This window comes from Indicator indicator, chromosome 15 (genome assembly GCF_027791375.1).
Source record: "Indicator indicator isolate 239-I01 chromosome 15, UM_Iind_1.1, whole genome shotgun sequence".
In the NCBI taxonomy this organism is placed as follows: Eukaryota; Metazoa; Chordata; class Aves; order Piciformes; family Indicatoridae; genus Indicator; species Indicator indicator.
In genome coordinates, this window is record NC_072024.1 from 22293959 (window position 1) to 22358519 (window position 64561).

At 46.1% G+C, this 64561-nt stretch overlaps 2 protein-coding genes across 2 annotated transcripts; both read left to right on the forward strand.

The window, feature by feature from the left end:
- The first annotated feature begins 30853 nt into the window (after window positions 1-30853).
- CNBP (CCHC-type zinc finger nucleic acid binding protein) lies at window positions 30854-39964 on the forward strand. The gene is made up of 5 exons (XM_054387616.1): window positions 30854-30964; window positions 37229-37348; window positions 37560-37652; window positions 37840-38038; window positions 38919-39964. The coding sequence occupies exons 2-5, from the start codon at window positions 37246-37248 to the stop codon at window positions 39034-39036; spliced, it is 513 nt and encodes a 170-aa protein (XP_054243591.1). The 5' UTR covers window positions 30854-30964; window positions 37229-37245; the 3' UTR covers window positions 39037-39964.
- Window positions 39965-44120: 4156 nt separating this feature from the next.
- ISY1 (ISY1 splicing factor homolog) lies at window positions 44121-58810 on the forward strand. The gene is made up of 11 exons (XM_054387615.1): window positions 44121-44186; window positions 44425-44447; window positions 45983-46034; window positions 48937-49002; window positions 50418-50460; window positions 50646-50758; window positions 51422-51539; window positions 52388-52510; window positions 54912-55021; window positions 57058-57144; window positions 58093-58810. The coding sequence occupies exons 1-11, from the start codon at window positions 44184-44186 to the stop codon at window positions 58198-58200; spliced, it is 846 nt and encodes a 281-aa protein (XP_054243590.1). The 5' UTR covers window positions 44121-44183; the 3' UTR covers window positions 58201-58810.
- The last annotated feature ends 5751 nt before the right edge of the window (window positions 58811-64561 follow it).

Consider the following 64561-nt stretch of genomic DNA (forward strand, 5'->3'; position numbering starts at 1 on the left):
AGCTAGAGACAAATATCTACTGAGGTATAGGAGCATGGAGGCATCTGAAAACCTCTTGAGCAGCTAGCCACAAGCAGTAACAAGTACCTCTTCTGATGGCTATACGTAAATTAATAGTGGTTGTGGCAGTGTTGGATGCAGGAAAGGAGTTAAGGGGTTGGATACCTGAAGCTACTCTTTCAGATTTCTTTATTCAAATCATAGAATCATAGAGCGGTCCAGGCTGGAAGGGACCTTCAAAGCTCATCCAGTCCAACCTGCAGTCAGCAGGGACATCCTCAACCAGATCAGGTTGCCCAGGGCCTCGTCAAGCCTCACCTTGAATATCTGCAGGGACGGAGCCTCAACCACCTCCCTGGGCAACCTGTGCCAGTGTTCCACCACCCTCATAGTAAAGAACTTGTTCTTCACATCCAATCTCAATCTGCTCTGCTCTAGTTTGAAGCCATTGCCCCTGGTCCTGTCCCTGCAGGCCTTTGCAAACAGTCTCTCTGCAGCCTTCCTGTAGCCCCCTTCAGGTACTGGAAGGCTGCTATTAGGTCTCCCTGGAGCCTCCTCTTCAGGCTGAACAACCTCAGCTCCCTTAGCCTATCTTTGTAGCAGGATATCTTGGATCACAAAGGTTCATTGACACTTAAGTCTTTCTCAGAACATTCAAAAGAAAGCAGATTGATGCTAGACTCTGAGTGCTGCATTCAGTATGGGAGTGCTGAAGCTGGCACGTCATGGCCCTAGACTAAAAAAATTCAGCTACAAGGATATAAAGAACATGTGGAAGCTCCTGCAGCCAAGTGCTTGCGGACCATAAACCACAGAGTCTGTCTGGTCTTGTGCAGATGGGAAGCACTGCAACTCATCAGCAAGCACAGCTGCACATGCAGGGAGAGAAACTCTCTTTTTGAAGATATTTTTGGAGCCTGTGTGACTGTATCTTGCATGGGATACTGTCATGGTACAGCTGGCTGAGCTGGTGTGAGGGACAGAGATGCTGTTCAAATGCACTGTCCTGTCATAGCTATGCTTATTGAGCTGTAGATTCCATGATCCAAAGTATATATATTTGTTGATAAACTGAGACAAAAATCTGGGAAACAAGCACAAAGGTTTTTACCTTCACACCTGAGCCAGTGTAAAGCAGCAAATTTGAGCTGCACTTCCCCATGAGGGTGGTGAGACACTGGAACAGTTTGCCCAAAAAGGTGGTGAGAGTCTCATCCCTGGAGGTGTTTAAGGCCAGGCTGGATGTGGCTCTGGGCAACCTGATGTAGTGTGAGGTGTCCCTGCCCATGGCAGGGGGGTTGCAACTGGGTGATTCTTGAGGTCCCTTCCAACCCTGACAATTCTATGATTCTATGATTCACATTTCACTTCTCAGCTGCAGGGGGAGAAGCCTGACAGAGCAGCCAGCTGCCAAACAACTGGAGCAAAGAAATACCTGGTCAGAACAAAAGTACTTCCAGTAAGCAGCTAACACCTAATTCTAAACTAGGCCTTCACTTCTTGGAAGTCATCTGTGAACTGTCCCCTCACAGAAGGGTAAAGTGTGCCTGGATATGATGTAATTGCTCTGCAACCAGAGACTTGCTGGGAACTAACTCTGCTGGGATTGTTTCATTCACAGAGACCAAGCTACTGAGTTCATCTCTAGTGTTGTCCAAATCAGGGCATAGAACTAGAAAGAAATTCCCTGGGCTTCAGAGCCAGTCCTCCTCCTGTCACAAAAACATTGCTGATTATCAGTTGAGTGATGACCTGCCAGCTCAGTTCATTCTCTTTTGGAATCCTGCCTGACTTGAGGGGGAAGCCTGAAGAAAAGCCTAGGACTAGCTGCACAAAAAAGACTGTCACCATTTTCAGTGTGTCAGCTGAGGAAAGATTTGTTTGTGCAGGAGCATCATGGAGTTGAAAATATAAAGTCTGACTCATTCATCTGAGTGATGATGAGGCCCAAAGAAGTTGTGGATACTCCAAGCCTGGAACTGCCCAGCCAGGCTGGATGGGGCCTTGAGCAACTGGATTTTAGTGGAAGGTTGCTCCAACCCCCATGGCAGGGAGCTGGAGCTAGATGATCCTTAAGGTCCCTTCCAACCCAAACCATTCTATGATTCTAGGATTTTTTTTTTTGCTTTCTTTTTAATATGAAAATATGTTCATTCATCTGGTGATGTGTAAAACAGAAGACAGAGTTTGACCAGTGAAAATACAGAGTCTGACCAGGTTGCACTTTACTGTGAATTGCACAAGTATTTGAAAACAAAATGTTCGTGTTTCTGTAATGGGAGCCTCCACCAAGCTGTGTGGTGTGGTTGATGTGCTGGAGGGAAGGGATACCATCCAGAGGGACTTGGACAGACTTGAAAGGTGGGCCCATGCCAACCTCATGAAATTCAACATGGCCAAGTGCAAGGTCCTGCACCTGGGTCAGGGTGTTGCTTGACAAAAAACTCTCCAGGAGCCAGCAGTGGTCACTGGCAGCCCAGCAGGCAGCAGTGTGCTGAGCTGCGTCCAAAGCAGGGAGAGCAGCAGCACAGGGAGGGGATTCTGCCCCTCTGCTCTGCTCTGCTGAGACCCCACCTGCAGCACTGCCTCCAGTTCTGGTGCCCCCAACACAAGAAAGGCAAACAACTGTTAGAGTGGGTCCAGAGGAGGCCATGAAGATAATCAGAGGGCTGGAGAACCTCCCCTATGGGGACAGGCTGAGAGAGCTGGGGCTTTTCAGCCTAGAGAAGAGAAGTCTCTGGGGAGACCTTACAGCAGCCTTCCAGTACCTGCGGGACCTTCAAGAAAGCTGGGGAGGGAATTTTTACAAAAGCTTGTAGTGATGGGACAAGGAGCAATGGCTTTGGGTTGGAAGAGGGGAGATTTAGACTGGAGATGAGGAAGAAATTCTTGCAAGTGTAGGTGGTGAGACACTGGAACAGGTTGCCCAGGAAAGCTGTGGATGCTCCCTACCTGAAGGTGTTCAGGACCAGTCTGGATGGGGCCTTGAGCAACCTGAGCTAGTGGAAGGTATCCCTGCACATGGTAGGGGGTTTGGAACTGGCTCATCTTTAATGTCCCTTCCAACCCAAAGCATGCCCTGATTCTATATGCTGGAAGGAATCATTCTAATACCTACATCTCTATGCTTTGTCAGTTTTCTGGCATCTGGTCTGCTCCAGTGAGTCATGGAGTATAATCATATCTGGAATTGTAATGGCCTGGAACCAGCAGCAATCAGGAGCATGTGGGATCTATAGAATGGAGAAGTTATAATGACTACTTCCAATCTAACCATTTAAGCTTCCTGAAACCTTTCCCTCAGAAAATGTTGATTTAGTGGAAACTCCTTGGGCTGTTTCTGGGCCATCCTTAATCTTAGCATTTCTTTTTATACTGATGTGGAAACGTATCCTGTTTAACTGACGCTGGAGGAGTCCTTCTTGCTCATTTTCTCCTTCAGCTCAGACCCATTAAAACTATAGGTCCACTTTCAGTGCTCGACTGCTGTGCTGGTAAACATCTAGGTACCACCTATGTGTTTCAAGTACTGAAGTTATTTCCTACTCAAAAGATACTTACAGATAGGAACATGTGGTTGTCCCTACTACATCCCTTCTCAGTCTGGGTTATTTTCACAGAATCACAAGACTGCTTTAGGTGGGAAGGGACCTTTAAAGGTCCTCTAGTCTAATCCCCCTGCATTCATCAGGGACATCTACTGCTAGAGCAGGTTGCTCAGCACCCCAAACAACCTGAATTGGAATAGTTCCAGGGTTGGGGCATCTACCACCTCTCTGGGCAACCTGGACCAGTGTCTCACCACCCTCAGTATCAAACATTTCTCCCTTCTCTCCAGTCTGAATCTCCCTCTTTTAGTTTAAACCATCACCCCTTGTCCTGTCACAGCAGCCTTTGCTCAAAAGTGTGTCCCAGGTGCTCTGATCATCCTCTTTCAGTAGTGAAAGTACAAGAAGATCTTCTGGAAGCCTTCTCTTCTCTAGACTGAACAACCCCAACTCCCTCAGCCTGGCCTCACAGCAGAGGGCTTCCAGCTCTCCCAGCATTGCTGTGGCTTCCTCTGGCCCCACTCCAACAGGTCCCTGTCTGTGCTCTGCTGAAGACTCCAGAGCTGATCCCAGAACTGCAGCTGGAGTCTCAGCAAAGCGGAGGAGAGGGGCAGAATCCAATTCCTTGACCTGCTGGCCATGCTGTTTCAATGCAGCCAAAGATGTGGCTCACCTTCTGGGTTTTGAGCACACAGCCTCCATCTACTGTCAGCTGACATGACCCATGGTGCATATTTGCAGTTATCACCACTGGGATCACTAGAGTCCTCCCCTGTCAAGCAGCTCCTGTGCTCTCAGAAGAGCATCACTGCCCATCCTTTTGCTTCCAGGACATCCTCTCTCTGTGGTTTGAATGACTCAGGGCAACTTCTAAACATTGGCACTGGTGAGGCTGCACATCCAATACTGGGTTCAGATTTGGGGTCCTCACTACATGAAGAATATTGAGGTGTTGGAGCAGGTCCAGAGAAGGGCAATGAAGCTGGTGAAGGGTCTGGAGAACAGGTCTGGAGAGGAGCAGCTGAGGGAACTGGGGGTGTTTAGTCTGGAGTAGAAGAGGCTGAGGGGAGAACTTTTCACTCTCCCAAAACTAAGTGAAAAGAGGTTTTAGTGAGATGGGGGTTGGTCTATTCATAGAATCATAGAATTGTCAGGGTTGGAAGGTACATCAAAGATCATCCGTTTCCAACCCCCTGCCATGGGCAGGGACACCTCACACTACAGCAGGTTGCTCACAGCCACATCCAGCCTGGCTGCAAAAACCTCCAGGGATGAGGCTTCCACCACCTCCCTGGGCAACCTATTTCAGAGTCTCACCACCCTCATGGTGTAAAACTTCTTCCTAACATCCAATCTGAATCTCCCCACTTCTAGTTTTGTTCCATTCCCCCCAGTCCTATCACTACTTGACACCCTAAAAAGTCCCTTCCCAGCTTTCTTGTAGGCCCCCTTCAGATACTACAAGGCCACAATAAGGTCTCCTCAGAGTTTTCTCTTCTCCAGACTGAATAGCCCCAACTCTTTCAGCCTGTTCTCATAAGAGAGGGCCTCCATCCCTCTGATCATCCTTGTGGCCCTTCTCTTCTCCCTAGTATCAGGTGATGGCCTGAAATTGTGCCAGGGGAGGTTTAGGTTGAAAATTAGAAGTTTCTTTGCTGCAAGAGTGGTCAGGGATTGGAACAGGCTGCCCAGGGAGGTGGCAGAGTCACCATCCCTGGAGGTGTTCAAGAAACCTGTGGACACGGTGCTTTGGGACGTGGTTTAATGGCCATGGTGTTCTTAGGTCGATGGTTGAACTCAGAGATCTTAGAGGTCTTTTCCAACTGAAACAATTCTGTGACTCTGATGAGTGCTGCCACCCAGCTTCTTATGGACCTGATGAAGGTCACATCACTCTTGCCTCCAGACTTTGCCAGCTTCTTTGTCTGGCTAACACTGTAGCCCAAACTTCCCTTCTTCCTTTGAAAATTACTCATCTTTAATCTTGCTTCGGACTGTCTGAAGCTTTTCTTTGCCCTGCCTCTTACTCCTGCTGCAGTGCTGGCTGCTTTTGTCTCTCTTTATAATCACACCGTGCTGGATACAATAGCTGCCTCCTGTGCAGCTTTCCTGGGCCTCATTAACTCATGCTGAAGTTTCATATTTCAGATGCCAGTTTAAGGCTTTGGTCATAATCTTCAAAGTAGTTAATGGATCAAGCCATAGCTACATTAAAGGCAGCATTTTGATCTGTGAACCATCATGACAGCTGCATTTCCTTGGGGCAATGTAGATTACAAAGCCTAGGAGGAAGCCTATGAAAGGGAGGATGGAGGCAACCTTAACTGAGAGAAGCCAGTGATGGAAAAAATAGGCAGAAGATATTCTACAGATCCAGACCTTTCAAAACTGAATCATTCCAAATATTGGTTTCCCTCTATCCCAGCAAACAAACAAACCATCAGCACCTCAGCACTGTCATTGAAACAAATTATGAGCCTTTTCTTTCTAGAGAACTACCAGAAAGTTGGCTAAAAATTGTGCTTTAAATGCAAAGTTCTCAAATGGCCACATGCTATAACATCTTTAAATTGTTTAGATTGGATATTAGGAAGAATTTCTTTACTGGAAGAGTGGTGGAGCATTGGAACAGGCTGCCCAAAGAGGTGAAGTCACCATCCCCGGAGGTGTTCAAAAAATGAGCACTTCAGGACATGGAGGTATTGGACTTGATGATCTCAAAGGTCTTTTCCAACCTTCATGATTCTATGATCTTGGAGAAAAGGAGCCTCAGGGGTGGCTTCATTCATGTTTATAAAGATGTGCAGGATGAGTGCCAAGAGGATGGAGCCAGGTTCTGCTGGGTGATGCCCAATGCCAGCAGTGGTGGAAACTGAGGCATAGGAAGTTTCATGGCGACATGAGGAAAAATTTTTTCACTGTGAGGGTGACAGAACACTGGAACAGGCTGCCCAGGGGGGTTGTGGAGTCTCCTTCTCTGGAGATACTCAAAACCTGCCTGGATGCCTTCCTGTGTGATCTGCTCTAGATGATCCTGCTCTGGCAGGGGGGTTGGACTGGATGAGCTTTTGAGGTCCCTTCCAGCCCCTAACATTCTGTGATTCTGTGCTCTTTTCTCCTTTCTTTCCTTTTCCTTCTCTCCTTTTTTCCTTCTCCTTTTTCCTTCTCTCCTTTTCTCCTTCTCCCTTTTCCTTCTCTCCTTTTCTCCTTCAGTTGCATCGCTGCACTCACAGAGCTTCAGTATGAAGAGATTTCTTTGTATGGAGCAGACTCAACAACAAAAACGAATGCAAAATATTCAAACTGAAAGTAATCAAGCCCAGATGAAGAGTTTCCTCTTCAGGAGGGCCTTTCAGTGAAGCTGACAATGAGCACAATGCACAGTTTACTTCTGAAGATAAACCAGACTGCTTCATTCCTATTCTAAAGCTAAATTAGTGTATTTCAGGCTTAGTGTTTATCCAAACACAAAAGTCCCACTGGCTGATCTTCTGTGGAGGTTTCTACCAGCCCAGTTAAACTGGTATAAACACTTCTGTAAAGACTCTTCCTCCAGTACATGTCCATTTGCAATCTGTTTATGGCAACCCAAAATAAACTAGTCTTAGACTCAACTACAAATGTCAGCCAACTTCTTGCACCGATTTTGACTGAACTGATTTAAAATAGAATCTCAATGTCAACTAGAGTAACTGTGCTGTAAACTGGAAGCTGCTTGCCTGAACTCTATAGAAGCTTCAGCATACTGCGTGTCACGTCTCCCCTCTTGTGGCTGCCAGGAAGATTGACAGTGGTGAGGAAGGCACATCAAAGCCTGAAAATGGATAAAAGCTGTCCTTAGCCACAGCCTGGAAACTGAGAGTTCACTGACAGATGGTTTGGTATTCAAAGCTTTATGATAAAGGAATAAAATACCTGAAGTATCTTCACCATCCTTATCATGAGACCATCATGGAGGCCAAGTGACAAGTGGAGTCCCTCAGGGATCAGTCCTGGGACCAGGCTTGTTCAGCATCTTTGTTGGTGACATGGACAGAGGCATTGAGTGCACCCTCAGCAGGTTTGCTGATGACACCAAGCTGTGTGGTGCAGCAGACAGGCTGGAGGGAAGGGATCCATCCAGAGGGACCTGGACAGGCTGCAGAGTTGGGCACAAGCCAGCCTCATGAGGTTCAAAAAGACCAAGTGCAAGGTCCTGCAGCTGGGTCAGGGCAATCCCAAGCACAAATCCAGGCTGGGCAGGGATTGGCTGGAGAGCAGCCCTGAGGAGAGGGACTTGGGGGTGCTGGTGGACAAGAAGCTCAACAGGAGCCAGCAGTGAGCACTTGCAGCCCAGAGAGCCAAGCAGAGCTTGGGCTGCAGCAAGAGAAGTGTGGCCAGCAGGGCCAGGGAGGGGATTCTCCCCCTCTGCTCCACTCTGCTGAGACCACACCCAGAGCACTATGTCCAGTTCTGGAGCCTCTATTACAAGAAGGATATGGACATGCTGGAAGGTGTCCAGAGAAGGGCCACCAGGATGAGCAGAAGGCTGGAGCTGCTCTGCTATGAGGAGAGACTGAGAGAGTTGAGGCTGTTCAGTCTGGAGAAGAGAAGGCTCTGAGGTGACCTTCTTGTGGCCTTGCAGTATCTGAAGGGGGCTCCAAGAAAGCTGGGGAGGGACTTTTTAGGCTATCAGGTAGTGACAGGACTAGGGGGAATGGAACAAAGCTGGAAGTGGGGAGATTCAGGATGGACCCCATGAGAGTGGTGAGAGCCTGGAATGGGTTGTCCAGGGAGGTGGTTGAGGCCCCATCCCTGGAGGTGTTTAAGGCCAGACTGGATGAGGCTCTGGCCAGGCTGCTGTAGTGTGAGGTGTCCCTGCCCATGGCAGGGGGGTTGGAACTGGATGATCCTTGTGGTCCCTTCCAACCCTGACTGATCCTATGATCCAATGATCCCATGATGATCTTCATCTGGCTCACAGCACAGAGTGGACCCTCAGCCACTTTGCTGATGATACCGAACTGGGAGGAGTAGCAGACACCCAGCCAGGCTCTGCTGCCATCCAGGGAGACCTGGGCAGGCTGGAGAGCTGGGTGGAAGGGAGCCTCATGAATTTCAGCAAAAGCAAGCATTAAGGTCCTACACCTGGGGAGGAATAACCCCCTGCACCAGTTCAGGTTAGTGGTTGACCTGCTGGAAAGAAGGTCCACCAGGAAGTAGCTGGGAGTGCTGGTGGACAAGAAGTTCCCCATGAGCCAGCAATGTGACCCCACGCCAAAAAAGGCCAGTGGTCTCCTGGGGTGCATTACAAGACAGTGTGGCCAGCAGGTCGAGGGAGGTTCTCCTCCACCTCTTTACTCTGCCCTAGGAAGGACACATCCGCAGTAGTGGGTCTATTTCTGGGCTGCCCAATTCAAGAGAGACAGAGAACTACTAGAGAGAGTCCAATGGGGGCTGCAAAGATTCTGAGGTGCCTGCAGCACTTCTATGAAGAGGAAAGTCTGAGAGCCCTGGGACTGTTGAGCCTGGAGAAGAGCAGCCCCAGAGGGGATCTGACCAATGCTCAGCATCAGCTAAAGGTGCAAGAGGCTGGGGCCAGACTCTTTTCAGTAGTGCCCAGTGACAGGACAAGGGGCAACAGGCACCAACTGGAAACCAGGAGGTTCCATCTGAACAGAAGGAGAAACTTTTTTAGTGTGAGGCTGCCCAGAGAGGTTGTGGAGTCTCCTCTGGAGAGATTCCAAATCCCCCATACCATTGTGATCCTGGGCAAGCTGCTGTGGGTACCCTGCTTTAGCAGGAGGGTTGGACTGGATGAGCCCCAGAGGTCCCCCACCATGCTGGGATTTTGTCAATTTGAAAACCAGAATTTATAATTATTTTGGAATAAAATACCTACTACATTCTCAGTAAATATTCTTGTTAAAATGACTACAGTAGTAGTAATAGTATACTAGTAGTAGTAGTAGTATACTACTACTAATATACCATATTAGCACACTATACCAGCAGTGTGCTAATATAGTATATTAGTAGTAGTATACTACTAATGGTAGTATAGCCTGTGTTCTGGGACAGTAGTAGAAAAGGAATGTTGGCAAAGATGGATAATGAGGAACCAGGGCTGGCTTGTTGGATGCAGGGACAAGGAAAGAAGCTCCAGAGGACAGCCCAGGGGAATAAACCTTGCAGAGTTGAGAAACGGCCCAGAAAGTATTTCTAATCTGAGTGTCCCTTCACGTCCTCTGGTGGCAGCCAAAGCTGGATGCAGAGGAGATGCTGAACATGTGCACCTCTGCCCCACCACAGTGGTGTGACATTCATTCACAGTGGTGAGCTGTGCTGGCCTTCCTGACCCCCTCTGCCCATTCAGATACTTCAGATGGAAATACAAACCCTGGGACTGGTGGGTGAGACAAGTTGTGCTCCTCACAGAGAAGACCTGCCTAAGGCTTCCACAGGAACAGAGCTAAAAAGGCTTTCACAGGAGCAGAGCTAAATCATAGAAAACAGACTCCTGCCTTTCTTACCTGACACAACTGAGCACCCATGAGGTGATTTTTAACATGCCTAGGAGAGGCTTGAAGTTGCTGTAAGGATCCCAGTCCTGCATTCCCATATTAATGTAACTGTGATTCCTGACACTATTAGAAGGTCTTTTCATTTGAAACTTTGCCTAAAAAGGCTTGGTGCTAGATGAATCCTCTGCTCTCTTGCTCCACCCTGCCAGGGTAAAGCTGTCTCTCATATTCAGGCACAGCATTAGACTACTGCACACTGGATGCATTTTGAAGTGCAAGCTGAAAGCTGGCATCTCTCAGTTTCTTCTCATCAGAGATGCAACAATCCTATCTTGTAAGGATCCATCTCTTCTGTGAGAGCACCAGAGTCAGGATCCATCTCTTCTATAACAGCACCAGAGTTAGGATCCATCTCTTCTGTGAGAGCACCAGAGTCAGGATCCATCTCTTCTATAACAGCACCAGAGTCAGGATCCATCTCTTCTGTGAGAGCACCAGAGTCAGGATCCATCTCTTCTATAACAGCACCAGAGTCAGGATCCATCTCTTCTGTGAGAGCACCAGAGTCAGGATCCATCTCTTCTATAACAGCACCAGAGTCAGGATCCATCTCTTCTGTGAGAGCACCAGAGTCAGGATCCATCTCTTCTATAACAGCACCAGAGTCAGGATCCATCTCTTCTGTGAGAGCACCAGAGTCAGGATCCATCTCTTCTATAACAGCACCAGAGTTAGGATCCATCTCTTCTGTGAGAGCACCAGAGTCAGGATCCATCTCTTCTATAACAGCACCAGAGTCAGGATCCATCTCTTCTGTGAGAGCACCAGAGTCAGGATCCATCTCTTCTATAACAGCACCAGAGTTAGGATCCATCTCTTCGGTGAGAGCACCAGGACTAAAGAATGGAATAAACTTTATCTTGAAGCAGGGAGATTCAGGACATGGGAAGGAAAGGAGAAAAGTACCACATAAACCCTTGTGCAGTGGGGAAGAAGCCTTCCTGTGACCCCAAGTCTGGAGTTAGCACCTCAGGTCATCCTCATAGGGGGAAAAGCAAAGAAGGTGACACAGGAGGCAGTTTTCAAGGACAGGATGAGACTAACCTATATGGCAGCAGGACACAGCAACTCCTCTACCTTACCTGTCTTACAGCAGCAAAGCAGCTTGTGGCAGAGGCAGAAGCTATGTGACCAAAAGGGTATCTGGGGTAGCCAGGAGCTCCTGTGCCAAACAGGAGACATCCCGCACCTGTGAGCCACCATGGGACAACACCAGGCATTAATAGGAAGAGCTCCTTCATGAGCTATGTTAGGAAGTCAGCAGTGAGCTGCAGTTCATTTCCTACAATGATAAAATTGGAAGGAAATGAGAAATGAACACTCAGAGAAGAATAGCTCGGAGCAGTGAAGGGTGGCAGCTTCAGTCACTTGGTTCTCAAAATGCTGCCCACCACAGCTGGCCAGTGTCAAGAATTTTCAATGTCTCTTTAGAAGCATCACCAGCTCAGGTTCAGCAGTGTGCTGCAAGGGTCAGAGGGAAGCAGGGCAGAGCCATCCTCCAGCAGCCCCAGCAGTCAGCAGGATTCAGTGCCCTGGTCAAGCTAGGTGTTGCACAGGTTAATGCAATGCAGGATGAAGTGTGTCTGAGACAGAGTGCAGTGGGGCTGCTGGAATCATTAGAGTTCTGAAATCATTATTACTCAAGATTTCTTCCAAGACAATTTTCAGTTATGTTGCCACCAGATTTTGGATTTTCTGAACATTAGGAGATCTGTAAACAATTTTGGCCCATTGCTAGGAAGCAGCAAGAGCCACCAAGATGCCAGAAGCTGAGTGCAGTCGCACACCCAAAGTCCAGCCCCATAGTAACAACTAGGGTGAGCAGGCCAGACCCAAAGAGAACAACTAGTGTCAACCGTGAGTCCAGATCATCCTACAGATGGACAGCAGTGAGACAGGGCCAACAAGTCAGAACCAGGAGCAGGTCTCCTGAGAGCATAGTCCGGTGATTGCTGGGCAGGTCCACAGTTAAGACAGATCCAATGCCAAGCTGGGAGGTCAATCCAGAGGTCAGGATCAATGAGTCCCATGGCCAGGTAGAGCTGTGACCAAGCAGTACTCCTGCAGCATAGCTTGGGCCAGGACTGGAAGCCCAGGGCTGCACTTTAGTGGGGCCTCTGGGCCCATGTGCAAGGACTGTGGATGGAAGCACCAGGCAAGGCTGGTCAAGGCCAGCAAGGGCTGTTAGGGTCCTGAGATCCAGTGTGAAGAGTGCAGGTAACCTCTGGCAACGCCTTTAAAGAAAATGCACAGGGAAGAACAAGGAATTCACATGGGGCAGATACATGGCTAAGACCCTCCCAAGGACTGGCAGGGCTTTTTGTGCACATTTTGGAGAGACATGGTCAGGAGAGACAGAGTTTATGCTTGTTAAATGTGTAAGTATGGCTGCTATCTGCCCAAGGGTCTGAGAACGTTGGGCTTCCATTAGGCAGAACTGGTATTTGCCTGGTCACCCAGTGGTGACCCATTGTAGGTTTGACCCCTAAGAAGAGGAGAGAGGGACACTGGAGTCAAAGTGATCCTGAGTTCCCTTTCTCACAGTTATTCTCATTGCTTATTAAATTGAAATGTAGGGTGAGAAGGCACTTCAAAAGAACAGCTAGGCAAAGGATGAAGCATCTCTTCCACACTGAAGGCCAAATTGGGCTTTGATGACCCACAATAACAAATTCTGTCACTCAGTGAAAAGATGGAAAAAATACTGTGGCTTATTAGCTTTATGCTGGAGTCGTACATCTGGCTTCAGAGTTTGGGCTCCTCCTCTCTGATCTCGGTTACTCCTCTCTGACAGAGCACTGGAGCAGGCTGCCCAGAGAGGTGGTGGAGTCACCATCTTTGAAGACATTCAAAACCTGCCTGGATGTGTTCCTGTGTGAGTTTCTTTAGGTGAACCTGCCTTGGCAGGGAGGATGGACTCGATGACCTCCAGAGGTCACTTCCAACCCCTGCCATTCTGTGATTCTATGTGGTTCAGCAGCAGTGCTGTAAGGTGGGCACTGGCTGCACATAATGAAAACCAGAAGACCAAACTGTTGGAAAGTTATTCTTTTTCACATGTATTAATTCAGCCCCCTGACACAGACATTTTGGACGTCCTGCTCACATGGTTTGCATTAAAGCATTATGAAATCCCAAATTCTGGTGCCAGATGGTTTTGGATTACTTTGCTTGTATAAAAGATTTAATTTGGGTGCATGGAAACTGTAATATGTTCTGGTAACAGCTTTAGCAGGGCCACATAGTCTGCATTTGCTTTCTTCATCAACAGTGCTATCTGCCTTCTGCACATTCTATTCCAAGTCACAATGAAACTTCAAAACATGAACTCAAATTTCCTGATGTCCCAGCACAGACTACACTCTGTCAAATCTTTAAAGGGATTGACATGAAAAGAAATATTCCTAAAGACCCACTAGGCTGAGAAACCACAGGGTGAATAAAAATAGCCCTCTCTTTCCAAACACACACCTCCCAAGAATGCATCGAGCCTGGTCCTGAGTGTGAAGAGAGTGCAAAGGAGAATGGGAAAAGGTCAGGCATACAGCTGTTGTGCCTGCCAGGGAGCATTTTGCTTGCTTTACTTGATGAGCTGAATGAGCCTTTTAGCCACCATTAACAGGGAGCACATCTTTTTTTTTTTCAGCTGATCTTTTCTTGGTGCAGCAGATGAGCAGCAGGAGTATAAATATGGAGATAAGTTGAAATGAGATCTGCTGGAATTCACACATCCCCTTCTGCACTGTTTGAGCAGGGTGAAAAGGGCCTTGGACCGGCTGAATTTCACCCCGCATGGAGCACTGTCACGTCACGTACCGTGTGGCTTCTGCCTTGTCATTACTCAAATATAGAATCACTTCCCTGAGCCAGGCACACTCCCAAGTGCTAGTGCAAAACGCTGGCCTGCTTAAACCAGCAGGTTTTTAGGGCACAGCAATAAAAATAAGCTGGACTGCATTTGAGGAGATGGCTTTAAAATTACTTCTTTAACTGGATGTGACTTTAGTTTGCTTGTTTAAACTCACTCCAGACAGGATAGCCAGTGCCCAGCTAGAGACAGTCCTGCTCTCAGTATTCTCTCTCTCCTAGTACTTCAGAAATAAATGGCTTCTTTTCAGGGGCAGCACAGAAATAAATGGTGTGACATATCAACAGTGAGCTTGTTCTCAGAGACATGAAGGGAGGTAGGCTGGTTTGCACTGGGGGATTCCCCTGGCTCTGTTCAGCCACTTCTCACTGTTCTCACTCCCCCTTTTACCACAAGTTTGAGTTTCAGTGTAAAACCCAAAAAAGAGAAGTGTCACACAGAAAACCCAAATTGGAGTTTCAGATTTGAGTAAGTATTGCCAAGGAGTCTGTGTTTCCAGTTGTATTGGAATAAACAGACAGAAAATCATCTACTTGCATTACATCTGATCAGTCTCCAAGCACTCTAGAACATTTGGAGTCATTTCTTTGGAGGATCTCAAGTCATTACAAGCATAGAAGCATGCAATTACAGAATGGTTTGGGTTGGAAGGGACCTTAAAGATCATCTAGTTCCAACACCCCACCATGGATAGGGATACCTCCCACCAGCTCAGGTTGCTCAAGGCCCCACCCAACCCGGCCTTGAACACCTCCAGGGAGGGAGCATCCACAACCTCCCTGGGCAACCTGTTCTAGTGTCTTACCACCCTCACTGGAAAGAATTTCTTCCTAATGTCCAGTTTAATTCTCCCCTCTTCCAGCTCAAAGCCATTCCCTCTCCTCCTACCACTCCAAGCCCTTGCAAAAAGTCCCTCCCCCAGCTTTCTTGTAGGCCCCCTTCAGGTACTGGAAGGCTGTTAGGGACTAATTTGGGGGAGTAATTTTCTTGGGAGTAATTTTTCCGTCAAGTTATTCTCTACAAAGAAAGTGAAACAAAGGAAAGCTTAGGAGTCTTGTGAGCTGTCATCAAAGCCTGTGATCTCCACAGGAGATCCATGCAGAACAGTGGACAGTTAGATTACAGTGGAATCATGACTCTGTGAACACTGATCCCTGTGGCACAGCCTCAGGTGAGTTTCCTCAGCTGTACCGCCTCAGCCAGGCAACTGAAAGCAGCTGCTGATGTCAGCTAGGACTGTACTAAGACCTAGAATTTTTGAGAGAGGTGGAGATGGGGAGGAGTAAGAATATCAGCAAGTACCTCAGGCAGTAACAAGGTACTGTGATCTTGCTGAGGTCAGCAGCACACCCAAGGCTCAGAAAGGCTGACTGCAATGGGTGAAGTCAGCAGCTCAGGGCTGAGCATGTGCTGGGTGCTTTGCACAACTCCCCCCTAAGTCATGGGGCAGGGGACATGTCAGGAAGGACTCTTTAGCATTAAAGAGCCAGAAGAGTTAGGTATAACGGTAGGATGGGGAAGTATGTGAAGCAGACAGCAAGCTTAGCACTGCCTTTAGATGGAGGCAGTGCATCTAAGTATTCCCAGGATCTGCATCAGCAGGAAGTGTACTTGGACAACCTGTGTCTCAAAGGAAGGATTAGCATGGACACAGTTGTGGGAGCAGTCTGCTACCCTCTTTAAACCCTTGTTGGTTAGCCCAGGCTGTAGCAATGATGCACTTTTTACACAGGAAAGACTGAAAGGCCTTTGTTTTCCTCACTTTGACTACTCTCTCCCCATGGCTCCCCTGTCTGTCTAGAGATAATCCAAATAGGGACAGAGCACCAGGTATTATCTCAGTGGTTTTCTCTGGGAGACTCTGGGGTGGGGTGCTTGTGACTCTACCAAATGTTAATCACTGTCAAGATGAATGTCTTTCCCCACCTGCTTAGACACACAGTTTACATTAGGACAACTTAATAAACCTGATTCAACAATTCCAAGGATAATCCTTGGTTTAGAAGACGTTCCTGTGACTGCTTTTCTGACAACTCCACTGCTTCCATGCTTCAGGGTTGGAACTTGCCTACAACCGTGGCCATTTTTCACCTCTGAGTGTTTCAAACAGAAAACCTTTGAAAATGAAGCATATACACTTAGTCACCACCTGTGACAAGTTTATGTGACCTGTCTGATGCCACACAGGTAATCCATGACACAAACAGGGACAGAGTGAAGTTTCCTGGGACAATGCTGTGTGGTGTGGTTGACACATTGGAGCATGACTGCTTTACAATGGCTTTAGAGCCCAGCTGGATGTAGCACAGTCACAGCTGCAATCCTCTGCAGTTCTCTTGATCTCAGATGGCCACAGAGATGATCAGAGGGCTGGAGCACCTCCCCCATGGGGACAGGCTGAAAGAGTTGGGGTTGTTCAGCCTGGAGAAGAGAATGCTCCAGGGAGACCTTGGAGCAGCCTTCCCATACCTGAAGGGGGCCTACAAGAAAGGCAGGAAGGGACTTTTGACAAGGGTTTGTAGTGATAGGATGAGAGCAAATACATTGAAGCTTGATTAGACTGGAGATTAGGAAGAAATTCTTTATAGTGAAGGTGATGAGACACTGGAACAGGTTGCACAGGGAGGTCATGGAAGGCCCCTCCCTGGATGAGGCTTTGAACAACCTGGTCTAATGGGAGGTGTCCCTGCTCATGGCAGGCATGGGGCTGGAACCGGGTGAGCTTTAAGGTTCCTTCCAACCCAAACCATTCTATGACTCTATGAATGCTCATTTCTCTGAGCCATGAAATTGCCCTTTCCCTTTGTTGTAGCCTCCTGTTTCCTGGTGCATCTCCCAGCTTTTCCAGCAAGGTAAACATTCCATTAGCATGCAAGCTCCAGTCATTCCAAGGAGGTGGGACAAAACAGGATTAAATTATTTTACTGAAGGCTATTGTCATTCTGCCCACAGGGTTCCTAAAGGAAGGCTGTACAAGCAACCTGAAAACTTAAATGGCCCACTTTTGGAGTGCCTGCTCTGCAACCCTTGGATTAATTTTGTCTAGAAATTCCCATGCAGCATCAACATCCTGTAATTACTGTTTCTAGCAGTCTCAGTGTCCAGATATGTGGGCCTGAAGAATTAACCACTCTATTTGCCAGCACTGGTTAACTGGCCAAATGGCACCTTCCTGGCTTGGGAGAGGGAGGTTTCATTGCATTAAATGACAGTTTAATGGAACAGCCCACTCAGGCCTCCACAGAGTCATGGAATCCCAGAATTGTTTCAGTCAGAAAAGCCCTCTAAGATCATTGAGCCCAACTGCAGACCCAACACCACCATGGCCATTAAACCCTGTCCCAAAGTGCCATCTCCACACATTTCTTGAACACCTCCAGGGATGGTGACTCCCTGGGCAGCCTGTTCCAATCCCTGACCACTTTTGCAGTGAAGAAATTGTTTCTAACATCCAACCTAATCCTCCCCTGGCACAATTTCAGGCCAGTTATATATGTACAAAGAGAAGAGATTTCTGTGCCCACTAGATGAGGAATGGTGAGCTGGTTGATTAACACCCCTCCCTGCTCCTCCTTTCAACTGACAGCCTGTCCAGACTTGCTGGAATCATCACCTTTAGAGAGCACAGACTTTCAACTCCATGGAGAAACAGCCTAGCTATCAGTCATGGTCATTTTGGTCATCAGGTCCATCTGCAACCCAACTTGCAGATGTACAAGAAATAAGTTACAGGCAGCAGTACAGTGAAGGTCCTGCATTTCAGGTCTCCGTTTCAAGCCAATTGCATGGAGCTCTTCATTACTCACGTAGGCTTGGCAGGAGTTTCATGACCACAAACCTGTTCCTCAAGTTGACTAATGAACATGTTTCTGAATGTTTCAGTGTTGACATTAGTCACCATAGGAAGGTTTGTAACAATACAAGGAGCAGGCAACACCCAGGGTCATTCCCACCTTGAACTATGAAAGCACATTCTTGATGTACTTTCCATTTGATATCACTTTTGTCACTCTTGGTGCTCTGAAGCTGATTGAGAGCTCCTTCCAGGGCAGCAACCATGCCCCTAGCAGATAATGTGTTTCATCCTGGTATCCTCTGAAGAAATAAAACACGAAAATTCCTGAAGAAAAGGTCTCCTTCCTTCAAAGGCAGAAATCTTCCATTGCACTTATTCCTCAGTTTTCAGGGGTACCTGATTTTCCCCTTAATTTCACATCCAACCTCATTTTTCCTGTCCTTTGCTAAACACCAGTACTGTGCCATTTCTGAGCTCACATGGATAAAACACCTTTCTAGATGACTCAATTTAGTAGTGCCACCAACCTTGGAGATGGATGTTTATTATATAATAATTATGCCTAGACTTCCAGTTGCCTGAATCTTAAAGGAAGTTGGGTTTTTTTGTTTTGTTTTCAAGAAGACTTTAATATGAAGGGTGCCTTATAAACCAGGTGCTGCTAGTCATCAGCTGAAGCTAAGTTAATTACTATAATATGATATCATCAAGTAGGACGTCAGTGAGGAAAACCAAACCATTCCTTGGAGCAAAGAGAGGCTTTTAACTCCATTTTATCGAATGCTGTAAACAAGTAACCCTTTCTGCATCGTTTTCTAGGTGACTCTGTCTACTTTTACAGCATTTATATAAATTACAAACCAGTCATCATATGTAAGATACGTTGTACCCTCAGCTTGGCATTGTAGCAATGTTTTGAAACCCAAGTATCAGCAGTTCCGGTATCCATCTGCACAGTTTCATCTCATTTACCTAAGAGACTGGGGATGCTTAAATCATTTGGGTAGTTGATTTGGAATCCCCTTCAGGAATACAAATCATAGAACCATAGAATCGTTTAGGCTGGAGAAGTCCTTTAAGATGATGGAATCCAACCATTAATCCAACACTACCAAGTCTGGTGCTAAACCATGTCCCTCAGCACCACATCTACAAAGCTTTTACATACCTCCAGGGATGGTGATTCAACCACTTCTCTGGGCAGCCTGTTCCACAGTTTGACAACCCTTTCAGTCACAAAATTGTTCCTAATATCCAGCCTAAATCTCTTCTGGTGCAACTCAAAGCCGTTTCCTCTCATCCTGTCACTTACTAAGTGGGAGAAGAGACCAACACCCACCTCACTCCAATTCCTCACAGGGAGTTGCAGAGAGCAACGAAGTCTCCCCTCAACCTCCTTTTCTCCAGACTGAACAACTCCAGCTCCCTCAGCTGCTTCTCACCAGCCCACCAGTTCTCCAGACCCTTCCTCTCTGGACCTGTTCCAGCACCTCAATGTCCTTCTTGGAGCGAGAGCCCCAAAACTGAACCCAGCATTCAAGGTGTGGTCTCACCAGTGTCAAGTACAGGGTGACAAACACCTCTGGACTCCTGCTGGCCACACTATTGCTGATCCAGGCCAGGATGCTGGTGGCCTTCTCGGGCACCTGGGCACACACTGGCTCATCTTCAGCTCGCTATCAACCAGCATCTCCAAACTCTTTTCTGCCAGGCAACTTTCCAGCCACCCTGCCTCAAGCCTGGAGTGTTCATGGGGTTGTTGTGACTCAAGTGCAGAACCTTACAATTGGCCTTGTTGAACTTCATCCCACTGGCCTCAGCCCATCAACCCAGCCTGTCCAGATCCCTCTGTAGAGCCTCCTACCCTCAAGCAGATCAAAACTTCTGCCCAGCTGTGTGTCATCTACAAACTTAAGGAGGGTGCATTTGATCCTCTCATCTAGATCATTGATAAAGATTTTAAAGAGAACTGGCACAAAAATATCAATGAATACTTTATTCCATCCATCTATACCTGACACTGAAGAAGAAATTTTGTGGACAGCTCTTAAAGATTACATTACAGATGTGTACTCCTCCATTTTTCTATTCTTTAAAACTCTTCCTAAGGGAACTACAAAATAGTGCCCAGACCTCATTAACAGAGATTGTAAGCAGATTCTGTTTTCTGCTTCAGCAGTGACCTTATTTATCTTTTTCCATTCCCAAGATGTTGTAAAGTTAGGCTAATAGTTGTGAAATCACTGGGGAAAAAATGCCTTGAAAGAGTGAAGTCTCCTTGCTCACATAGTGGGGTAAGAAATTCAAACAGCATTTCCATGTGTTCTGAAAGACTCCTGCTCTGACTCTTCCATCAGACTAAGATCTTCCCAAAAAATCACTATTTCACCTTAAAAAGTCATCTAGTGTTTAAGCCCTACCTGAGGCAGCCTTGTTGCTTCTCTTTTCCAGATGGGTATCCCTTTCCACTGGGCACTGTTTTCCTTCCCTTTCTATGAATGAGCTTTTCTTGAGGAGTAAGCTGGAGAGTGACTCTTCACTTGTTCCTTACAGAATCATAGGATTATTTCAGTTGGAAAAGCTCTCTGAGTCCAGCCATCAACCCAATGCCAGCATGGTCATTAAACCATGTCCCAAAGTGTCATGTCCACATGTTTCTAATCTGTATGGAATTGAGATGGAAAGAGTGGAAGTCAGAACACCTTGTAAGAATTTTTGCCTGCAAACCTTCACCTTTACAATTGCAAACACAGTATGTTTGCACTGCTTGGTGACCCCCACAGTATCTGGGTTTTTTTTAACCTTTAACATTGTCTCACCTATGTTATTGCTCTAACTTCAGCTTTATGACATAATTAAAGCAACTCTGTGAACCCAGCCCTGCAGAATATCTGACATACAGGGCTATAAGGATGATGAACTGGAACATCTCTCTGATGAGAAAGGCTGAGAGCTCTGGGGCTGTTTAGTCTGGAGAAGGCTGAGAGGGGATCTGATCGATGTTTACAAATATCTGAGGGTTGAGTGTCAAGAAAAAGGGGCCAGGCTCTTTTCAGTGGTGTCTTGAGGACAAGAGGCAATGAATACAAACTGGAACACAGGAAGCTCCACCTCAGCCTGAGCAGAAACTTCTCTGTTGTGAGGGTGCTGGAGCCCTGGAGCAGGCTGCCCAGAGAGGTTGTGGAGTCTCCTTCTCTGGAGACTTTCAAGACCCATCTGGATGTGCTCCTGTGTGACCTGGCCTGGGTGACCCTGTTTTAGCAGGGGGTTTGGACTCAATGATCTCTGGAGATCCCCTACCATTCTATGATTCTATGACACACACCTTTATAATAACTTTTAATTGTAAAATGTCTGGGTTTTTTCTACCTTCAAGCCAAGCACATTTTTATGACTTTCTATTCATCCTCAGCTTGTAGTTTCTGATGCAAATGAAGTGAGACCTGCCTATTTTTAGAAGATAAAAATATTCTAGGAACTACAGAACTGTTGGTCATCCCTGTTGGTAGAGCCTGATTGTTTTCATTTGTTAGCTGATTGAAAGCACCAAGGGCTTCAGTTATCTCTTCGTTGTTGATAATGTTTACATTGTTAATTCCTGCCTTGGCTGTGAGATATCTACACTGCTCCTTCCTGACAGGCCTGTCCCCTAACATAGCTTTGCACAGCTTTAAGTGAATACCTTTTTTAAATTACCTTTTGGACATCAAAAGAGAATCTGTGCTCATTATGTTTGTACTTCTAGTTCATACTTAATGAAGCTGAAAGGATGCTGTCATTTTTACATCCACAGTTCAAGAAGAGGTGGGATAACTTCACTTAGGCTCATTCTCATGTACGCTCTGCTAGTGCAGGTAGAAAACACCACACTGGAAAGATACAAACCAAAACAAACAATAAAGGGAATAAATCTCTGTAATATTAACACAATTTTTTATTCCCACTAGATGTCTATCTTTCCACATAGGATTTATGCCTGAAAGAAATGTGGCTCTAATATTTTCCATTAAAATATCACACTGCTAAACCTTTCTTGGCAAAGGCTGGGAAAAGGTGAAACAACTCAATTGCTTGCTTGACAGATTATTCCACTAATAATGTAGAAGGGAAAAAAAAAGTTCTACTCTTTATTTCAGTAATTAGATGAAAGCAGGGGGAAGTTTTAATCCCTTTTGCTTTGGCAGGCTGAAAACAGGACACCAAATGGGATATATTTAATAAATAAACACTGCAAAGCCTCTGATCCTCCTGCAGCCAAGTCCTTAGTCAACCTCCTCTTACTGAAATCATCTGGAGTCTAGTCAAGTACAGATAGAGAGTCCATTTCATTGTTGGATCCAAGCTGAGTATTGCTGCATCCAGACAGGGCTGGGAACCTGACAATGGGGAGAGGTGGCAGAGTGAAAGGACAAAGAAGCTTTCCTCTTGTTCTTTTCTAGGCTCTGGCTGTCTTGCAATCAATTCAAGTTAGAACAGTCTATTTTCTCTGCTTACAGTTGCCCCCTGAAAGTTTAAAAAAGCTGTTCTATCAGCTGGATATCTCTGGGCTGCTGCTGGACTCCTGACATAATTTTTTTTTCATAAAAAACATTTTCTTCCCCAGAGCTCACTGGACTAGCTGTGTAGGGATGCCCTCTAAACAAGGTAAAATCTCTGGTGTGTCCAGTGACAACTGCCTGACAGCAAACCGGTGCTGATACAAGGTGGGTTGATTATAAATCTCAAGTGTAAACTTCACAATCCATTCTACACAGCTCAGATCACCCATCAAAGGGAAGTTTTATCCATTGGATCTCATCCAATCTGATCCTGATCTGGAGTCACAGATCAGGAAGCACCCTGATGACGTAAACAGAATTGCACAAGCATTCAACTGATCTGCCTATCATGGAAGACTAAAGCTCATACGGTCATAGAATCACAGAATGGTTTGGATTAAAAGGAACCTTAAAGATCATCCAGTTCCAAGTCCCCTGCCCTGGGCAGGGACACCTTCCACTAGCCCAGGTTGTTCAAAGCCTCATCCAACCTGGCCTTGAACACCTCCAGACAGGGAGCATCCACAACCTCCCTGGGCAACATGTTCCAGTGTCTCCCTACCCTCACCGTAAAGAATTTCTTCCTAATCTGCAGTCCAAATCTCCCTCACCCAGTTCAAAGCCATTCCCCCAGCTTTCTTGTAGCCCCCTCAGGTACTAAAAGGCTGCTCTAAGGTCTCCACAGAGCCTTCTCTTCTCCAGGCTGAACAACCCCAACTGTGCCAGCCTGTCCCCTATAGGGCAGGTGCTCCAGCACCTCTGATCATCTTCATCACCTCCTCTGGACCCACTCCAACAGTTCCATGTCCTTTTTGTCTTGGGAGACCAATCATGTTACATGAATAATTCATATTTTTCACTGTATTTGGAATAAAACACTACATAGACATCTTCTGTAACTGGTTCCTAGTCAGCAAAACTCACATTTTGGCATGACTTATGTAAATTAAGCACTTGAAAACAAGCAAGCAAGCAAGGCCCCGGGGCTGCAGATTGACTGCAGCAGATGCCTGAGGGTCAGACAGCTGATAATACACTGTTAGTGTGCTTCACTGCATTCCTGGGTACAATCAAGGCACCTCTTGACCTTCATTTTACATTGTAATGCTTTAACCTTAGGGCACTGCACAAAAATAAAAGCTGGAGCACTACAAAATGTGAGCATTTAGCTGACTGTCCCATTTTAGAGAGATGCCAGACCTCCACCAAGACTGTGCACACATAAACATCTACTATTATTATCATGGTATGGTGCCTAAGCTGCTTCACACTTCAGGCTAGAGAGGTTAGTCTTCCATCTTGTGTGTGTGTGTGGTCTTACAGACACCTTTCAGAGTGGATTGCTCCACTGTGCACAAAATAGTTCCCTTAAGTGTCGTAGCATCATCAAATATTAGTGTAATTTTTAACAGTAGCTTAACAGATGTTAACAATTGGGTTCGTGGTCCAACTGCTGGTGTGGTAAAAGGAAATGATGGCTTGAAGATGGCAATAACATGAAATGTTACACTCTACTGAGCAGTTGGGAGACAGTATGTTATTCTACAGGCTGCTTCAAATGTAAAAGAAGAGCAAAAAGAGGTTTGGGTGGTTTTCCATGACAAAGAACACTGAGGTGTTTTCTCCCTGTATCTGAGCCTGGTGCACAGGCCATTGGTTATGTTGGATATAACCTCGCAGTGACTTCATAATCTGCTTCTATCTTCCATTTTTCGTGAGACACCAACCTGCTGCTTCAAGCATTTGCCCTGACAGAATCCTAAAGACTTCTGCTCTTCTTCACACCACGTCAGCTCCAACCTTTTATTACACAGGACATCCTGAATAACCAATTTCATGTAATTTATAAACTTCATTGCACACTTAAAAAACCTGTCTGGATAATGAAGTCATTTGTATCCTCAGTGAAAAATCAATGCAGCAACTCACTTAAAACAAATTACATCTTCAAGACACGCCAGAGTCACTAAGCACATTTAAGGGCCATGTGTGTACTTCAATTGCTTTGACCAGCTTTCTGTGGTGCTTCCACCCACATCCCTGCCCACAGGCTCATCTCTTCCCTGGCCTTCAGCTCCTGCCTGACCTGTGCCACGGGGTGCTGGTCTCCAGCTCTATGTTCAGCTGTGGTACATGTCTTTACTTGGCCATGGACCTCCTTGATCTGAGCCTGGTCGCCTGGCTTGATCTCAGCCCTGCCTCACCACCACGGGTTTGCCTGGCAATCACTAGACTACACCTGTTTGCTGTCACTGGATCTGACCCTGATCTGCAAATTGACTTCCTGGCACCACCTCGGACCTGCCTCCTCATTAGGAGCTTGTCTGATGACTAAGTCTCCTGGCTGACCCCAGCTGCCATCCCTGGGCTTGCCCTGCCTGGGTTCTGTGAGCTGGGTCCTGCCACTTTGGTAGCACGTTTGGTTCCTGGCTCACTGGTCCCTGCAAAATAATATATGCATTGCTCTACATATTTATAGATCTCTTAAAAATATTTGGAGAACATAGAATAGTTTTTCGGACCTATTTAAGAGAAATAGGATGACTGTGTAGCTGAACTTGCTAGGTAGCAAAGGAAGTTCTTTTGTCTGACTCTAAAAGTATCTATGCAAGAGTCACGAGCTAAGTAGTCATTCTTGTATTGTTACATACATTAAGTAATTATTTGAAATTGCATCAGCTAATTATAATAAATCAAAATGAATTAAGCATCCAGAATCAGTGAGATTGCTTCTCAGAATGTTACCCTACAAGACTGTATCTAGCTAATACAGAATAGACACACTCCCCCCCCAAATGGAGATATGAGCCTGTGAAATAATTCAACCATGAATCTTGAATATAAATATGAATATTTTATAAAAGAAGCAGGAATATATTTCCTGTTTTCTGTTGCACCATCCAAGGAATTATGCCTTCTATACTTAAACGTGTCTCAAGATCACCACTGAAGCTCCCTGAACTGTCGTATCTGTGGACGAGTATTAACCAGAGTTACTCTTCCCTTTCAGTGGGTGCTTTTTTCCAGTCTCTTTGCAAAACAGTTGATCACAACTTTTAAAAAGAAATAAATAGGTAGAGGTAACTAAAGATTCCCTCTATTTCTTTCAGCAACAGATGATTCCTCTTCTGCTGAATCTTGGTGGACCTTGCTAACCCACTGTGCTTGCACCAGGTAAAACAGGCTCCTCACATGCAAAGCTATAATGCAGAATGTCACAAGGAACCTATTGATCTCAGAGGGATAATGTCACCTCTCAGTCTTAAAACCAAATACTTTCCCCCTTTGCTACCTGGAATTAAATTTACGGCAGAGGCTGGAGTATAGTATTCAGGGGCAGAACTGTGCAACACTGGGTGTGTGATCCTGCTCTGCTGTGGCCTCCTGCCAGGGGAAATGAATGGTTGGGGATGGGGCAAGGAACAGGCGGCAGCTACCACTTGTACTGAAACTGCTGCTGACAGTTTCCAACTAAACCATATTCCAAAAGCAGTTGCTCTTATCATAGAACCATAGGATGGTCTGGGTTGGAAGGGGCCTCCAAAGGTCATCCAGTCCAACCCCCTTTGCAGTCAGCAGGGACATCCTCAACTAGATCAGGTTGCCCACAGCCCTGTTGAGCCTCACCTTGAATATCTCCAGGGATGGGGCCTCAACTGTCTCCCTGGACTACCTGTTCCAGCTCCACTACCCTCATAGTAAAGAACCTGTTCCTAATATCTAATCTAAATCTGCTCTTCTCTAGTTTGAAGCCATTGCCCCTCATCTTGTCACTGCAAACAGTCTCTCTCCATCCTTCTTGTAGCCCCCCCTTCAGGTACCAGAAGGCTGAATGAATACTTATAAATACTTATGATCCATAGCAATTATTTTAGGTCTCCTTGGTTTTGAAAAATCCTACCTACAGAACGAAGTAAAGATCTACTTGAACAATAAACATACATGGCTTGAGAAGCAATGACAATTGCCCAGCAACTGCAACAGTTTTCTGCCCACAAATCCAACCACTCAGAGGAAAACAATGCAAGAACATTGGCTGCAAAATGTGATTTGTTGTTTCATTCGGTCTTAACACGATTTAGTTCTTCATCTAACACTTCTAACAACTGTCTGCATTAGGAAAGATGCATTGCTGAAACAACTGAGTACCTTAAGCTATCACTGAGCACTGTTATTCTTAAGTTGTTGTAAAAGTTTGGGGGTTGGGGAGCAGAGCTAAACCAACAAAGTCTGGAACAGACACAAAATCCTCTTTTCTTTTGCAAATAAGGAATGTAAAGACTTTGTATTTCTACCTTGATTTCTGTTTATTTTCTGTAGGAAGTACTAACTGAGCCAGGAGCAGTGTCATGCCTCTCACGTTTGTTCTTGAACTGCAAGACCATCCTTTGCCTAAATACCAACGAGAAACCTGCAAAACAAGAATTGCCAGCTTTAGCAAGACACAAGCCAAATTAATTCTTGAGGTAAGTGCACAAACCAAATGCTGTTAGAAGACTCTTTTGTTATCTGCTGGGGGAAATTTTCATCGTTTACACTGAAACATAGCTAAAAAATATCCTTTATTATAAGAGCCCTGGAACTGTATTTGAGGCAGCACACTTAGAGAGGATGATTAATTGATTTGTCACCAGCAGGAATGTGTTTTCACTCACAGTTGCACCCTATTTCCATTTCAATTAAGGGAGAATCTAGGATACAATTTGAAGATCCTTCAAACAAAGTAAACATTATGATTTGTTCAGGGGGAACTTGCTGTAAGGCACAGAAACTTTCAATGACACCAAGTCCACAGACTGCCACCAACACTAAGCTTGGAGTTTCCTGGCCTCACAGACAACATCAGAAGTGCAACCAGCAAAGCACAAGAAAAAGTTAGAGAAGTTGTATTACAATTGTGTTGTCATTCTGAAATTCCCGAGTCCTGTCACAAAAACTCATACAGAAGGCTGCATCCAGCTCTGGAGCCCTCAACACAGGAAGAACATGGACCTGATGGTGAGGGTCCAGAGGAGGCCACAAAAATGATCAGGGGGCTGGAGCAGCTCTGCCAGGAGGACAGGCTGAGGGAGGTGGCGGTGTTCAGCCTGGAGAAGGCTCTGGGGAGACCTAATAGCAGCCTGCCAGTACTTGGAGGGGGCTACAAGAAGGCTGCAGAGAGACTTTGCAAAGGCCTGCAGTGATAGGAGGAGGGCCAATGGTTTGAAATTAGACTTAGATTAGATGTTAGGAAGAGGTTTTTACCACGTGGGTGGTGAAACACTGGAACAGGTTGCCCAGGGAGGTAGTTGAGGCCACGTCCCTGGAGATAGCAAACTCAGTCTTGACAGGGCTCTGAGCAACCCGATCTAATGAAGGATGTCCCTGCTCACTGCAGGGGCCTTGGACCCAGGTCCCTTTCAACACAAACCATTCTATGATTCTGTGAGGTTTTGTTCAATAATACTTGACTGAAAAGGAAAGAAGATATGTGATTCTCCCTCTGCATGCTTTCTTAATGACATGGATCTGTTCTTTGATTGGGGATTCTTTAACGCAGTGTAGGCACGCTCACAAGTTAGAAGCTCTGTCCACTTTCTTACCTACACACACTACTTTTCTTCCCTTTAACACCTGATAAGAGTAGGAGTTAAAACTAAAAGTATGACTGCTTGTGAATAGGATTGCAACGTATCTGAGGCAATCGGAGAAGGCTCCAAGGAGACCTTCTAATGGCCTTCCCGTATCTGAAGGGGGCTACAAGAAAGCTGAAGAGGGACTTCTTAGGGTGTCAGGTAGTGATAGGACTGGGGGGAATGGATCCAAGCTAGAGGAGGGGAGATTTAGATTAGACATTAAGGTCTTCACTCTGAGGGTGGTGAGACACTGGAATAGGTTGCCCAAAAACATGGTGAAAGCCTCATCCCTGGAGGTTTTTAAAGCCAGGCTGGATGTGGCTCTGGGCAACCTGATCTAGTGGCAGGGGGGTTGGAACTAGATGATCCTTGAGGTCCCTTCCAACCCTGACAATTCTATGATTCTGTGAGTCTTCTTCTCTGGAGACTTTCAAGCCCTGTCTGGATGCGTTTCTGTGAGACTTGTGCTGGATTCTATGCTCTTACTCTGGCAGGGGGGCTGGACTCAAAGATCTCCAGGGGTCCCTTCCAACCCCTATCATCCTGTGATCCTATAAAGCCATGAAAATTAGGCTGAGCTATGACTAGGAGATGAAGAAAAGTACTTAATGGGAAGAAGTATCTGTTCAAAGCTTGTTGGCAATGTTGGTGATTTGACATTGCTGTAAAACAATCACCAGAATGAGAGTTGGCAGAAGTTTTAGTAAGACATTATAGTGTAACATAAGAAGATGGCCCTGAAATGCTTGTCCCCTTTTGAAACCTCTGTGCTGATGCAATGTAACCTGGTTTAGTTCTGTAGAAAAAACACTGCATAGTATAAACCACACAATGTATGCAGCTACAGCACACAAAATCCAAACAAAACCAAGTCAAGTCCATCTTAAGTGAACTGCACTTAACAACACAGAGGGAAAGACAGAAGTTGTTACTCATATTCTAATAAAAGAAACCTAACTATAGTGCTGTAATATTTGATCTACAGCTTGAGGAAAGGTCAACCCAAAGTGTCTCTACCATCAGCTTCACAGAGACCTGGTGTCCCTGCCCTAGGCAAGGGGGTTTGGAACTAGATAACCTTTAAAGGTCCCTTCCAGCCCAAACCACTCTATGATTCTATGACATTTTACTTCCAAGTCCCAGGGCCTGGTGGGGATTTCTTGCTTTTGTAACTGATGGGAAGGAAGGGAACGACATTTCAACATAAAGTCGAAACTCTGGAATTTTAAACAACAAAACGAACAGGATACCATTCTGTGCAACCTGCTGTAGATGAACCAGCTCTGGTGAGGGGGCAGGACTAGATGATGTCCAGAGGTCCCTTCCAACCCCTGTCATTCCAGGCTGTAACACAGCAGCTGTGGGTAGTGCAGGTGTACTGTACACTGTAAGACATTCACATGGAGGTGGGTTTGGTGCAATACTTAGGGGCTCATCCATTTATACAGTTTATATGCAAAAGGGAAAGGGATTATGTAAAATCCGCATAGCTGAGTATTAAACTAGAAAAAATCTGTGTAAAACACAGATTGCCAATTTTGTTCAAATTCAAAAAACGTTTTATTTCTGTGTCCTTGGGCTGTAGCATGTGAAAAATACCAGAAGCCTTATTACCTAGTGTCCTCACCAGCATTAGCCTGGTAAAAAAACCGATGGCTACCTCCTGACAGCCACCACCAAACCCCAGCCATGACCCATCCCCGTGTCCACCATTTCCTGGTGTTACCGGCAGGCCGGCAGCCAACGCCTCCTGTCAAGATGGCGGCCGCTCCTCAGGCGCCGCCATGGGCCTTAAGCGCGGACTCCATGCCCCTGCCCAGGTGCCAGTTGCCATCCTCTCCTCAGCGCCCAGCTTTGGCGCCTTACGGCTGTCCCGGCAGCCGGCACAGCGCTTCCGAGCTGTGCCGAGAGCCGTAGCACGGTACCGACGGCCTTTATTAGTGTCGCCGGCCGGGCAGCGGCGTCAAGCGGGAAGGGGCTGAGAAAGCCCCGGCGTCGGTGGAGGAAGGGGGGCAATCAGGGATGGGGGACGAGTGCAAGTCTAGCTGCGGCGTGCGGAGATACCTGACGTACCGAGAGACAAACCCGAGGCCAGGGGCATGTCGGGTGTCCGCTTCGGCGTGAGAAGCAGAGGCGGGACGTAAGACCTGGGCCTACGGGGCCTAAACTCATCTCCTCAGATGGAGGAGGCTGCGCGGGAGCAGGCGGCGTACTGACGGGCGGGAAGGCGCGCAGGCAGATCCTCGCGCCGCTCCCGCCGGTAAGCCTATCCCATTTGATTCTGCGTGAGGCTGAGCTCCTTCTCCCAATGCGGCAGCAGCCCTCCCGCCCGTCTTCTCCACTGCGGGATTTCCACCCGACTGACGGAGTCGGGGCGAAGGGGAGGCGGAAAGCTGGCGGCTCAGACACGCCGTTTCGCGAAGCTCTCCTCCCCCGCCGCCGCGTCCGGCCGCATCACGGGGACAGCCCGACGTCCCCTCTCGCCTGAGGCGTCAGGCGGGCGCCGGGGCGGCCGGCATGGGGGAGGGGGCAGCGCAGGGAGGAAGCCGGAGCTGCCTGGGTGGTGAGTCACGGCGCCAAGAGCAGGGAGGTGCTACAGAACCTGACAGCAGCCGCTCTCTCCTGCAGCCCCTCTGTTCCGCAGCCTCCAGCCACCGTCCCTGCCCCCCAACCCTAGACTAGCACGTCCCCGCCACTGCCGCCCCTCGCACCGCCCGCCCAGCGAGCGGGCCCGGCCCGGTGGGCGAGACAGCTCCCACCTTTCCGCTGCGCTGGTTGGATGTCACTGTCCGCAGCTCTGATTGGCCAGCTACAAAAGCGGTTTGCGCCTATTGGCTAAGAGGTGGACTTCAGTGAGCCGTGCGCAGAGTAGCGGGGAGGGGCTGGGTGATCCGGAGGGGGAGAGCGCGTGGGGCCGTGTGCAAACCGCGTGTGGCGCAGCCAGAAGGGAGTCGGAGCAGGCGCGCAGAGTCGGAGCTAGTGGGGCCTGCAGTTATCCGGGCGGACTACGGCCACAGCGGGTTTGAGAGTCCGCAGGTAACTGCCGGGGCAACCTCGGGGGCGAGAGGAGCTGCCGAGGCAGTAGGTGGGAAGTGGAGGCAGAGCGCGGAGGGATGATGGCGCTGGCGTACTCCGGCCTAGTGCGCGGGAAAGTGGCGCCGACCGGCCCGCTGGCGCTCAGACGTGATTCCCCGGCCCGAGTACCCGGGGAAGGGCATAAAGAGGTGGATGGAGGTTGCTGAGGGTGAAGTGGGGCGCCGCGGGCCGTACGAGGGCGGGCGGAGGCGGCGGGTGAGTCAGGCTCTGGCGGGTTCCGGGAGGCGCACAGGGAGCCTGCGTTGCTCGGGGGGAAGGGAGGCTCGGGCGTTGGGGCCGGGGTAGGTTATTCCGGGCCGCTCGGTCAGGCCGGGCGCTGCCCAGGAGCGGTCTTCCTCGGAGCCCAGGGGAAGGTGGGGGTGCTCGGCCTGTTGGCTGGCAGCGGCGCCGTGCCGTGTCCCGCTGGCGAGGCCCGCGGCGCTGGGGCGGTGTGGTGGTCGGGGTAACGCTTCACGTGGCCTGCCTGGCCGTGTGAGGAGGGGTAAGGAGCCTACTCCGGTCTCCGTGTGCGGGCTGGAGCTTAACTTCTCTTGGGGGTGAATGGCCGCGGCAAGTTGGGGAGGAGGCGATCTGGTGAGAGCGAGAACTGGGTGGAAGCGCGTTGAAGTAAAATCTCTGCCTGTTGTTGTTACTATTTTTTTTCCGTCTTCATTTTTTTTTTTTTAACCTTTGCTAAACTCCCGGTTGTGACCGAGCGGGGAAGCTGGCGGGGCCTGGGCGCACCACGCGGCTCCCCACGTGTGAGGCGCTGCCGGAGAGCAGAGGGTCGAGGTGTTGCAACTATTTGTCTCCGACCACAATCATGGTGGCCTGCTCGAAATCCAAGTGTGACCTATAAATGGATAGGAAAAAGAGCCTATGACATCTACAGATCACGGATTAGTGGAGCAGCCTTTTATTTAAGTTCCTGTCAGACAGTTCTCAAGTGACCACTGTTAGTCATTTAGTATCAAGAATTGTAAGGAATTAGTAAAGTTAATAGTGAGCTTTATTTTAATTGTAGCACTTAAGGTCCCTCTGTTATGCAGTATTAGGGTGGCTTCGTGTGTTTTCTTCCTCACCTAGAGAAGCAATGCTGCGTCTATTCTGAAAATTGAAGAGATTAAATGAGTTCACTTGCCTTTTGAGATGCAGGCTACCCGGTCTTAAACTGGATTTGTTAATGTCTGGACCGAATTTTAGGTTAAAAAGCCACGTTGCTGATGATGTTTAGTGTAAGTTTAAAGTTTTATACAGGTAACAAAAAAAATAAAAGCGCAGATGGTAGAATGTACGTATTTGGTAGGTAATTCTGTTTCCTTTAACTAGCATTGATAGGCAAAAAATGCCAGTCACTTTTTCAATGAACTTCTGCTCTCCTTCTGATTGTGTAAACAAAGCTATTAAAGAGCTATGCTCGTCTAGTTGAAGTCATGGTATCTTTTTGATCTGGCTTTTGGCCCCCCAGTAGGAATTTAAGTTCCTAAGTTCAGTTGATGTTCAGCATTCTTGGAGCAGCTTGGCTGTGGAATGTATTGAGGAGACCCGGATGGACCACAGGGCTCGGGCTTTCCACTCTTACAGCTTTTCTTGAAGTCTCAAACTGCTTCCTTTCAGACTGGAGCTGCTTTTATCGTAGGCTTGGAATACTTAATTTTGTATCTTTTTCTAGTGAGGACAAAAGCCAGAGATTGAAGCATGGATTCAGATGTGGAAAATCGATCAGCTTAGTAGCTTTGCTGCCGGTCAGATCCTGTGTTCAGAAATTCTTAAAACATCTTGGGAAATGAAAGCTCCTCCTCATAGGTAGCATTTCTCTTTAAATGACTAATAGTGTGACTTTTCTTTTGGAACAAAATCCTAGCACTTCTGTTAGCTGCTGTTTCTGCCTTTCCGTGTTATTGTCTTGCAGGAAAGCAGAGTTGTACTTCCTGTTACAGAGGGATTATGCCATGTTTGGGCTGGCTTTTTAAATTCAGGTGTGGTGTTGTAGGTTGGTCACCAACAGCCTGGAAAAACTGCTCATTTCTCAACTTTTGCTCAAGAGCTCTTATATATGCTGGCTTTAGCAGTGTTTTTTTTTCTAGTCTGCCCTTTGATTGAAGGAGTGAAGTCCTACTAGTGCTGAATGGAAGTCATATCTTTAGATCAAAAGAAGCACCGGGTATACAGAGCAAGCATGATTGGCCCTGATTGGCCCTGTTCCATTGAGCTGTTGCGTTTTAAAACTGCTAGTAGCCAGTTGTGAGTAGTCTTGGAGGTTGAAGCTCAGCTTCCTTTATACCTTGAGGAGCCCAGGTTAGTTACACTTGTTTGTTAAATACCTTTCCTGAAGGGCATCTAGGTGAAAAGTCATAAATAAGGAGCATTACAGTGGTGCTTAGTGGTAGTTCTTTGCATCATCAGGCCTAGGTGGATTACTAAAACAGACTGGGATGTTGTTAAAACTTGTGTGTAAAGAGTGGAGATAAGTAGCATGAACGCTAAAAGTTTTGAATGCCTGTTAAGTGTAAAGCCGTGAAATGCGTGATCTTCCACTGCACGTTCAATAGGAGACACTTCAAAGTTTCCCTTACCACTAAAAGACTCAAAGTAACTTTGTTACCTTGAAGTCTGGTGCTAAAGTTGCACTCAAAAAAGCTTTAGACCTGGCAGGAAACCACTCTAGGGGCACCTCGCGCTTGGATCTTTGAGCTGTTCTCAGCCCGTAATCTTTAGCTGTAGGGCCATCACACAGAACAAAGTCTAAAATTCATTCGTAATGATGTTTTGCTGAATAGTTGCAAGGTGACTGATTTCAGCTTCACTCTGCAGTTTGGGAGCTGTGTAGAAGGAATAACTAGACTGACTTGTTCAAGTTTTGAATCTAGTTTCTGACACAATGGCTTAGTGTGTCTCGAAGAGTTTGACCTGGCTCAGAAATGCTGGATGAGGGCAGAGTTGTAATTTGTTTTCCATTACTTTTCCTGTCCTGGCAAGGTAAAATACTAGTTCTGGGATGTGAAGATGGGGGAGGCAGGGACAAGCTGCTTCACGTAAAACCTTTGAGCTCTGGAAAATGCTGATAGATTTGGCTGAGTGGAAACTCTTCAAGAAGACTTAAACAAGTGGCCTCTTTGCAGAAGGCTTACTTCAGGTGGCCTTGATAGATAAAAGGTACTGCTGGAGACTTGCCTGTGATGACAAAGTGGAGGAGTATTGGCTAATAGAGGAGGGTTTAGACTTGGTTGATTCTACTGTCTAATTATTTTGGGTTTTTTACTCTTTAAAGTAACTGAAAGCTGTAATGGTGTTCAGACTGCTTGGAGGCTGTCCATTTAAGGAATTGTCTTGTAAAACAGCCTTTTCTGGATATTGTTCCTTAGAGGTGGCATTATCTGAAAGCTAAACCCTTGTATCAGTTCTTAAAACAGTTTACACCAGTGGGAAATTTTTTCCTATGTGGGGCAAGTAAAACTAGTGTCAGTTACATCCACCTCTAGCTGATGAACTTCAGTTAGGTGTCAGACCCTTTACAGGAAGAATGTGGAAGTTAAATATTAAAATACTGGTGAAGAGAAATTCCAGGCACACTGTTTGATACTTTCATGTACTTTATGTATCTGAAGATGGGACAGCATGCTCTGTGATCGTGCTTCTAGGACAGCTGTAGCCACATATCTCTGAGTTCAGGGGAAAAGGGGGCCTCTGAAAGATAAAGCTTTTCTAATGCATCCTTCAAATAGTCTTTAAGGATGGTTGTGCAGAGATCATTGTTTCACTTGTGTAATCCTACTCTGCCAATTTGCTGTATACCAGTAGAAGAACTTGAAGGTTTTCTTCATGAAAGAGCAGTTAAAAAAGGAAGCAATTTTGGTGTAAGACTTCTCCTATGAGATTGCTTAGGGGCAGTGAGTAGTGAGCTTTTGCCCATCACACACGGTTACCCTGACTGCCAGGTTGACAGGACTGAAAGACTCACCTTAATATAAAAGTTTCTCCACTGTGCATCTAAAGCAGGTCTAGCTTACCTATTAAACATTTCTTTTACCGTATGTTAACCTAACTGGTTCTGTTAGATTTCTCATATGGATAACTGCCAGTAATCAATCCTGTCCCATCATGCTGTAGTCTCCAGTTCATGGTTTGGAATGGAAGTCTGGTGGTTCTTACTATCTATAAAGGTGTGTTGCAGTTCTCTTCCACCTGCTGGTGTGCTATTTTGCTCTTTAGCAGATTTGTTTCTGTTCTGTAATGTTTCACTGTGAAGACTTGAGGGAGTTGCAAGTTGAATGCAGAAGGTGTCTTGGTATATAATTGAGAGACCTCCATCTTGTGCCTTGTGGAATTAAAAGCAGTATCAACTATTGTGCTTGAGCCCAGCTCCTGCAGTTGGCTTTGCTTGTGTTTTGACTCTTCTGCAGTGTCAACATGGTTGCTATGAAAATGGGCATAAACAATGGCACAGTGCCAGCTGCTGCCACCAAACAGCTCCTCCACCCTTGGGTGTCCTAATAAGCCAGTTTGAAGTCTTGGAGTGCTGAGAGCAGAGAGAAGACTGGGTCATGTGTAAAATCCAAATACCTCTCTGAATCACTCAGGCAACCAGTTGTTTTATTCTTGCTAACATCTATTTTAAGATTTTATTGCATCCTTTCATTGCAGAACTTTAGAGCAAATGCCATCATCTGGTCCAGCTGGAAAGTAGATTTGCAATTGCAGAAGTAGCTTACTAAAGTTTGTGTTTTGTACTTTTAAGTTCCCAGGCTTCTACTATGGCTGGAAGGATGGATGGTCACTTCTAATACTGAAGGTGATAGGGGGTGAAGAGGCTTAAAAGCCACAGTATGTTAATTTGACATCTAAACATTCATGTTTAGATACATGCTCTCCATTTAAGACCTAAATGTCAGGATGCTAATTGTGATTCCTTCTTGAGGTCGTGTGTTCTTCTTACTGCTTCTGTAGTGAAGACACAATTCATGAACCTTCTTGTAGATCTGGAATGCTGGATGATGTGGAGGAGAGGGAAGCATTCTGTAACTAACTATAAGCTTAGAAATGGATCATCAAAGCTGGGGGGTGTGTCAGGTAAACTGACCAAATGCATTGGGGGGTCATTCTGGTTTTGGGTTAAGAATGAGTTGGCAGAGTGTATGAAGGAGGCTTCATCAAAACAAAGCTGGGAATGCATATTCTAAATTAGCATAATTTAAACTTCCCTTGAGGCAGACTTCAGCATTTTAAATGGGATTTTTTTAAAAAACCTTCTTTCTTTCTAGTTCTGGAAGTCTGGCATAACTTCTAGACCTTAGGAGAGATGACAGTGTGATGCAGACTGTCTCACCTAATCTATCCTAACCACTGCTTCTGTAGGCTGAGGCAGGCTGATGACTTTCTGCTCAATGAAATGCATACCTCCACTCCCCAATAAGGGCAAAAGAAGTGCTTTGCACTGTCTGAGGCAGCCATTCCTAGCTGATGTTTCCCTCACATTCTAAGGATGTTTTCCAAGTTAGCCTTCCTACATATCTGGCAAGTGTCTGGTGTCTTTTAAAGAAACTAAATGTCTTTGCTTTTCATGCAAACCTGGGAGTGAAGTTTGCATCCTGAGTTATAGGTTAATGTATTGGAGCTGCATTTTTTTTTCTCAGAAGTTTAACTGCAGTTTAGGTTATGAAATAATGTAGTTTGTGAATGTTAAGCAAATATGCTCTTTAGGATTCAGGTTTACTGCTGCCTGTTCTTAAAACTGGGTTCCAGGATGAAGTTTGATTAGCCAGTCATTGTAGTAGCTGCCAGCTAGACACTTCAAGAGAAAGCATAACTACCAGGAAAAAAAGAATTTGTAGACATAAATAGCTGGCTTTTGAGTTGAACTCTGAAAGCACGAAGGTGCATTAATTTTGCTCGATCAGTAAGGCTGGTGAGACAGCAGTTAGGATGTGGTCTCTCTTTTTCCTGCTCCTTAAGCATGTTGTAAGTTTTGGAAGTCTGTGTTTGAAACTAGTGGGGATAATAGGTACTGCACTGCTGTTCAAAGCTGCTTTACTCCAACAAAGCAGAGACAAACTTTATTTCCTAGAGTGACTTTAGTAGTCATGATCAAATACTGTGGAAGTACTGAATTAGCCACAAGTCCTGCTCGGTTTTCATTGCCTTTGAGAGGCCATATAACCTCTTATTTTCATGTAGAATTTGGTTTAAAGAACAGAAGGTGTTCTAAAAATGTCTTTTCTTTCTCAGGCAGGTAATCTGCAGCCATGAGCAGCAATGAATGCTTCAAGTGTGGACGTACTGGCCACTGGGCTCGGGAATGCCCAACTGGAATTGGCCGTGGTCGTGGGATGAGAAGCCGTGGCAGAGGTGGGTGATCAGTGTGGCTTGGGGGTTTGTTTGTGTAGCAAGATCTCTAGTAGACTTGCTTTGGGATTCTGAAGAAGTTAGGACACAAATGGGCTGGTTCTTAACCTCTGCATAAGAATTTTGCCCCGGCCTCTTAAGACTGAATTTGATTAACTCTTCAAAGTAAATTTTTACTTAAGATTTTTTTCCTCCTGTTACTCACTTCAAGCAGGCTTCCAGTTCATGTCCTCGCCTCTCCCGGACATCTGTTACCGCTGTGGTGAGTCTGGCCACCTTGCCAAGGACTGTGATCTCCAGGAGGATGGTAAGTATCACTAAATATTCTATCTCTTCAATCACATGCTCACAGATTTGTGCTTGGAAGGAAGGCTCTGGTACCCTTAGTGTAACTGCCTGGAAAGGAGCTGTAGGCACCCTCACTAGAAGCATGCTGCCCCTCCCTCTACCAAGGTTTTATAGTCTTGTTTGGTATGTTTTTCTTATTGTGGAAGCCTGCTATAACTGCGGTAGAAGTGGCCACATTGCGAAGGACTGCAAGGAGCCCAAGAGAGAGAGAGAGCAGTGCTGCTACAACTGTGGCAAACCCGGCCACCTGGCTCGGGACTGTGACCACGCAGATGAGCAGAAGTGCTATTCTTGTGGAGAGTTTGGACACATTCAAAAAGACTGCACCAAAGTGAAATGCTATAGGTAAGAACTACTGAGACACAACTGCGAAGTGTACCTGAAGTGATAGAGGCATTCTGGATCTTATTTTGGTGGGACGTGAAGCTTAAATTTCACCAGCTAGCTTGGCTCTTTGAACAGTTATGTAGTGGTGGTCAAAGCTAAAACAGTGCTTAGCAAAATCATATGTCTCTACAAGGCCAGAACAGTGTAGATGTTAAATTACTTAAGCTGTGTGGGAGAAAGGGCTGTTGTTGTCCCTTTGCAGAAGATGATATGAAGTACTTGCTTACAGCACAAACTTCAACTAGAGCTGGGTACTCTGGGTCTTAAGCTGGAACTAACAAAATCCACTGTACAAATCAACTGTCTGGCACAGCCATCCCCAGCAAGAGTATTCTTCAGATGTCTTGGTTATAGGAAGAGCTGTCAAATCATACTGAAATTCCAGCTTCAAAATCCTGTCTGGTTTTTGAATGCAGGCAGATAGCAGAAACAACACATTCCTCACCCCCACCAAGACTCCCTCCTGTGAAGGAAGGAGGGAGAACATGGTGCCTTTGACTTCAAAGAAATTACTCTCAAAACAATGAACTGCAGACAGAAGTTTTGGAGCAGGCAAAACCTGGCACAGAAGGGAAAAAACATCACTTGCGTGATGTACTCTGGTTTTGGCATACAGGGAGATAAATGTGAGTTGATAGTGAGGGAACAGTTCCTGGCTCTGAAGACAAATGTGCCTTATGTCACGGAATTCTGGGAGAGTGAAGCAGAAGTCTTGAATCCAGAGCTAGTGTTGGATGAAAGTTAAGCAGGTAATGCATTTAACAGAACAGGACCCCATTTCTGTGTAAGCTGGGGATGGTTTTGACTCAAATCTGGTTTGTTTTTTTTTTTTCTCCAGGTGTGGTGAAACTGGCCACGTAGCCATCAACTGCAGCAAGACCAGTGAAGTCAACTGCTATCGCTGCGGCGAGTCAGGGCACCTTGCACGGGAATGCACAATTGAAGCTACAGCCTAATTATCTTCCTTTGTCGCCCCTCCTTTTTCTGATTGATGGTTGTATTATTTTTCTCTGAATCCTCTTCACTGGCCAAAGGTTGGCAGATAGAGGCTACTCCCAGGCCAGTGAGCTTTACTTGCCGTGTAAAAGGAGGAAAGGGGTGGAAAAATCAACTTTCTGCATTTAACTACAAAAAATGTTTATGTTTAGTTTGGTAGAGGTGTTATGTATAATGCTTTGTTAAAGAACCCCCTTTCCGTGCCACTGGTGAATAGGGATTGATGAGTGGGAAGAGTTGAGTCAGACCAGCAAAAACCTCTCTGGGTTACATGGAAGTGATCCTATGCAGGAGGAAAGAAATTCTGGAAGTGTCTAAACTTCCTCATAACTTTAATTTTATTACTATGGCCTTGGATTGTCTGACCTCAGTAGCTGTTAACACCAATATCTATATCAGGCCCTACCTAGAGCATATAGCTAAGTGGGAGTAAACACACAAGATGCACATGCCTGTTAATGGCCACGAGAGAGAGAGAGAAATCAGAAACTTAAACAGTAATTCAGTCAATGAATGTTCATGTTGGAGATACAGAACGTAACGGGAAACTTTGGAATAACTATCTCAAAGTCAATCTGAAACCCAGACATCAGTGCTCATAGCATATACAATTTGGAGCTATTCAGGAGTTGCAAATAAATGCATTTTCACAGAAATCAAGATGTTATTTTTGTATACTATATCACTTAGACAACTGAGTTTCATTTGCTTGGTAATCGGTTTTTAAAGTAAGATGGTAAAAGCAATTGAAGTCCTAGAACATAGAAAAATGTAATTTTAAACTATCAATAAAGCTGGAGGAGGAAGGGGAGTTTGGCTAAAGTTCCTTTTTGTTTATTTTTGGTTTTCATGTACACGTTGCAAAATAACATATTAAAAAGGGGTATGTGGAGGTGTTAAAAAGTTTAGTTTGGACTTTTCTTTTGTGCTTTCTGAATTTCCATCCAGTGGCACCGCACTCTGTGATGTATGCAGCTCTTTCAGGCTGTGTGTATCTGCATGTGCTTATGTGAGTGGATTGTATGATCTCAGACTGGGCTTGTTTCATCTGTGCTGGTGCAGTTAAGGCATTTCTTTAGAAGTCATTGAAGAAGGTCCAGAACTTGCTGGAGGTACAGGGAGCTCCAAACCTGGAGTAGTTTAATGGTTTGTTAGCAGTGCTTCAGCCTTTACCAGGTGTCAGTAGGCTAAGAACTCGCATTTAAAACATCCCAGTAACATTTCCCATAGATTCTACTCTGTTGATTACCTGGGTTAAAATGGTTACAGAGTTACATAGAAAGGGAGTTGACTGCCCTTGAGTGCATGCACTTGGGTCAGAATGTCTGCATGAGCAAGAAAAGGGCAGTTCTTGTCTGCTCAGTGCTTCACTAAGGTGCAGCTGTTAACATGTGCTGTTAATGGGAGCTAACAGTTCCAGCTGGGCTTTGGCTGTCCTCAGGACCTCTAACAGATTTTGGGCATTCTCTCCACTTACGATCAGGGCTAGGGCACTGCAGTCACTTCTGAGTTTGCATCTTCATACACCAAAGGCTTCCCTTGCTCTCCAATCTTAAAGTGTTCTTCATAGGCTGGCTGTGCTGTAGGGGTGAAAAGATTGCCTGTGATGTTGGGATGCTTGTGCCTGGATCTGCAGCTAGGCCAGGGTAAAACTGACTTGGCACTGTTGCTTGTCTCCAAGGTTTGTTACAATTAACCAGTCAGCATCCCATTAAAATTTCCAGTTATTTTGGAAGCAAGGCTGTTAAATGTGATGCCGTTGTCCAATAATGCTCTAGGAGGCAGATACAGCGTCTTAGGTGCGGTGAGAGCTCCTTGCTTTGTGAACTGGAAGATCCCAGTGAGGAATCTTACCTGGGAGTTCTTGGAACTGTAAAAGCAGGTGCATTACCTGATAATCTTCACCTTCCAGGAAATCTCATGCCTAAAATGTATGTCCAAGAGAATTGATAGTTGTAGCTACCATGTCACATCATGTGAACTCTGATCACATTGGCTGCTTTGGCAGCTCACTGCAAAACACAATCTAGAGGTCTTTAATAAAAGAAATATGTTGTGACAAGCAAAATTTTCAGGCTGGGTTTGAGGTTCAAAGCCTGTGGAGAAGCTTGAGCTATAGCTCAAGGAGAAGGATTCCTGATGAAAAAGTACAAGATGGCTGGAGCCTGGATCAGCTGTTTAGCAACAGCTGATTTGAACAAGTTTTATGAAGGCTGGAGCTGCAGCCATTGAAGGAAATGGACTATTGGTAGGAGTTCCTTTTTTTCGTAACACATTAGGTGCTTTAGTTCTCCCCCAAAATCTCGAAGGGCTGGAGTACCTCCCTTTATGGGGAACAGGCTGAGAGAGTTGAGGCAGTTCAGCCTGGAGAAGAGAAGGCTCTAGGGAGACCTTAGAGCAGCCTTCCAGCACCTGAAGGGACTACAGGAGAACTGGGGAGAAACTTGTTACAAAAGCCTGTAGTGACAGGACAAGGGGCAATGGCTTTGAGCTGGAAAAGGGGTGATTGAGACTGAAGGTTAGGCAGAAATTTATAACAGTGAGGGTAGATAGGCATTGGAACAAGTTGCCCAGGGAGGTTTTGGATGCCCCCTGCCTGGAGGTGTTCAAAGCCAGGGTGGATGAGGCTTCAGCAGTGGAAGAAGTCCCCTGCCTATGGCAGGGGGTTGTAGCTAGATGGTTTTTAAGGTCCCTTCTAACCCAAACCATTCTGTGATTCACTTCTGCTTGGTCAGTGCACCATAAAGATGTAGAAGGCAGGCTCTACAGAGTGTAAAACCAGAGTGAGATGGTGACCACTGTGACTGTTGTGATTCCATGGCAGGCTGCCTTTTGCCAAACCTGTTTGCAGAAGAGCAAAGCCTTCAGGCCTTGTGGAACTAAGGGGTGGGGAAGAGGTGCTTTCCTGAGTTGTGTGGGGTTTTTGAATGGAAGGTGCCTGTGTTGGGGTTGGTTGGCTTCTACTAGCTGCTGTTGGAGTGTGAATGTATGTCTGAGTCCTGCATGTGGCTGCCAAAATCCTCATGACATCCATGCTTGAAAGGAGTGTTGTCTTGGGGTAGTGCAGCCAGCCAGCACCTTTGTAAACCTTGGGGCAGGTTACTATAACTTACCTGAATCTTTACATACCGTTATCTTAGTTAAACAGCAATAAAGCTTAAAGTTCTGTGATTACAGTGTCTTGCAAGTCTTTGGGCTTAACCTGTAGCTAAAGCAGTGCTCTGTCAAAGACCTGCCATGCTGGTGATGTTTCTAATCTACTTTTCCATTCCTGTAGAATGTAGCAATTAAGCTTGGTTATGAAGAGCCTACATCTCCTGCTGCTGAGTACTGTGGTGCTTTATCATGTTCTTTATCATACTGCTGCACTGCATTCATATTCTATGAATGGTTTGGGTTGGAAGGGACCTTAAAGATCATCTAGTTCCACCCACCCTGCCATGGACAGGGACACCTGCTAGACCAAGTTACTCAAGGCCCTGTCCAACCTGGCCTTGAATACCTCCAGGGAGGGGGGCATCCATGACCTCCCTGAGCAACCTGTTCCAGTGTCTCACCAAATAATTTTGGGTGCCTGAAAAGTAGTACTGTTCCTTGAGAATTAGTTTCATTAACAAATCCTAATGGGATTTGAAAGCTGAGGAATACTAGGAAATTTTTCTGAGGTGTCTCTTCCATCTTTCTCTAGAGAAAAGTCCAGACTATTGCTGCTGCTACTTCAGGTGTCTATTCCAAAGCTGAGGATGAAAAGCTAAGAGTGAGTTCAGAAATCTTGAGGATGTGGGAAAATCAAACCTGAGATTTCATTTATTGGGTGTTAATCTTTCTCACTGACACCACAGCATCTCATTCATTTTGAAGACCAATGAGGAGTCTTCTGGGAGTGTAGTGGTTCTCATGGGTCTGGTGGGTTGCCTAGATCAGGAAGAGAAAGGGATAAATGTGTAAGATGGTTTTCTACAGAGAAGGCTCTCTGAAGAGATAGCGTTGTCTGGAAAGGGACATTGTATTAAAATTATCGGAAGCCATTGAATAACTTCTCACTGAAAGCCAGTTTTCCCAGTTTGGTTTTTAGGCAAGCTGCAAAGGATCAATATAATTGCTCAGCTGAGGGTGAGGTCTCTGGTCTGTGCACTGTGGGAGAGGCAGCTGTAGGAGTCCAAACTGGGAGAGGCTGGGGGCAGACTTCATTGCTCTACAAGTCCTTGAAAGGAGGTTGGAGCCAGGTGAGGGTTGGTCTCCAGTAATAAGTGATAGGACAAGAGGAAATTGTCTCAAATTGCACCAGGGGAGGCTTAGGTTGGACTTTAGTAGAAACTTCTTCACAGAAGGGGTTCTCCTAACACTGGAAAGTTTTGCCCAGGAAGGTGATTGAATCCCCAACCCTGCAGGTGTTTCAAAGACACAGAGATGTGGTGCTGAGGGACATGGTTGAGCCCCAGATTTTGCAGAGTTTGAGTATGTTTGGGCTCAATGACCTTAAAGGTCTTTTCCAACCCAAACGATTCTGTGGTTCTGCTGAAAGGGCGCTCTAGGTGCCAGCCTGCCTGAATCCTGTGCAGCAAGGCTGGAATGGGATGTATGCAAAAGCACTTTTCCATTCATAAGTGCAGAAAATACGCCTGTGGGAGAACAGAAAAACGGTTTTACTGCCTTTTAATATCGGCTGTTACTACTCCGTGAACTGAAAGCGCTGCACTACCACTACAGCAGGCGAGCGCGGGAGTTCTTTCCATAACGCCTGGCTGTTTCCTCCCGTACAGGGACAGCTGAAGCAGAACAGAACCCTGCGTGGAGATAATGAGAGTTCAAGCGAAATGTTTCGAGGTTTAAAATTCTTAGCAGGGAAAAAAAAGTAATTAAAAAAAGATGTATTAAATAGCAAACGGCCCTGCGGCGGTTTCCCGCCCCAGCCGTCTGGGCGGGGCTGGGCTGGCGCCCCCTGCCGGCTGCACGGCGCATGCTTAGCAGGCCAAGGCGGGAGCCGGGGGCCGTGTTCGCTTCCGGGTCGAGGCCGCGTCTCCTTCCGGGGTCTCCCTGCCGTGTCTGGTGGCTTTGGCGTTGTTGTGGGGAGGGGCCGTGCGGGTCCGCGGCACCGGCTGGCACCATGGTAAGTGCGGGGAGCCCGGGATTCCTGCTGGTGCTTTTGCCCAGCGATGGGGTTCCGTGGAGAGTGGTTCCGCCGTGCTGCCGGTGGCTCCTGCGCCGGGCCGGGTGGCCCTCCGCCGCCCTGGCCGGGCTGGCGCTGGTGTCCGACCGCTGCTTCCAGGCGCTGGGAAGCTGGGCGGCGGGCGGGGAGGTGCTGCCGAGCGCCGTGAATAACAACATGTCCGTTTTCTCTATTCCAGGCTCGAAACGCAGAAAAGGCCATGTAAGTATGGCTGGGGTTGCGTGGCTGGGGTTGGCTCTGCCTGTGCTCCTATCCCTTCAGTGCGCGCTTCAGCACAAGCACCGCTTGCTGTGGCCTCGGGGTCTGCGGTATCTCCGGTTATTTCTGAAGCAGCACGGTGGTGCTCCTGTGTTCTGTTTGCCTGGGACTCTAGCTCTCTTTGGATTCGGAGATACCTGTGCCGTGCCTCACACCCAGGGAGCGGTGCTCGCTCAGTGCGACTCGCTGGCCAGCGTTGTTTTGAAGCACTCGAGGTTTAGTAACACATTTCACTGCTTTAGCTGCATGTGTTGCTTTGGTGTAGAGGTAGTGTGAGTAGGAGGAATGCAAGGCATGTGTACCCAGCATACCTGGTGTTTAGCTGTGCAGGGGGGTGCCACGCAGACCACTGCAGCAGACAAACTGCAGCAAATGCTGAATGCTAGATGTGGTGGAATACGTTTTAATGGCCCATTGTGGTTTTGGAGAGCTCTCAGTTTTGGACCAGAGACGCCAGGTTAGGTGGGAATTGGTCTGAGTATAATTCTTGGGAGCAGCTTGGGCTAAAGCAGTGGGTTTTGACACTGGCTTTTATTTTTATTTTTGTCCTGCCTTTCATGAGTACTTCTCAGAAAGGTTTGCAGGCCACATCTAGAACCACTGGATCAGAGGCTCTTCAATATGCTTGTCTCATGTTTGTTTCTGTGATTCTGTAGATGTGGTGCTTGGGGATATGGTTTAGGGGTGAGCTTTGTAGAGTAGGATTCTGGGTGGGACTTGGTGATCCTGGGGCTCTTTTCCAACCTGAATGTTTCTATGATTCTGTGATTCTTTTTCCTAAACCCACTCAAGATACAGGCTGAAGAGACTACACTGCAGTCTAATACCTTACAAGGTATCCCATTCAGTGCCTCTGGACACTGGGTTGGGTAGAGTGGTTTTTGTTCTGGAAATGCCTCTTAACAGCAGATGGAGCCCAGATAATTGGCATAGATGCAGGGTATGGATATGATGTTAAAGGTTTGAAGTGCCCTTTCAGTTGTTCTGTGCTGTTTAATGTAACTATTCAATGTCTAGTAAGTAAAACTGCATTAAAAACCTGTAGCATGTGGAGTCTCTGCTCAGTTGTGAGAGACTCAAACAATTTTGGTAAAAAAAAAAAAATCTGACTGCTGCTTTCTTACTGAAGCTTTTTTTTTTCTGTTGAGCTTTTTGGTGGCTTTTTATGCATTCTCTGCTAAGATTTGTGCTTAGAATTTATTGACAACCTTTTTCCGCTAAAACCTAGCGTGCTGGCATTTGATAAACAGAAAAACTAATTGTTTGCTTACCAGGGTTTATATTTATCTCAGAAATTAACCACTGAGGCTTTTTAGTGTTGGAGAAGTCACTGTCTGGAAGAGGAAGTGAATGAATACGATGAACCCTTTGTTTTCTACAGGCTGCAATTAAGTCCATAATCAGCATCCAGAGCAGAACTTGCTCCTGGCCAAATGTGGATTTATAAAAGTGAATCTGCTTCTTTTTTTTTCCTTTAGGACGGCCTTAGCAAGATTTCGACAAGCTCAGCTTGAGGAGGGAAAAGTTAAGGTATGATGTAAAAAATACTAAAGCTTTGTTAGCTCTCCCAAAGAGTGGAGTGAAAGCCACCTTCAGAGCTGTGTGACAGTTGTCAGGTCATGTGCAGATACAGGTATCCTGTAGGAGTGTGGTATTAGTCATCTGTAAAGCAGGTGAAGTAGAGACTGAATTTCACAGTGGCACAAACCAGAAATGGCAAGTAGCATTTTCTTAAATCTTTTCAACTGGTTATTTAGCTATGTATGCATATGTTTGATGTCCTTCTTGTCCAGCTCTGGTGCCCCCAACGCAACAAGGGTATGGAGCTGTTGCAGTGGGTCCAGAGGAGGCCACAAAGATGGTCAGAGGGCTGGAGAACCTCCTTTATGGGGACAGGCTGGGAGAGTTAGGGCTGTTTATTCTGAGAGGAGAAGGCTCAGGGGAGACCATAGAGCAGCTTTCCAGTACCTGAAGGGAGCTACAGGAGAGCTGGAGAGGGACTTTTTACCAAGGCATTGAGTGACAGGATGAGGGGCAATGGCTTTGAGCTGGGAGAGGGGAGATTTAGACTAGAGAGTAGGAAGAAATTATTTACAGTGAGGGTGATGAGGTACTGGAACAGGTTGCCCAGGTAAGTGGTGGATGCCCCTTCCCAGAAGGTGTTCAGGGCCAGGTTGGATAAGGCCTTGAGCAACCTGGGCTAGTGGGAGGTGTCCCTGCCCATGGCAGGGGGGTTGGAATTAGATGGTCTTTAAGTGCCTTCCAACCCAAACCATTCTATGATTCTGTGTTTCAGGGGCATGTGAGTTTGGCTACTGAGAAGAAAGTGAAAATAGAACACCACTTAATATTTACTCTGCAGTGCAGGTAGACTATGTAGTAACCTACAGTAATGCTATAAACAGAGGCAGCATGCTGGGCAGAAAAGGAAAATCACTTCTGAGACTGAAGTTATCTCTTTCTGGTACTGCTTATGCAAACCAGTGCTCATACACTTAGTTTTGCTGACAGTAGTCACAAGGTTTGTTTGGAGCTCTTCCCAGAAGAGGTAGAGAAATCCTTCTCAGTCTTGTTTGTTGGTACATTGTGACAAAACGGTAACCATGAAACAGAGGACCTTCGGGATCACCCTGAACTCAAGGCTTCCATGAGACATAGCATTGGCATGTTGTTAACCCATCACATGGTAACTGTGTGTTTGTTCATCATTGTCTTCACTGTCACGCAGTTTGGTTTGGTTTCTTTTTTGGTTGCTATAAGATTGACCTAAAAATGCACTCATCAACTTCATAACCTAAAAAACCTCATCACTGTGGTGAAAGAAATAGCACCCCTGACTCACATACAACCTGAAAGATGATTCCAAGCTCTCTCTGGATATTCCTTTATGGCTTTTACTGAGCCATAACTCAGATTGCAAAAATATTTGTGTGGGGATCATAGAATGGTTTGGGTTGGAAGGGACCTTAAAGTTCTCTAGTTCCAACCCCCTGCCATGGGCAGGGACACCTCCTGCTAATACAGCTTAACCAAGGCCCCATTCAGCCTGGCTTGGAACACTTTCAGGCCTGGAACACCAGGCCTGGAACCTCCACAACTTCCTGTTCACACAATCACAGAGTGCCAGGTTGGAAGGGACCCCAAGGATCCTCTGGTCCAACCCTTCTAGGTAATAGTACATTTCAAATGAGCTGGCCCAGCACCCTGTCAAGCTGCCTTAAAACTGTTCAGTGTAGGAATCCACTGCTTCCCTTGGGAGATTATTCCACTGTCTAGCTCTTCTCATGGTGAGCTTCTCCTCAGCATTGCTCTCTGTGCATTCTCTGCCCAGCCTGGATTTGTTCTTGGAGCCTTGCACTTGCCTTTGTTGAACTTCATGAGGTTGCATGGCCCCACCTCTCTGGATGCCATCCCTTCCCTCCAGCATGTCAGCTGCACCACACAGCTTGGTGTCACTGGCAGACTCGCTGAGGGTGCCTCCATCCCAGTGCCCGTGTCACTGAGAGATGTTAAACAGTGGTCCTCTGAGGAGCACCACCTCCCACTGCTCTCCCCTTAAACATGGAGCCATTGACCTTCACTCTGAGTGTGATCATCACAAGCCAATTCCTTTTTCACCACATGTTCCACCCATCAAATCGGTGACTTTGATCAAGAGCTTCTTTTGGACAGGCTTATCAATTTTAATCTGGGGTAATTGATAAAGGAATCCTGGAAGCTGAGGTGTCCTATGTTTGTACCTTAAGAAATTATGTTTTACAATGAGGGTGAGCAATATGAAAGAGTTAAGTGGGAAATAACAGTTTAGGGAAGCTGTAGTGGAAATTCCATGAATAAGATGGGGTAGAGCTTGTGGGATACTCTGTAAGGAAGGGTTTTTAATGTGTTACTGGAAGAGCTGTGGAAGTACTGTAGGGAAAGGGAGAAAATGACTTCACACAGAGTGCTAGAGGTAAGGTGAAGTGTTTGTGTAAACAAATCAACAGAAGGTGAAGAAGGTTGAGAAGAGGTTTCTGTATAGATTGTGGTTGGAAAAGTACAAAATAAAAACATTGGGGGGGGGGGGAGGGGAGGAATTTACATTTTTATGGTAGTAACAATTAAGAAAGAAAGGCCTAAACTTAAGAGGTACTTGGAAGAGAGTGAATTTTAGATGCTTGTGTATTAAAAATTACGTGATTTACCCCAAGTACTGGAGAGGGTCGTGGGGGGTGTTTTGAACAAAGCAGGGGCAACTTTTGGAATCAAGTGGATTCCAATCAGATTTTGCTATCCTGTGGTAGTTAAATTTGACAGAGCTGTAAATTGCTACTGCCTCCCACCTGGTAAAAATCAGTGGGCTTGATAGCATTGTTTGGGATTAATCAGGGAAGAAAGTTTGTGTGAAATGAATATCTTGATGTTAAAACTTCATGGGGTGTTTGTCCAACAGGAGCGAAGACCCTTCCTTGCTTCAGAGTGCAATGAGCTGCCGAAAGCTGAGAAGTGGAGGCGGCAGGTAATGTGTCTGACTCTCCAGGGGGCACAACTTCAGCTCTGCCTATTCACACAGCCTGCTCACAGATTTGTTCTTTCTCTTTTTCAGTATGCTGACAGTTAAATCACAGAATCTTTTACACTCAAAGATCAGTTAGACCAGAAAAATCTTCTGTGGAAAGGCTTTGGATGTGTGGGCCATGGGAATCACGCTGTACTGCTTCATCTTTGGGAGGGAAGTGGGATGGATTTCTCAGGGCTGTTGGTGGTCTGGGGAGGTTGGTGACTGCCTCCCATGTGCCAGGTACATGATGAGATATGCAGCCTGCATTCCCATCAGAGCAGTCTGGTATTGCCAGTGGGAGACTGAGATGTCTCCTTTTGGTATCGAAGGCCATGAGGATGATCAAAGAACTGAAGCATATAGGGACAGGCTTTGAGAGCTGGGACTGTTCAGCCTGGACAACAGAAGGCTCCAGGGAGCCCTCAGAGCAGCCTTCAGCAGCTTTCCAGTACCTGAAGGAGGCCCACAAGAAAGCTGGGGTTTACAAGGGCTTGTAGTGATGGGACAGGGAATGGCTTTGAACTGGAAGAGGGGAAATTGAGACTGGCGATTAGGAAGAAATTATTTCCAGTGAGGGTGGGGAGACACTGGAACTGTTTGCCCAGGGAGGTTGTAGATGTCCCCTGCCTGGAAGTGTTCAAGGCCAGGGTGGACAGGGTCTTGAGCAACCTGGGCTAGTGGGAGGGGGGCAGGAACTAGATGATCTTTAAGGTCCTTTCCAATCCAAACCTTTCTGGGATTCTATCACACAGTTCACCATGTGTACAAAGCAGGTCATCAAGTTGCCTAGGGCCATGTCCAACTGAGTTTTGAATATCTTCAGGAATTTGGACTCCACAACTTTTTGGGTCTTTTGTTCGAGTGTTTTACAACCTTCTTAATGACTTTACAACTGTCTTAATGATTTTTTCCCCTTTAATCTGTATTTGCCCAGTTCCAGCTTTTTTCTTGGTACTTTTCCTCTTGTCATGCACCTTTTGAACCCTACCTCTTGAACTCACCTGTTGTACCCTCCCTTAGGTAACTGAGGACAGCAATGGGTTAGTCTTTTTGTCTTCTCTCAAGGTGAATCAAACCCAGTTCTCTCAGCCTTTCTCTGTACTTTTCATGTGCCCTTGCCCTCATCACATATGCACATATGCTGCTGTAAAAATATTTCCCTGATTTTAAGCTTCTGAGGTAGTGTATTTGTGTCTGAATAAAATCTTTGTTGAGATTTGACATTACAGGCTCAGGTCCATTTTCTGGATCAAAAACCCACCTTAGAAGTTGAATCTTTGTAGGGTTTTTAAAACCTTTTCTAAGCTTTCTTGGTTTTGTTTGTTTTTTTTTTTTTTCCTGAGAAATTCACTTCTGTGTTCTTATTTAACCAGATCATTGGGGAGATTTCCAAGAAAGTGGCACAGATTCAGAATGGTAAGATTTATCTTCCTCATTTTTATATTGTTTTGAATCTCCATTCCTAAGCAGTTACAGTAAAAATGACATTTCATGTGAACTGTACTGTTCCCATTGCATGAATTCTGGAGTGATTCTAGTGCTTCTATTAAGCTGCCTAATTTATTGCTTTTCTCTTTTTTTTTTTTTTGCCCCTTAAACAGCTGGATTAGGTGAATTCAGAATTCGGGACCTGAATGATGAGATAAACAAACTCCTGAGGGAGAAAGGACACTGGGAATTCAGAATAAAGGAGCTAGGAGGTCCTGACTATGCTGTAAGTATTAGATGATGTACTACTACGTGGTTGTTCTGCTTACAAGTAAAGTCAGTAGTGAGAAAATTCCATGCAACATTTAGTTAACCATGTATTAGTTGGCCAGTGTTTATTAGAGAGGAACTTCAAAAAATCTTAGGTTGAGTTAGAAGAAATATTTGTTTTCTTCATAAGCAAATCCGATTTTCATTTGGAATACCACTTGGAGGGGTCTTGCCATCCTGCTAAGAGCTTGCAGCCATGGTCTGGTTTTTACCTATCAGAAAGTGCTGTTTTTCTCTGCTGTACTCAGTCTGTGGAAGGGTTTTTACCTAGTTACTGCTGGAACTGAAATAAAAAACTGAAATAAAAAAAAACCCAGCTCTTAATTGCTAAAACATCAGAAGTGTGTTTCTTGTCACATTCAGTGGCACTTGTTAGATACCTGTTTATCTAAATATTAGTGCAGAGAATGAGACAGGTTTAGGTATTTGCGAGGAGTTGTGTGGACATTTTGAATGTGTGATAAGTAGCAACAGTAAGAACCTGTATAAAAATGAGCTGTAAAAATTACCCTCTGGGCTAGTTTGACCTGGTATAGAATCTCTCCCTTCTCAACCCTTTAACCTACTGAGATGCTCAGGCAATACAAGACTCAAACAGTTAACTCTGTCTGTTTTCCAGAGGATTGGACCAAAAATGTTAGATCATGAAGGGAAGGAAGTTCCAGGAAACAGAGGTTACAAATACTTCGGAGCTGCAAAGGATTTACCAGGAGTTAGAGAGCTCTTTGAAAAGGAACGTAAGTAAATGACAGCTCTTCCTTAACAGCATCTGCCTGGTAGTATCTCTGGAGTAAAAGGTCCACTGTGGTCTGTGGGGAATACAAGTAACAACATATCCTGGCCTGTGCCTTAGGCTGGCTAAATGAAGTGCTGAAGATGAGTGATTAAATTGGTTAAAAGCTATTTGCTTGGGTAAAGAACACTGTTGGCTGTTTGCAATTGAATTCAAGAACTAGCAAAGAGTAAACTCTTTTCTCCCAGGGGTTCAAACCAGCAAGGACCAATGTTTTAAAGAAACCTTCCAGCATCACAGGTTAACCTTATTGATATGTTCTAAATTGTATTTTGAGTCCAGAGCTAAAAAATTAAGAAGAAAATGGCTTGGACAGAATTTTAGAAGCAGGAATCAGCTTTTATTAGAGGAAAAACTTAGATGTAAGTGAATAAAACTTTATATATCGAGTAGGAATTATTTGGACCTGCAAATGAGGCAGGTCTGCTCAATCAGCTCCTTTTTGCCATCTGCAAAGGAAAATGATGGAAGTACTATGTGATCTGGGTGAGTTTGGGACAGGTTTGGGTTCTTTTCATCTAGTCTTGGTCAGTACTGGGATTCCAGTACAGGGGGAAGAACAACTGTTCAGAACAGTGTAGGATTGCCAGAGGGTAGGAACTGTGAGATACCAGCACATGTATTCAAACAGCTTTGTGCAGGCTGGGGTAAAATGCCAGTACTCCCAGTAATGACAGCAGTTCAGGTGATCTGTTGGTGGTTGTAGTTGCTCTGAGAAGTGGGGATGGGAACTGGGAATGCACAGCAAGCTGGCAGGATGGACCTGGAGGAATTACAGTTGTGTTCCTTCAGCCCTTCCTCCACCTCGCAAGACTCGAGCTGAGCTTATGAAAGCCATCGATGCAGAGTACTATGGCTACAGGGATGAAGATGATGGTATTCTGGAGCCACTGGAACAAGAACATGAGAAGAAAGGTATGTGACCTTCCAAACCTTCCTAAATCAGTCCAAGAAGAGGGAGGATAGTGGAGTCTGAAGTCAAGATACCATTTTATTTTTGCTCACTCTGTGGCTGTTGTGTTGTGCCTAGCTGTCAGACTTTATCTGTCAGATAGGTCTTGTGTAAGGCATTTCAGGAGGAAGAGGATGTGCTGTCGAGTTCCCTTTCATATTTCTTACTGTTAATGGTTTCATGTTGTCAGCCAGTGATTCCTTCTTAAAGCAAAATCACCTTTTCCCCCCACATTTATAATGCTTAAGAACATAAAAGAGTAGTTTGCAGCAGGGGTATCTCTGGAACTCAAGTGGTTAGCTCCCTCCTTTGTGAAAACTGACCATGCCATCTCTTTCCTGTCTCACCTAATTGTTTATCCATAAACATAGGTGTTTAGTTTTCTTGGAGGTCAGAGGGGACCTTCTGGAAACCCTGATGTCTAGGTGGCCTATGGTAATTCATTCACATGTCATCTGTCTCCAAACTTCAACACACTTCTGACTATCCTTTCCCTTGAAACCCATGCTTTCCCAACAGATAATTTTTTATCTCTCTGTCTCTTCATTTAGTTCTGTTTCTTACTGTCTTGCCAGTGATGACATCAGGGTTGTGAGTCTGATTCCTGAAGCCCTCTAATATTCAGTGTGTTTGGTAGCTTTAAGCAAGAAACCACTCACCACCTTTAAAAACTTGGCTGTTTTCTAAAGAGTTCCTCTGGTGTCTAATCACAGAGTGTTGGGGGCTGGAAGGGACCTTGACAGATCACCCAGTCCAACCCCCCTACCAGAGCAGATCACACAGGAATGCATCCAGGCAGGTTTTGAGTATCTCCAGAGAGGGAGACTCCACAACCCCCCTGGGCAGCCTGGTCCTGGCAATTTGTTGCCATTTGCATTGTGTGTTTGGTTTGTGGCCTCCCCTGAAGGGCAGATCCTCAGTGCTCTGTAGGAAATGTTCTGGTGTAGAAACCCCTGGCAGACTCTTCTGCAGAATACAGCAGATCAGACAATCAGAGTTTGCTTGAGTGGTGCTTCTTTTTGTATACAATTATCTCTAGAACTAGTGAGCAAAACTTCTAAATGAAGCTGCAGGAAGTGACTTGTTGAAATGATTACAAGTTGTTGAGCTTGTGCCTGTTACCAGTACTTAGTGTCTCTTGGTGTGGTTATCCACTTACATTTATCCCTTCTTCATGTGTCAGGTGTTCATAGTATTGTGTGGCAAGGATCATGCCTTGTGGGTTAGATTACAGGACAGGGGAAGAAGAGGGGGACGAAGGAAATGCTTCATTTATCCGTGTCCTGCAGCATAGCCCAGAGCCTTAAAGCAAGTGGGCCATAGCTGGCTGGTGGACAGCCAACAGCATCAGGAGGGAAGCTGTGAGAGGTGAGTGCTCCCAGAATGGCCTCTCACTCTGTGCCTTGTGCTGAGTGCAGACATGAGGGGTGGCTTGTCTGGGGACATGTGGTTAGGTAAGAAAATAGCATCTTTGGTGACTGTGCAACTTGAAACAACAGGGCTAGAGATGCTAACAACCAGCAGGGGTACTGCTCCTGTGCTGTCAGTGCACAGCAGCTAGGATTCTCTCAGGGTCACTTGTTGGCTGGCCTCTTGTGGTTTTTACTTTGTGACCAGAAGAAAGAAATTTTTGCTGAATTACTGAAAAAAAAAAAAAAGGGAAAAATCTTTGTTTGGGCTACTTATGTTACAAAGCCACACAAAAACACACAGCCATGTGCCACTGGCTGGTTAGATCTTTGAGAGCTGTTGTAGGCATTCTCTTATTGCCTGGTTGCATTAATCTTGCCCCTGCCTAGGATTTTTCCACGCTGCAGAGTCACTCAGTAAGCTTCTTAAACCTTGCTTTAGCACTCTGTGTGCTAGAGATCCAGCAGTCTAACAGCTCCTAGCTAGCACTGAGTTACAGAACTGGAGCTGTGCTGCAAAAGAGAAATATACTGAGATGAAAAAAGAGAATTCTGTGGGTGGGCACTGTAAGGAGCATAATCCTGTTTAATTAACCACACAGTGATCAACATTCCTGTAGCTGTTGACATGCTGCAGAGCTGTGAGAGCCACTTAGCCTGGTCAGGTTGCTCAGTTCAGAAAGTAGATTGATGTTTATCCAAAACATTTAGAGTCTAAAATGGACCCAAATTAAGGTATGGCAAGTACCACACTTTCACAATGCTACCTCTAGGTTTTGCTCAGGCTGTGTTGGTATATCTTACTGGATACTACATCAAGGTTCTACAGTAATTGTGTGTTGCTGAAGTAGAGAACTTCTTGCTGAAGTTTGTTGGAAAAGCTTTGGAAGTAGGAGCAACCACGCTGCTTTACCTCCCTCTCAGATACACTTAACCATTTTCCTTTTCTCCTCAGTTATAGCAGAAGCAGTGGAAAAATGGAAAAAGGAGAGAGAAGCACGACTTGCAAGAGGTGAGGAGGAGGAGGAAGAGGAAGAGAACATCTATGCTGTCAATGATGATGAGGTATGTGGTGGCTAAGGGGATGTAGCACTTCATGAGTCTTCTGCGCTGCTTTCTTGGATGTGGAACCTGTCTGCATTCGTGGCCTTGTCAAGAGCATGTCTGCTGCTGCATTCTGCTGTTCTCTTCCTAACAGAGGGAGAACTGGGATTGTTTAGTCTGGAGAAAAGGAAGCTGAGGAGAGACCTTCTGGCCCTCTACAACTCCCTGATAGGAAGTTGGAGCCAGGTGGCTGTTGGTCTCTTCTCCCTGGTAACAAGTGATGGGATGAGAGGAAATGGGCTGAAATTGTGCTGGGGAGGTTTAGGTTGGATATTAGATGAAACTTCTTCACTGAAAAGGGTTTTCAAAGACTGGAACAGGCTGCCTGGGGAGGTGGTTGACTCCCCTCCCCTGGAGGGCCCTCAGCAGTGCTGAGGGCCATGGTTTAGCATCAGACTTGGTAGAGTTAGAGAATGGTTGGGGTCAATGATCTTACGAAATTGTTTTGTTTGGAGAAGACCTTTGATTTGATGATTCTGTAGCTTACTGTAACAACTGTCCCTGTTTAGTAAAGATGAGAAGTAGGTGAGTATGCTTGGTCCAGCCTTAGAGTGGTGAAAGCTGAAAGCTAGCAAAGACTTCTTACTGGAGTGAGAATCAGCTGAGGCCATGTTTGATTTATCTGTCACCAGGGATGCTGGTCTTTGTAAGGTACTGCTCAGTTGTCAACACTGCTCAGTCTTGCTTCTAAGTGCACCCTAAACAGTAGCAGCACAAGTAGTGTACAGTACATTTTGTGCTGTCTGTGCATAGCAAAGCCAAAGATTGCCAGAGTCTTATTCTCAGTTGAATCCTGGTGCTGCAGTCACAGCTGTGGCATGGCTTTTGTTTCTTTATTCACTTTACTGGCCCTCTACTCAATCTCTTCCCCCTCTGCCCTAGTGAGACTTCATCTGGAGTGTTGTATCCAGTTCTGGGCTCTCCCCAGTTCAAGAGAGATGGGAAACTGCTGTAGAGAGACCAAGGGAGGGCTATGAGGATGATTAGGCAGGGGAATAGAATATCCCTCTGAGAAGGAAAGGCTGAGAGACCTGGGACTGTTTAGTCTGCAGAAGAAGCAGCCTGAGAGGGGAATCTTCTCAATGTTTACAGATACCTTAAGGATGAGGGCCAAAAGGATGGGGCCAGGCTCTTTTCAGTGGTGCTCAGTGGCAGGGCAAGGGGCACAAACTGGAACCCAGGAGGTAGCATGTGAACAGGAGGAGAAAATTCTTTGGTGTGAGCCCTGGAGCAGGCTGCCCAGAGAGGTTGTAAAGTTTCCTTCTCTGGAGAGATTCCAAACTTGCTGGATGCATTCCTTCATGCCCTGCCCTAGGTGACCCTGTTTTGGCAGAGGGGGTTGGACTCCCAGCACAAGTAAGGGAAGTAAGGGACATTGCTGCTGCCCTCTGAGATCTGTAAAAGTGGTACTGGAAACTAGTTCTTCTTTCACAGTCCATACCTAAGTGAGTTTATCACAAGAATAAAAAGGAAATACTCCATGAAGTAAATCTGGTGGTTCCTTCAGTGCCATGGTTTGTTTGTATTATCTCCTGGTCCATAAGCCCAGCTCCCAGGTGTGAGAGCAGAGCAGCAGATAGAGATGCAGGGAAGAGGTTCTTACCTTTTTAGAGCCTTTGCTCTCTTCTCGGTTAGCTGGCTCCTCTTTTGTTTACAGCTTTGCTGTGGCAGCCAGAGATGTGGAAAAGCAGGGAATCTAGCTTTGCATTCATGCTCAGGCCACAGCAGAGGAACAGCCATATGAAGAATGCAAGCAGTCATTCTGAAGATGTCAAGGAGCAGGGTCTGACCATGGTGTTTGTCACATGCCTTTGTTGTTTGGCCTCATTCACCAACTTCGTGTGTAGCAGCGTTGATCGTGCTCTGTCTGCTTCCTTGTGGCAAAGCAAGTGAAAAAGTAAAGGGGGTGTGTGGGATTTTGATGTCCTATTGAGAAAGTAAATTTGATGTGGCTTAGTTTTGGTTTGTTTATTGTTGTTTGCTTGTTTGTTTTTAAGTCTGATGAGGACAGTGGCAAGGAAAAAGAAGGTGAAGAAGGTCAGCCGAAATTTATTGCACATGTTCCAGTGCCATCTCAGCAGGAGGTAAGATACAACAAAATCGAGTTGCACTCTGGCTGTTGCAAGACAGATCTTAACTTAGGGCAGGTCAGCAGTGAAAGTGTCTTTGATTTGCTAGGTCTGGGACTTCCTGTTACTTCGGTGACCTTGACCAGCAGTTTGAGGGAGGTTCTCCTGTCCCTCTACTCTGTGCTATTGAGGCCACTGTGGAGTCCTGGGTCCAGTTCTGGGCTCCCCAGTTCAAGAGAGACAGGGAACTACTTGGAGAAAAGAATACCTAGCAATCTTTTCTCTTTAGACAGTACTCAGTGTAATCTTTTCTCTTTTTTTAGTAGCAAATCATACCTTATGCCTATGGCATTATGTCTTCTAGATTCTCAATTACAAAGAGCTAAGCTTCAGAATACAAATTTTTGAGAGATGCTGTGTGCAGGTTGGACAAATACAACAGAGACTAGAACACTCCTTTCAGGTTGCTGTTAGTAGATCTTTGAAGTAGATGCTTGTTAAAGCAGCATCATGTTTTGCTGGCACTTCAGACAACTCTTAGGAAAGATGTTCATAGGTGTGGCTCCTGTGAAAAGCACACTCACTAAGCTGTTATTTCAGGGTGTGGGCCAGTGTGGCATCACTCCATGTGTTCTGCATTTGCTAAAACTGCCTCTGAGATGATTGAAACAAAAATCAAGAGACTCTTCTGAGAGTAATATAAAGTGGCAGCTAACATCCTGACTCGAAACAGTGAGAGTGTAGATCTGAAAGGGAGGCATTTATTGTATTGCTGCTTTTGACTCCCATGGGCTTCAGTTGAGTATTTAAAGAGGTAATCCTGATTTATCCCAATTCAACTACATCTACACTAGTGAACACCTAGCTTGCATTGTTTTCTGTGGTTTCCTTCCTCCTGCCTGAGCAGCATGCCAGGTTTGAGCAGCTCACTTCAGCTGACTGACCCTGTTGTTGTATTTGCAGATTGAGGCAGCTCTTGTGCGGAGAAAGAAGATGGAGCTTCTTCAGAAGTATGCCAGTGAAACCCTCATGGCACAGAGTGAAGAGGCAAAAACACTTTTAGGATTGTAACTTTGCACCAGTATGTCTCAGGGTTTGTATAATGCAGCTAAAAGGAACAGGTTCATATATTCTGTGGCAATCACTTGTAGCTCTGAAGGTCCCTTTGGATGTTGAGAGTGAATTGGTGAAGTTCCAGCATGTTCTGCTGAAAGAAAGCCATCATTTTGGATTATCCAGTAGGATGACCTACACTTCAGTGGTGAAGAAGATCAAACCTAGTTTTAATCTGTCTCTACATCTGCAGCAACTGTCTTTAGTCCTTGCACCTTGTCAAAGGGTCTGTGCAGTGGTGCCTCTTGCAGACAGAACCACAAACCCAGTGACTGTCAGTCCTGATGGAAAGCTTTCTGGTGTTACTGCCATTGTCTGTTCTACCCTGCCTGCAGGTGTGCACATCTTTCTAAAGTGGGCTTTTGCTGAGCTGAGTGCAGAAGTAAGTTATTATGCCTGGTTAGTTTACCAGAGCAGCCTAGAAACTGCACAGAGGTACCTTGGAGGCAGATTTGATGAGCAATTTGGAAGCTGCTTTGGGCTTTTTTTTTTTTTATACAACACACAAGTTATGTCTAAAAGCTGTTACCCTTCTTGTGGTTGGTAACCATGCCTGGGTGAATTCAATGCTGGATATTTCAGCAGCTATTGTAAATGCTTCCAACTTTGCAATGCCTTGTTCAAATCTATTTTAGTAAAGCTTATTTCCAACTTGATGTCTTGTTTCATTCTAGCTCAGAGGATTGTGGTATTTCCCTCACTGGAGTCAAAGAATAGGATCATAAAGAGGCATCCATGTAGGGATTTGAACCTTTGCATCCCTACTGCTAAGGGCTTGTGTATCCAGTGACCAGAGGCAGACTTCAGAAGAGCATGTTTGGAGTCTTATAAGTGACTAACATCATTATACAGGTCTGAATGAATGACATTTTAAATTGGACATCTGCAGCCATGGAGTAGAAGTGGTGTCAAATGAATATAGTATTTAACAACCAAGTAGCTATTTAGTGTTTCAATATGCTCTTTGTATTTGCTATCTATTGTAGATAATCCACTCCAGAAGAATCAAAGCTCTAAACTACAGAGGCAAGCTTTGTCTTCCCTGATCACAGCATCACAGGGTATTAGGGGTTGGAAGGGACCTCTGGAGATCTTTGAATCCAACCCCCCCAGCCAGAGCAGGACCATAGAATCTGGTGCAGGTAAATGATGCAAATGATCAAACAAAAAAAAAAAATAGCCTTGAAAAAGTGGAAAGCACAGCTGCCAAATTAAAGTCTTTACAAAAAAGGTTTTCAAATGAAAACCTCAAATGTTCATAGCAGGCAGACAACTAACATTCTAAGCACATTCTTCTCCCTTTTATCAGCAAAGCTTTCCCTGCTTTGTAGTAAAGCAGCAAATGAGAACAGTTATGATTCGTGATACTATGTGTGCTCCAAGTTGCAAGCATCTCTCCAAAGCTGTTTTTAGTCTTTGGTGCAGCCCCTTGAGTGTTTTCTGTTCTTGAATGTAGAGAAGGTGATGTGCTTAATTAGCCACATGGTGTTTCCCAGAGTCCCTTCCCTAAAACCCCTGGCCATCAGGAATGGAAAACTAGGCTTCAGTCATGTTGGATGCGCTAACAGGTTTTTGGGCTAGCTGTGCTGGATCAGGCTAGGATAGAGAAGACTGAGAAGAGATCTCATCAATGTGTATAAATATCTGAGGGGTGGGTGTCAAGTGGAGGGGGCCAAGCTTTTTGGTGGTGCACAGTAATAAGGCAAGAAACAACAAGTTCAAGCTTGAACATAGAAGGTTTCACCTCAACATGAGGAGAAATTTCTTTACAGTGAGGGTGACAGAGCACTGGAGCAGGCTGCCCAGAAAGGCTGTGGAGTCTTCTCTGGAGACTTTCCAAATCCAACTGGATGCATTCCCTGGGTAATCCTGCTTTGGCAGGGGGTTGGACTCTGTTGATCTCTTCAGGCCCCTTCCAGCCTCTAATGTACTGTGATACTTTCTCTTTGGAAAAGCTAAGTTTGTGAAGATCGAGGCTTTGTTGCTTGGTACTAAGCCAGTAACCAACTCCCTGAATAAATTGACAGGCTACTAAGTCTTTGTCATGCTAGATTGGAAGGGGAAAGGGGAAGGACCAGGCTTGCTGGAGACAAGCCTGAAACACTTATGGGATACTGTGATGGCTCCACTGCTACGTAAGGGATGGTAAGGTAGCATAAGGTGATAAGGAAAATGCAAGGGCCATCGATTAGCTAGGACTGATGATAGCACCTGGGAGCCATCAAGCAGGGAGCAGACCCCTACCCCACACAAAGACCCACAACTGAAGTGTCTCTGCCAATGCACAGAGCATGGGGAATGTGCAAGGAGAGCTGGAAGCTATTATCCAGCAGGAAAACTATATTATTGCCTTGAGAGAAGCATGGTGGGATGAATCCCATAGCTAGAGTGCTGTGTTGGATGGCTATAGGCTCTTCTTTAAGGGAGTGGAACATCCTTCTTACAAAGAGAGACTGAGGCAGTTGGGTCTTTTTAGTTTGGAGAGGAGGAGACTGAGGGGTGACCTCATTCACATTTATAAGTACATAAAGAGTGAGTGCCCAGAGGCTGGAGCCAGGCTCTGCTCAGTGATGCCCAATGACAGCACAAGGGGCAGTGGGTGGAAGTTGAGGCATAGGAAGTTCCATGGAAGTTTCCATGAGGAAATTTTTTTTTTCCCTGTGAGAGTGTCAAAACATGGAGCAGGCTGCCAAGGGGCTTGTGGATTCTCCCTCTCTGGAGATAGTGAAAACCCACCTGGCTGTGTTCCTGTGTGATCTGCTCTAGGTGACCCTGCTCTGGCAGGGGGGTTGGACTGGGTGAGCTTTTGAGGTCCTTCCAGCCCCTAACATTCTGTGATTCAGAAGGGACAGGCCCAGAAGGAGAGGTGGTGAGGCAGCCCTGCGTGTTAAGGAAGGCCTCGACTGTCTCAAGCATGACGACGATGGTGATGGATGATAGGCTTGGATGCTTGTGGGTAGGAATCAGGGGAAAGGCCAACAAGGCAGATGTCATGATGGGGGTCTGCTATAGACCATGCAACCAGAATGAGGTGGTTGATGAAGTGTTTTATAGGTGCCTCAGAAAGGTCTCAGAATCACCAGTCCTTCTTGTGGGGGACTTCAACTGATGTCTGCTGGAAATACATCAGATGGGAAGCACTCCCAGAGGTTCTTGGAGTTCATGGAAGAGAACTTCCTAACATAGCTGGTGAATGAGCCACAAGGGATGGCTCTCTACTAGACCTTGTGAACAGAGAGGGATGAGTAGGAAATGTAAAGGCTGGTGGCCATCTTGGGGCAAAGTGACCATGAGATGGAGTTTACAATTCTCAGTGAGGTTAGGAAGGGAGTCAATAGAACTACAGCCTTGGACTTCCAGAGGGCAGACTTTGACTTGTTTAGGAGACTGGTTGATGGCATCCCCCAGGAGGTAGTCCTGAAAGACAAAGGAGTCCAAGAAGGCTGGACACTCCTCAAGAGGAAAATCTACAAGGCACAGGAACAAGTTGTCCTTGTGCATTGCAAAACAAGCTGATGAGGCAGAAGAGCTGCCTGGCTAAGCAGAGGACTTTGGGTAGAGCTTGGGAAGAAAAGGGAAGTCTACTGGCTGTGGAAGGAGGGGCAGGCAACTAGGGAAGGTTACGACCTGCTCTTGACAGGCCAAAGTTCAACTAGAACTCAATCTGGCCAGTGTCATTAAAGACAGTAAGAAGAGCTTTTTAAAGTATCTTAACAATAAAAGAAGAGCTAGGGAGAATGTCCACCCAGTACTGGATGCAGGAAGGAACCTGGTGACCAAAGACAGGGAAAAGGCTGAGTTGTTGAACAGCTGCTTTGCCTCAGTATTGTGTGACACCAGCTGATCTTGTTTGCCACTATATGAATCTAAGACATAGGAAACAGAAGAGTAAAGACAGATCAGGGAGAGAGAAATGACAGAAGGCATAAAAAAGAAGAAAATGGAAAAATGAGAGAAAATTGAGACGTGGTAGTAACTGCAGTAACGTTCAAAGGGGTAGCTACCAACCCTGAGTTAAGACCAATATAATGACATAAATAGAGAAGTTTCTCAGGTATTGCTGATCTCTCCCTGACAGAAATTAGATAAAGGTACAAAGGTGCAGCATGGAGTTGAGCAATGCAAACTGCTGTATAGGTATTTGCTCAGTAGCTCTGAGTGCTGAGCAACAAATTGCAGAGTAATGGTTTAGCAGCAGTGGCCTGTAGTGAAATGCCCACGTTCTGCTTGCTGCTGGTGGAGTTTGGACTAGGAAGCTTCTGTGGCCAAAGCCAGAAAAGTGGTCTTGGAGTTTGTACCAGAGAGTGAAATGGTTCATAGGCTTGGCAGTAGCTCTTCCTTTGAGTGTGCAGCTGTACTTAAATGCGTGTTGTTGGGCTTACAGCTCATGGCATCTGTAAAACACCTCAGCCTCCAATGTATCAAGGTTATGTCATTTTATACAAAGAATCATAGAATGGCTTGAGTTAGAAGGGGCCTTAAAGATCATCTAGTTCCACCCCCCTGCCATGGGCAGGGACACCTTCCACTAGACCAGGTTGCTCAAAGCCTCATCCAGTCTGGGATTAAACACTTCCAGGGATCAGGCATCCACAACTTCTTTGAGCAACCTGTCCCAGTGCTTCACTGTGCTCATAGTAAAGAACTTCTTCCTAGTGTCCAATCTAAATCTGCCCTGCTCCAGTTTAAAGCCATTGCTCCTCATTCTCTTGCTACAAGGCCTTGTAAAAAGTCCCCCCCAGCTCTCCTGTAGCCCCTTTCAGGTGGAAGGCTGCTGTAAAGTCTCCCTGGAGCCTTCTCCTCTCAAGGCTGAACAGCCCCAACTCTCTCAGCCTGTCCCCAGAGCAGAAGTTCCCCAGCCTTCTGATCATCTTTGTGGCATCCTCTGGACCCTCTCTAGCAGGTCCATGTCCTTCTTGTGATGGGTGCTGTAGCTTGTGCTCTTCTGCTTCAGAGTCCTGTGCTGTGCATTGTCCTGGCTTGAGCTTTGAGGGGACAACCATCCTGATTGTTCTACTTTTGCATCTGTTTTGCCTTGGTTTCCTGTTTCATAACAGCATTCCATTCTGTTTCATTTGATGCCAACCATATAAGTGGTACAGACTGGAAGACACCTTCCTTGTTCTTTATCTGGTTGAGTGCAATGCAGTCATCACTGGATCAATTTCTCTCTGGAGCCTGAGAGAAGGTGGTGAGGAATAATTGTTGACAGCACTAGGAATTAAGTGGATTTCCCTAATCTGCAGTAGCAGATGAGCAAGATAGAGCTAAGCTTTGCAGAGTATCCATTAACTAATGATATTTTGTGCTTGGCACTTTCAAATCTAGGTGCTGGGAAATGCTTTGGCAGTACAGATCTACGGTACTGCAGTGACTGTGTATACACTAAAAGGCTTTTTCACCCAAACCATCAATTTCTCAGGAACCCTAAGAGCATTTGACTTGGTATTAAATTAAAAATGCAGTTATTTCTTTGGTAGAGTGCTTGTGCTACTTGTTTCCTTTGCTGCCAATGTGGCACCACCTCTTGATGCACTGGAGCAGGGTCATGCAGCAGAGCCCTTGGCCTCGTGCTTGACTCCTCAGCCCTCTCACGCATCTGGGCTTGGAGCTGAAGTCTGGGCAGCTCCACAGACCTTCACCAGGTGTCAGGGTGTGAAATGGTGGCACAAATACCCAGTGCACACAGAAGTGCTCCAGGTTTTGTGCTGCCAGTCTGCTTGTTCCGTGGCTGATGTTAGCTTTGTGAGGGAAAGAGTGTTTGTTTCTGCTGTTGTGGACCATGACTCATACAATGAGGTCAGCTGTATGAGGTTCACTGAGGCTAAGTGCCAAGTCCTGCACTTGAGTCACAACGCACTTGAGTCACAACAACCTTGCGAATCCTCCAGGCTTGGGGCAGAGTGGCTGGAAAGCTGCCCCATGGAAAAGGATCTGGGAGGGTTAGCCCACAGACAGCTGAAAGCAAGCCACTTGTGTGGCCAGGTGGCCAAGAAGGCCAACAGTATCCTGGCCTGGATCAGCAATAGTGTGGTCAGCAGGACCAGGGCAGGGATTGTGCCCTTGTACTTGGCACTGGTGAGACCAAACCTTGAGTACTGGCTTCAGTTTTGGGCTCCTTACCCCAAGGACACTGAGGTGCTGGAGTGGGTCCAGAGAAGGGCAAGAAACCTGGTGACAGGTCTGGAGAACAGGGCTGGTGAGGAGTGGCTGAGGGATCTGGGGTTGTTTAGAAGAGGAGGCTAAGGGGAGAGACCTCATTGCTCTCTACAACTCCCTGAAAGGGGGTTGGAGCCAGGTGGGGGTTGGTGTCTTCTCC

Excerpts from the sequence above, each read along its gene's own strand:
- CNBP (XM_054387616.1), top strand. The coding sequence starts at position 37,246 with ATGAGCAGCAATGAATGCTTCAAGTGTGGACGTACTGGCCACTGGGCT. Across the intron at positions 37,349-37,559 it reads GATGAGAAGCCGTGGCAGAG|GCTTCCAGTTCATGTCCTCG; the intron begins GTGGGTGATCAG and ends CACTTCAAGCAG. Across the intron at positions 37,653-37,839 it reads CTGTGATCTCCAGGAGGATG|CCTGCTATAACTGCGGTAGA; the intron begins GTAAGTATCACT and ends TTATTGTGGAAG.
- ISY1 (XM_054387615.1), top strand. Across the intron at positions 55,022-57,057 it reads ATGCTGTCAATGATGATGAG|TCTGATGAGGACAGTGGCAA; the intron begins GTATGTGGTGGC and ends TTTGTTTTTAAG. Across the intron at positions 57,145-58,092 it reads CAGTGCCATCTCAGCAGGAG|ATTGAGGCAGCTCTTGTGCG; the intron begins GTAAGATACAAC and ends TTGTATTTGCAG.